The 72,089-nt window shown below is 39.6% G+C and overlaps 3 protein-coding genes across 6 annotated transcripts; 1 reads left to right on the plus strand and 2 right to left on the minus strand.

Annotated features, from left to right (window-relative positions):
- Nucleotides 1-11,067: 11,067 nt before the first annotated feature.
- LOC139223668 (chloride intracellular channel protein 4) lies at nucleotides 11,068-27,343 on the minus strand. Its single transcript, XM_070855637.1, has 6 exons — nucleotides 27,314-27,343; nucleotides 18,554-18,663; nucleotides 18,220-18,345; nucleotides 14,153-14,259; nucleotides 11,337-11,518; nucleotides 11,068-11,229 (listed from the first exon to the last, which is right to left on the minus strand). Exons 2-6 carry the CDS (start codon nucleotides 18,607-18,609, stop codon nucleotides 11,068-11,070), a joined length of 633 nt encoding a protein of 210 aa, XP_070711738.1. The 5' UTR covers nucleotides 18,610-18,663; nucleotides 27,314-27,343.
- On the minus strand, nucleotides 26,646-29,677 carry LOC139223425 (uncharacterized). The gene is made up of 2 exons (XM_070855341.1): nucleotides 27,314-29,677; nucleotides 26,646-26,678 (listed from the first exon to the last, which is right to left on the minus strand). The coding sequence occupies exons 1-2, from the start codon at nucleotides 29,675-29,677 to the stop codon at nucleotides 26,646-26,648; spliced, it is 2,397 nt and encodes a 798-aa protein (XP_070711442.1).
- Nucleotides 29,678-32,127: 2,450 nt separating this feature from the next.
- On the plus strand, nucleotides 32,128-52,462 carry LOC139223567 (calcipressin-1-like). 4 transcript variants are annotated; one of them, XM_070855511.1, is made up of 5 exons: nucleotides 32,128-32,199; nucleotides 32,547-32,694; nucleotides 47,309-47,482; nucleotides 48,745-48,904; nucleotides 51,793-52,462. In XM_070855511.1, exons 2-5 carry the CDS (start codon nucleotides 32,572-32,574, stop codon nucleotides 51,972-51,974), a joined length of 639 nt encoding a protein of 212 aa, XP_070711612.1. In that variant the 5' UTR covers nucleotides 32,128-32,199; nucleotides 32,547-32,571; the 3' UTR covers nucleotides 51,975-52,462. The 4 variants fall into 4 exon arrangements, with proteins under 4 accessions (XP_070711612.1, XP_070711615.1, XP_070711617.1 ...); XM_070855514.1 differs by having other exon boundaries at nucleotides 32,150-32,415; XM_070855516.1 differs by lacking the exons at nucleotides 32,128-32,199; nucleotides 32,547-32,694 and adding an exon at nucleotides 35,717-35,759.
- The last annotated feature ends 19,627 nt before the right edge of the window (nucleotides 52,463-72,089 follow it).

The raw sequence follows: 72,089 nt of genomic DNA on the forward strand, positions 1-72,089 counted from the left end.
ATGGACCATGTGCTCAGCAAGTAACTGTTGCTGCAATAATAGGGGTCGTTAAGTAGCCTAAAACTTTAAGATATTAAACTAGTAAGATTGTATTTAATGTGTGAAAAATTAAAGGAAACAAAAAGCAGCTAAATTTCAGTAACAAGAATCAATTGCTGATTGGCCAATGCTGTGTATCAGTCCAAGTCTAATGACCAAATTAATTAAAACTGACTATGACATGAATGTGTATAAATTATGTTTATTTATACGGTAGACTATCCTAAATATAACTTGAGAGAGACACAGAGACACAGAGATATGAGTGGCATATTTGCAAGAATTCAGATGATATAATGCACACAACAGAAATTCTCTAATATTTGAGGGTCATGTGTATTCAGAGGTATCAGCACATTAAAGTACTGAACTCAGACAACTTTCTCATTCATCTTTCACCATTGTCAGCATGAGCAAGATCCTTTTCTTAGTTTGAACCATACTGTAGAGAAAAACACGAACAAACCTGGGGTAGAGCAGGACATCCACTTATCGAAAGATCAGTTGTTCAATTCCCCGCTTCCCCATGTCTAAGATACCAAAATCCAAATTGCAGGTTGATAGCCAATTATTACTTGGTAGCCAGAGTAGCCCCTGCCATCAGTAGCCCCTTTTCTACCAACATTTCCAGGAACTTTTATTACCAGGAATTTATTTACCTGGTAAAAGAAGTCCTGGTAATCTGTGTGGTTTGTGTTTCCACCGCACCTCAAAGTTCTGGTTCATTTATTCAAATCAGGCTGATGACGTATGGGGGACATATAGCACGGCAGTCGGACCGACTGCGACTGTTGTGGTCCTTCAGCTTCTTATAATCTTGCATAAGTTTCTTCAACTTTTCTTTTTGTTTCGGCGTGTGCCCTACATTTAGCTTGTCAGCTATTCTTCCATGGACTCGGTCGTTTCAAGTCGCCGACTCAAAGCTGAATTTCTTCCACGGCAAATATGCCATGACCTCCACTTTTTCAAAATCCCAGGTAAATGAGAAAAGTACCTGTGGTGGAAAAGGGGCTAATGTGTGATTCAGTGAATATGAATGTAGTGCTACAGCTCTTAGAAAAGCACCATACAAGTACATTCCATTTACCATAACCAGCTGTCATTCTAAAAAGAAAAAAGAAAAAAAAAGTCATGGCATCTTCAACTAAGGCATCATACAGATGTCTTTAATGTATTTATGTACACATTAAGTACACAAATCCTGCAATTAAGTCCTGAATTCACAAAAAAAAACACAAATCTGTTTATCATTATATCAGGCGAAGTATCAAAGCAAACAAGCCATAAAAAACAAGGTATTATTCAGTCTTCTGGCAGAGCCCGGGGTATGTTGATCCTAGTTTAGACTTAGACTTATCATAAGCTGAAAAATGTTTTTTGTGTGCTGGCCAAATCTACAATCAGAGTTGCAATGTTGTTATAATTGTTTTATTCCAGGCTCTGTGAAACCTCCACATCCTCTTTCCAGTCTCACTCATGCATTAGCTATACCAGAGAAGCCTTCGGCAGTAAATCCAAGCAAGTTCCTGAAACACTGGCTTCTGAGTACCAAAGCAGCTGCAGCGGATCGAACAACAAGAATCACTGATAAAACCACTACAATGACTATCGATGGCGGCATCAAATCAGGGCGATTCAGGACCAACCCTGAGACAGCCAGTCCAGGTAAACAAGCCCAGGTACTGGAGATGATTTCAGCCTTGGAGGAGCTGCACAGGACGTTTGACAGCACACTGAACTCATGGATCACTATCAAGCCACGAGGTAATGATGCTGTTGACGTGTACGTGTAAGAGTTCATGACTGTAGCTATGGGTGAGAGTTCACATAAAGTCAATGAAGTCAATGGAAAGATACCAAGATTTGCAGAAAGATGAGCTTACTTTTTGGATTTGTGGTAACATTGGCCCTGTGTAACTGGTTTAGTATTCCAATTATTTTATTACATTTTGTTCAGACAGTGATGGTCCATAGAGCTCATGTGCTGAGCTCCATCACCATCACTTTTATGACCAAGTATCTGCATAACAATACTCCCCTCAGCCTCAACTATATGAGCATCTTGTCAATACTGTCATTGAGAGCATGTTGGCATGCTGATATTGTTATTCTGTTCAAAGCACTGCTGTGATCAAGTACAGCCTCAGTGACTGTCTATAGACCAATGAACAGCTTCACTGGAGCAGTTGGGGATTAAGAGCCTTCCTCAAGTGCGCCTCAGTGGTGTTAATGATGAAGGCAGGCAATGTTTTCACTTCCACTTCCACCCAGCAAATCCCTGCTTTACTCATTGGCAGTGGGAGTGACAGGTCACAGCTATATCTCAGGGGATGACAAACTATTTTTTCTACATGCCTCGAGCAGAGGGTCAGAAAGAACCCTGGACATGTTTAGCAAAGAAGGATCACACAGACTATCGGAATATCTAGTGTCACTTTATCTCCACACAAGCCGAGCCATGAGCCAGTTTCCTGCTCTTTATCTGAGGTTAATGTTTCTTTTTTTTGTCTTTAATTTCAGCAAACGGCAGAAATTCAGGACGAAAAAATAAAGTGGTAAGTTCCATTAAAACATTTCCACTCGTGAATTACAAAATTAATACCTGGTTACATTAAGCATCAGCCAATGTTTTCTGTGGAAATGCACTCTTAATTAAACTTTAAATTTTTTATTTTTTTTGCCTTTATTGTTTTGATTTAAAAAGTTTGAATGGTATGTTTTATTTCATTTATTGATTAATGCAAGCAAATCTTGTGAATTGCAGATGTGTGTTTGGAACATCATATCGACTTTGAAAACTAAGAACGTTTGCATCTACACCTAGAGAGGTGTAACTCTTGATAATATAATGTATTAAGGGGATGTCCAAGCTATAGCACCATATGGTGTAAGTTGGACCAGTTTTAAAAGCCATGGAGGAGAACATGAAAACATGAAAGTCACCAACATGGGATGTTTTAGGATGTTTGCAAGCAGTTCAGTATACTTGGTTTCATTAATCACAACCTCTCAATTCTTTCCTCTGCTGCTATACTTGAAGCTGCTGCCTGCTGATGAGGGAGGGCTAAAATCCACCACTGCAGCCCCAGCAGCAGTCAACAGCACTGCATCAAGAGTTAGTGCAGATGTTATCGTCCCCAGTCTGACTGTTCGCAACTTCAGGAAGTCCCTCTTACCACAGGCCAAGAGAACCAACAAAAGAGGTGAAAGTCAAGGGACTTAACTTTACAATACTTTAGTAACTTTACATGGAATTACAGAAAAATTCACTGCAAGAGCTGCAGGGCAGAGGCATGATAATCTTAGCTACACACAGAAGAAAACCAACATGAATCTAATTAATCATAATTCATTATTTTCATCAACTAATTGTGTCCTTAAGAGAATCTTTGTGCCATTAGGACAGAAATCATTAGCCTAATGTTTCCTGTGATCTACACATGCCCCTTTGTTGATTCCAAGTGCACCTTCGTGCTCCTCTGGTTGGTCTAAGTCAGGGGTGCCCACACTTTTTCAGCTTGCGAGCTACTTTTAAAATGACCAGGTCAAAATGATCTACCTACATTAAAAATGCTAAACATATATTTATTTCTATATATACTGAGTATACTTTATATATACAATATATGTTGGCGTACACTGCATAACTGAGACTAATGTAACCCTTGGTATTACACATACAAACTGACTGCAGTAATACATATAGGTGACAAACAGTGATGGAACCATCAATATTGCACACAAGTGACAAGAGTAATTTGAACATTCAATACATTTATGGTCACTACCTTACTCTGATGACCTGTACTGAATGGAGTCAAATATCCCTTCCTATCCTGTTCCCCATCCCAGAGTATCCCTTCTTTAGTAGATATAAATTGGAAGCGTGTTTGACCATGCATGTCCCTGCCCGGGACCCGTAGCAGAGAAGAGATCACAGACTGGCCGCCCTGTACGTCAATCAAGTCGCAAACGCGACTTTTTTCATGTCAGGTGATCTACCGGCACTACCGCCGTGTTCGACGTATTGGGCACTCCTGGTCTAAGTAAAACACAAGCCAAGCCACACTGGTGATGCTCCTTTTTCATTTTTAACTCTAGAGAGGATTTCCCCCCCGTTGCCTACATTATGGGAAAATTAGATTTAAATTACTATTTACATGCTCAGAAAGTTGAGGATGTATCAACAATGCATTAGCTGCAATTCCAGCACTAACTAAATTATGGCAAGGTTCAAGTTGTAATAAACCAGAATTGTCCTTTAACTGTGTAAAATGGGATGTAACCCATGAAGCTGTGAATTATTGTGAAAAATTTAAAATGTTTATTATTTTTATTCATGGCTGACACTGTTATGCAGGTATAGAAACTGTTTTGTAACTAAATATTCTTCTTGTCTGTCTCCAACAGTGTGTTTCTGGAAGTACTGCTCGCAGAACTGATGGTCTCTCCCTCCATACTATCCCACCTTTTCTTCCTCCTCACCTGCCCATTATCTTCTCCAATCCATCCATCCAATGAATCCCCTAATTCACAATGTTTTGAAATTCACGGTGCAGTACCAAAACCTTATCTTCACTCTCCTCTTTTCGTTGTCTTATGATGGTTATTAATGCACAGAGCTGATTCTCATCATTATCACAATATGATCATAGAAATGTTGTGTACATCAGGTATGAGCGGGAAAAAATCAAAAAGTCAGATTTTCTATATGAATGTGATGCTAAACCTGAAAAGTTACACTGAAACTATATTTTTTCTAGGAAACATATTTAATAACAGCAGGACAAAGCGAGCAACAGTTTTGCTAGTGCTGATTCAAGCCACGGTGCTGATTCACATGCTGTTAATACTTGTTTGAGCCACGTTCAGCAGTCATCATAATAATACAAGACTTTTGTATACAACTTGAAAATATAACTTGGTGATGTGTAACTTCTTGTGGCTGTTACAGACTCGTATTGATTACACAGTGACAACAGCTGCATCACACTCACTCATCAAACTCTACTGCCAGAAGATTATACAATCCCATCAATGGCAACAGAAAAACAGTTTGTTAAAGAACTGAACCCAGTAGCTTGAGATGATATTTGAAGGTATCAGGAAGTGCACCTTTTAGTGAAATGCGCTTATTCACTTTGTTGTGAAGAGTTAAATGAGAAACTTAAAACCACCCTTGTTGTCTGCACAGTAAAGCTGGAGTGGAAACGTTGGCTCTGTCCAAAGGTCAAATCTGCCTTCCAGCACCTCTAAAGCTCACTAATTATTATGCTTATGCTAAGCTACGTGACTACTGGCTGCAAGTTTCATATTTAATTGTTATTGATATGAAAATTTAAGATGATAAATCTAAAACATTTGAAAATAAAACATTCAAAACATTTGCTAATAGCTCAGCATCAGTGCAAACCTTCATATATTTGTCATATTAGTTGAACCTTGGTTTCATCCATCCATCCATCCATCCATCCATCCATCTATCTATCCATCTATCTCTCTATGCCTCCCTTCCCTTCCTCTGCTCTTGCTCTTCTCAGACGTCTCTGAGTGCTAGGAGACTGTTGCTGTGACATCAGGAAGCCCCGCATCTCCCACCACACTGGTGCCAGCTGTGACGTTGACCTTTTCATTCACTCATCAGTTAACAAGACTGACCAATCAAAGAAGACGATGTGTGCTCATGGCCAGGCACATGAACAAACATCACACTTAACCCTTTCTTTTCCTTATAAGACAGACACACATCAGTTTTGCATGTGTGCAACATTAAAATAAAGTTGATTCTACCATGGCAAACCTACCCTGTGACAATAAAGATTGATATTTTATTTTTTATGAATGGTTACACTCCCATTAGTTGTTCATTATGCAGACAGACTCGCACTGTGAGGCCACTTGCTGACTTACATTCTATATGAAAAAGTTCACAAACAGTAGCTACATTTAGTTTTACTTAAATTCACCATTTCATAATTCACACACTTTGTGTGAACGAGGGGGGGAGGACTATTGCTCTTTTCCATTTATAGTCCACCTGAAGAACAAACAGACCTGTTCAGCTTGGGTTTGTAAAAGTTCATAAAATAAGCATTCTGTCTTCAAATGTAAATTAAGGCCCATTGTCGAGGGAGCAGGGTCTCCGACGTGCAAAATACATCTAGATTTTGTTGTATTTTATTAGAATTGTTCATTTGTTTTGTGAAGTATTGGTTGTGCTTTGCTGTTTCTGGATCAGCAAGGGTCCAGTTTACTGAAATTGTTTTGTAAAAAAATATGAAAATCCAGAGAACACAAACTTTAAAAGCACATTTTACAAAACAAGTTCACCAGATAAATGAACATCTTTTATACATACACTACTCACAAAAAGTTATGGATATTCGACTTCCAGGTGAAATTTATGGAAAATGGAAAAAGTTAATGCGACAGTGATATTATATCATGAAAGTAGGGCATTTAAGTAGAAGCATGCACTGGTCATTTCTTCATCTTAAACAATTTATTTGAAGAAAATCTAACAACAGTGGTGGGTATACTACAACAAAACATTTTCAGTGTCTCAATAAATTGGGATGTGACCAAAGGACGTCCACTCCTCTCCTTTCTGTGACTCTTCCAGTCTCTGTATCACTGTTCCAACCTCCTGATGACACTCTGTGACCCTCTAAGCTCAGTGAACACCTCCGTCTGAGGACTTCCTGTTTGAAGCCTCGCAATGGCGAGGTGCTGTTGATCAACTGTTAGGTGTCGTCTTGGTCTCATGATGTCAGAATGTGAACAGCAGGATGAGAAGGAGTGTTTAAATACCAATTCTAACTGAAGCAGGAAATGTATTGGTCGATTCATGGATCAAACCTGTTGTGAATGTTGCTGTGAAGCTTCTTGTTAGAGAACAGCAGCTGGTGCAGAAAGTACTGAGACACTGAACAGTTGGACATGTGCATTCAAAGGTTTAGAGAAGGTCACATGAAGTTCACCTGGAAAGGTTAGAATGCATTTTAGGTTCATCCTGAAATTTCACCCGAAAGCCAAATATCCCTAACTTTTTCTGAGTAGTGTATGTTTAGGTGTAGCAATTGTGCAGGAGCTTATTTTTTGATAGTATTACTCATTATTTATAAATGTATGCACCTGTCATTTGTGAATTTATTCACTAAATACTGCTCTCAAAATCATTCAACCCCCATTAGGTGTATTTGCGAAATTTACTAACTTTCCTCTGTGTTCAATGTACAACTCAAATGAGAACAATTGAAACACAGTTGTAACAGGTGGTTTTTCCAAATTCAACACAATATGCCACTTTTATTGACTACTGCAGTCTGAAAATTATTAACCCCTTCTTGACAAGCATCTTTAGGACTTGGTGGAGTACCCTTTTGCTGTTATGACCTGCCAACGTGATGCATAGCTAGACACCAGGTTCTGATAGCGTTCCTGAGGAATCTTAGCCCATTCCTCGTTCCTCCAGCTTTCTAATATTCTTGGGTTTGCGTGCTGCAACTTTGAATCCCATCAGAGATGAAGTCAGGCGACTGTGATGGCCACTCTAGTGTCTACCAGGACTTTTTCTGAAGACAAGCCTTGGTGGACTTTGAGGTATGCTTTGTCCTCAGACGGCATGACGTTTTCTCCTGGATTTCCTGATACTTTTTTGCCCTCCAAACACTGCAGGTTTCCAGTACCAGAGGAAGCAAAGCAGCCCCAGAGCATCGCCATGCTTCCCTGAATATTCTTCAGCATATGTGTCATTCTTCCTCCTCCAGACATACCGTTGATCCATAGACCCGAAATGTTCCTGATTTCTTTCATCACTCCACAGAGCAGAATCCCAAAACTTCTGTGGCTTATTTATATGGTTTCGAGCACATTGCAGTCAACTTGTCTTCTGCTTTTGGGTCAGTAGTGGTGAACATCTTAGAGTTTGGGCATGGAGGCCTTCAGCATTTGGTATGAGCCTTAATGTAGAAACTGAAACCTCAGCTGCCACCAAATCTTGCTGCAGGTCTTTTGCAGTCACTCGAGGGTTTTTGTCCTCCTGCCTCCTCAGAAATCTGGTGGCAGCTGTTGTTAACTTCTTTTTGCCACATTCAGGTAGTGTAGCCAGAGTTCCTTTAGCTTTGAACTTGTGAACTATACTTCCAACGGTATCTCTAGGAGGATTCGGTGCCGTTGCTATCTTTTTGTATCCTTTTCCTTTTTTGTGCAAGGCAATGATTTCCTCTTTTAACTTTTTGGACAATTCTCTTGACTTACCCTTATTTCTAACATGCAACCAAACGTCACTGTGAACAAGCCCCTAGCCAGTCTGGGTATTGTGTTCTATCTCAAGCCCACGTGATGCACGTGATAAGGCCCTTGATCAGTTGCATCAGATGTGCTTCAGACAACACCTGATTTGCAAATGAGTGCTCTTTTGAGGGATTCCATTCAGGGGGTTGAATCATTTTGAGACTGCAGTAGTCATTAAAAGTGGCATTTTCTGTTAAATTTGGAGAAACCATTTTTAATATTAGTTGTGTTGAGATACTTTAATTGCTCTTGTTTCAGTTCATTGAACACAGCTGCATGTTTGTACATTTTGCCAATACACCTCATTTGCAATAGGAGTTGAAAAGTTTGAGTGCAGCTGTATGTTTTCAGTTTTGTAAAAAATGTCATCACCTTTTGCTTTTTTGTTTTGTAAAATATACAAATTTCAGTTTTCCTGAGATTTAGAGTTTTAGGTTTTGCTCTTTGGTTTTGTGAAATTGTGATCAGCACTTACGGGCCAGATATGTAGTAATAGATCATTCATCAACTCTAACAACATGGCTTCAGTTTTACCTTTCACTTTAACCTTTTGCAAATCTTTTCAAGGATTGAAATTAAACTCATGGTAGATAAACATCTACATGTAATTTAACAACATATGTGAGCTTGTGTTGGAACATGAACCTCCATGTTATATTATCCATGATTGTTGAATTGAAATCAACTGCTCTTTAGAAATCTGTAGTTTATGGCTACATCGGCACTGAACGAGGGCAATAACTAGCAGATGGAAATGATAAGTAATAATTAATTTATCCCCTAAATTATATCAATATATTGTGTTTTGGATTAGACCTCTATAATTATACAATTTGTGTGACTTTGACCATTATCATTAGTCCACAGCACCACAGTATAAATGGAGGGACATTCTTCCCCTGGATGCTTCTATGGTAACTGAACAGTGTTTGTTGCTGTCAGGGAGTGTAAACTCTGGGGGTTCAGAGTTTACACTCCAGTGGGTTCCACATCGGTCACCATCACTGTTGCCCCAGTGATGAGTGTGTGTGTCTGCACATGCTTGAGTCTCGTGTGTAAATATACTGCGTCTTGCAAATACAATCATACTGGAGTTTTTGTGGAAAGAGTCATCACATAAGACTTTGGCATTTATGATAAAATGACCGCAAAATAACACATTTTAATGGCAAAACAGGGCGAAAACTGAATTTTTAAGGTACTATATACAATATTATTACAAGATTCAAAACCACTAGATGTTGAATTAGAGCACCAGCATCTCTCCTCCTGTCCAAGTAAATAATGACCCAACACAGTGGGCAGGCGTTGCTTATCCAGACATCTGCACATATTTTATGGAAGCAGCAAGTGGCATTAAGTGTCTGTAAATAATTGACCTGCTAATATCCATTTGTTGTCCATTTTGTTAATATCTGGCTGAGTGTCTACCTCTAATAACCGCTTCACACTGCAGTGTATGAACTACGCCACATGCTGGCAATGCATTTAAATTACTCTTGAGCTATGGTTTATAGCATGTAGTCACTGCCACTAGAATTCCCATGAAATGATATTGACAACAAAAACATTGAACACTATCCACATACTGATAAGTTCAGTTTAGTAAAGACTCCCAGGAGAGGATATAAGGCCAGACCACGACAGGTTGATGTCAGGGTTGGTTGTGCACTGACTCACAATGTCTATAGGACCTCTGTCAAAGTAATGGTTGGGTACAAAAACACATAAATGATTAGTGATTTTAAATGATTTGTGAGTTTATTGAAATAAACCTGCAGTCAAGGGAAATAGGGAAAGAACATTTGTGCCCTATTGTTAAGACAGATCTTTTTTCAGAGGGCAAGGAGTGTGGCTAAGTGACACAATATTATAATGGTGGTCTTTAAATGATTTGAAACACATAATGTTTCAATCGAAAAGTCATCATCAATGGTGAAGCCAACCAGCACCTAGGCCTGCCCACACTCAGCCAGCCAGTACCATTACATACACAGGAAGTACTGTATGTCAAAGAAAATCAGAATATAGGTACATACTGTCATTACATCAGTACAGAAAATACATATTTAGTAGTTTATTAGTGTACAACTAGTAACTAGTAACTTAACTAGTTTGACATTACACTTTATTGGAATGTAACTAATTATTCATCGTAAAATTGAGGCAGAGATGTTCAATGAAGAAAATGCAATCAGGTAATATATGTCATACATTTGCAGTGTGAGGAGTCAACTGGACTTTGGGAGCAGCAAGAGCACGACATAAAGAGCCATTTATCCATCGATTTTAGCTCAGTTGTCTTATAAATTCTAAATGTATTTTATTAAGTTAAATCTTTAATAATTCTGATGGATTACGATTATTTTTTATTTTTCTGCAATGACTAGATTTTACGCTGAATTTGTCACAGTGTCAGTAGACACAGACTAATGTTGGCTACTAATGTTTGTTAGCAGATTATGTTGTTATATAGTTCTTCTTCCTTTAGCCTTCTTCTCTTTCATTAGGATTCATCCAAACACACCTAATGGATTTCGTTCCTTATCACCAACTCATTCTTCTTCTTAACTTTTAGCTCTCTTGATACATTTATTTTTTTACCATCTGTCTGCTATAATATATAGCACTACCTACATTAATGCATGATAAATCTCTTCATGGGTTACTTAAGTCATTTTTCTTCTATCTCATCATTTATTTATTCTTTCCTTTTATTTCCCATGCTTCTACTTATTTGATTCGTTTTGCAACATCCAAATAGGCAAATTCAATCTCCCTCTCAGCAGGACAGGTGCTGGTGAACTCCTCCCTCTGATAGGCGCAGTTTAAATACCTCCACACCCCTGTCATCTCCACTGGAATCTCAAAGCCACGATATTTCTTGGCCACGATCTGCAAACAGAAAAATGTGAGTGAGTTTGTAAAAGTTGGGAGCATTGATTGTGATCATCTTGTTGAACATTCTTTTCCCTACAGTATGAAAATCAGGCTGAAAGAACCTTAAGGATGTGCAGTTTAGGTAACAGGTTGCAGTCTGCCAGGGTGAGCTCAGACCCATCTAAGAAGCTTCGAGAGGATTCGGGCAGGTCTCCTGCGGCATCAGCATCAATCTCCTCAGGCAACGGAGTCCTTAGGAACTCATCGAGACGCCGAAGTGACTTCAGCAAGGCTTTCTCTAAGGCTGCAGATAGAGGTACAGAGAATGAGTAGTAGATTACTGACTGCTTTAGCATGTAGCTCCTTGAGGGTAACTAATAGTAGATATATGAACATCAATGGCCTTAAAAGATAGAATCTCATTCATTCCCCAGGTCCTTTAACTTCAACCACACCAAAGCTATCTCAATATTACCATTTATATTGACAGTTGATATGATGAACAGATTATATTTGCCTATTTAGCAGGGACATTAGCGTTATTTATATATGTTTGTGTCCTCAATATACTTTTTTTTTTTAGTTGTAATTTGGTCTCCAACAAGTCCTGAGAAAAATGTACATTATGTATTGGGCAGGTAGAGCACAGTGAGTTTATTTTTTTAGGATACTAATGTTGTTTGTCTGGTCCACCACTTGACTGAATTAACTCAAACACTATTGGACCATGAAATGCAGGACATTCATGTTCCCCTCGGGATGAATTTTTATAACTTTGATGATCCTCTGACATTTCGGGTCAACATTTTGATTTGACCAATACTTTGATGACTAACTGCATCAGCATTTGCGGGCATTGATGCAGGCACTTAAAAGTGCATTTGTGTCTCAGCATCGCATGCATTAAAGTATACCGTCAGTAAGGGGCTCCGCTTACACACAGCTTTGCTCCAGTAAACCCACTACAGCACTGAGGCTTGGAATATGATCACATCACATTGCATTGAGATGGTACAACATTGGCACCAAGCCAATGTCAAGCAGTCTACATGTTTTAAAAGACTGAAGCAGAGAAAAAGTGCTGAGATTGTGGTTTATCGTGGTTACCTGCTTTTGCATCACCAATTCCTGAAAAATACGCAGTGCTGGTATGAAGGGGGAAGAGGGAGAGACAGTCACCTCTTCTTCCTGCAGTAGCTCAGAGTTTCAAGCTTGGTGTAAAGCAATCAGTAGTTTACCAGGAAAACCCACAAGCTATTAAAATGTCCACATGCACAGTGTATAAACCTTATGTATTTTAGTCTGTTCCTGTCCTTGGGTGTGTTAATGTATTTGACTATACTGTCTGTACTCTGACTGCTTCTGTGTTGCTAAATTTCTCCAATTGTTACATGGTTGGTCGAGACTAGAATTGACTACTTAGTTCAACACCAGGAATTGCTGGTTTAAATGTCCTAAATACAAGCTATATTCCGTGTCCTGAAATATGAAGCTAAAGTCTAGGACTTATTTGACATTGTTTTATTCATGGGGTCAGAGACATCAGATAAAAAGAGACATTCATTCACACCAGTAGTTTATAGAAGTCTGAATGATAGTATTAATTAATTAATTAATTCCCTTCATCCAGAGCTTCTACCCACTGTATTTTCCAGATCCAGCTTTCTTCTAATGTGTGGTCATGATGTGCTATGACACACAGAGTACCTGATTGGTACTGATTACTTTTCTGAGAACTTTACATGAAGTAGAGATTGGATGGGTGTATCATTGGCGATATCGCCATTCCTGCTCAAATGCACAGTTGGTAGCTTGGACACCTCCAGTAAGTACTGAAATGTTTCAGCAGACGTGGAATTAGCAGTTACTGAACTCGTGTGCCTCTCCAAACTCCATTTTGTATTTATTTAATGATATAAATTAGTATGAAAGGATTAAGTACTGATATTATCCTTTTTTATTCATTACTTTTATAGTGAACAATAACTCAAGTTACATTTTTTCCTCCACTGTTAGATCTTGAGGTGTTACTTCAGCCTGTGACCAGTGCTCCTCTGCTGGGTGATCATCTGCAGCATTGTTACAATCTTTGAATACCCAGAACTACTGGACATCAAGCAGCTACCAGGGTTTCATTAGTGGGCTGTACTTAGTCTTTATAATAGTAAACAGTTGAAAGTGACACAAAGACACTATAAATATCCCCAGGTGGAATCAAATCTTAGATGTTGTGATTACTTATGCATTTTAACCACTAAGCCACCAGACGTCCCAGTACTATCAGTGTTTTTTTGTTGTTGTTTTTTTAGCTAGAGCCACAAGTAAAGCTGTATTGGTTGTTTTTATTAAGTCTGGCAGGTCACAGAGACGGCAGGTGAATAGACATGAGTGAGAGTGAAATGTCGCATGCCAGAAACCCTGAAAATGAAGTTGTGATCTCTGTCCAAAAGCTTGGAACCAGAGGGCATGTAAGTAAATGTTGTGAGAAAATAATAAAAATGAATTAGCTGAGGTGATAGTATTGCCTGATATGCAAACATTACAACGCAAGGCAGGTGTAACAAACAGTGTTAAAGAGAAGAATAGCTGTTAAATAACCCCAATGGTCTGGTCAATTAACCTAGAAGTCCTTGGTCCCCTGATAGTAGTCCCCAAGACCACCAGAATACCCCATTCATAGCATGCAACATATTTGGAGTGAGTAGAGGTCAGTGAGTGGAAATACTATAAAAGACCCCTGAGGACACAACTGAGGACTGCTTCAAAGAGCGGTGGCTAATGGGGAAGCACCAACACTTGATTAACCGGTGGTGTAACTTAATAAGTCAGGTTAGACTCTCAGGTTTACAGGGCTGGTCCAGCTTTGTCCAGCCAAAAATATTGATTGATTCAGCTTCAAGGAGAATAATTGGATGATCTCTTTCTCTTGCTCTCTTACCGTCGTTGGTGTCTTTCCTTGGGTTTTTGATGTAAGCAGAAAATTTGGCGAACACATCGATACCAGCTGTGTTGGCTTCGGGATGTTTGGAAGCCAGTCTGGGGTAGCTGGTGTTAAAGACATGTTAGAGAAGTCAAGTGAATAGTCTTGCATTTATTTTTGTTGCTCATGTACAATACTGACTAATGTATTATCAATTAAACAGGCGCGCCGCAGATGGCAGCCTCGGTACTTCGCTCTCTCTGGTACTTTGCGGTTTTTTTTGGGAGGAACTTTTAAACATCAGAAAGTCCACTACTTTTCCTCCAGTTTTTTCAGATCCGAACAGTTTTGCAGAGATTTTGGTCGGAGGCGCAGCAGCTCTCTATGGGATTTGTCAGAGACGCAGACGGGGTAAACGCGCAGGAGTGCTCGTCAGATTGAGGCGACGAGGATTACGCACTCCGCTGCCGTCTATACATCTGGCGAACGTCCGCTCCCTGGCAAATAAGATGGACGAACTGCTGCTTCTCAACTCTAAAAACACGGACTTCAGCAGATCCGCCACCCTGTGCTTCACTGAAACCTGGCTCAGTGAACACATCCCGGACGCCGCACTCCAGCTGCCTGGATACCAGGTGTTCCGAGCAGACCGCAGCACGGTGCTCTCGGGGGAAAACGAAGGGAGGTGGAATCTGCTTCTACATCAATGAAAGTTGGTGTAGAGATGTCACAGTGCTGTCCAAGTCATGTAGCCCTCACCTTGAGACTTTATTTACAAACTGCAAACCGTTTTATTCACCGCGGGAGTTCTCCTCGTTTGTCCTGGTCGATGTCTACACCCCACCTCAGGCCTGTGTAACAGAGGCCTTACAACAGCTGGCCGACCAGATAACAGAAGTGGAGAAAAAACACTCCCTGACTCCCTGCTCATCATTCTGGGGGATTTCAACAGAGCAAACCTCACCCATGAGCTCCCAAAGTACAGGCAGCACATTAAGTGTCCCACCAGAGAGGCTCACACTCTGGACCACTGCTACACAGTGCTAAAGGATGCTTATCGCTCTGTCCCCCGTGCAGCCTTAGGACTCTCCGACCACTGTCTGATTCATCTCATCCCAACCTACAGGCAGAAATTAAAAACTTTTATACCTGTGGTAAGGACCGTGAGGAAGTGGACAGAGGAGTCAAAGCTGAAGTTACAGGCCTGCTTTGACTGCTCTGATTGGGACGTCTTTGAAGCTGCAGCAACTGACCTGAACGAACTTACAGACACTGTGACGTCCTACATCAGTTTTTGTGAGGACGTGTGTGTGCAGACCAAAACCATCTGCACATACAACAACAATAAACTTTGGTTCACACCTAACCTCAGGAAGCTGCGTCAGACCAAGGAGGAGGCCTACAGAAGTGGGGATCAGGTCCTGTTCAAGCAGGCCAGAAACAGGCTGACAAAGGAGATCAGGGTAGCTAAGAGGAGCTACAGTGAGAGGCTAAAAAACAACCTCTCAGCCAACGACCTGCGTCAGCTTGGAGAAGCCTGCAGCACATCACCAGCTACAGGAGACCATCCCCCCACCCTGAAGGAAACCTCAGACTGGCTGACGACCTCAACAGCTTCTACTGTAGGTTTGACAAGCAGTTCACACCTCCCAACCACACAATTGGACTCCCTGCACCCTACTGGTGTTGAGCCATCTGAAGGACATCACAGGCCCCCTGCTGGACCCCCTGCAGTTTGCCTTCCGGGCAAACAGGTCGGCAGATGATGCAGTCAATGTGGGACTGCACTTCATCCTGCATCACCTCGACTCCCCAGGGACGTACGCGAGGATCCTGTTTGAGGACTTCAGCTTGGCGTTTAACACCGTCATCCCTGAAATCCTGCACCAAAAACTCACCCTGCTCACTGTGCCCACCTCCACCTGTCAGTGGATCACCAGCTTTTTGACTGACAGGAGGCAGCAGGTGAGGCTGGGGAGCACCATATCCAGCACCCGGACCATCAGCACTGGCACCCCCCAGGGCTGCGTCCTCTCCCCACTGCTCTTCTCCCTCTACACCAACGACTGCACCTCAGGGGACCCTTCTGTGAAACTCCTGAAGTATGCTGACGACACCACGGTAATCGGTCTGATCCAGGACGGTGACGAGTCAGCATACAGACAGGAGGTGGAACAGTTGGTCCACTGGTGCAGTCAGAACCACCTGGAGCTGAACCCGCTCAAGACTGTGGTGATGACAGTGGACTTCAGGAGAAATGCCCCGACACCTGCACCCCTCACCATCCTCAACAGCACAGCGTCTACTGCGGACTCCTTCAAGTTTCTGGGATCTGGGAGCCACAGGAGCTGCTGATCACATTCTACTCTGCCATCATCCAGTCTGTTCTCTGCACCTCCGCCACCAAACAGGACAGGAACAGACTGCAAAGGACAATCAGGTCTGCAGAAAGAATAATTGGAGCCGATCTGCCCTCCATCCAGGACTTGTACCTGTCCAGGGTCAGGAGGAGGGCAGGTAACATCTCTGCAGACCCCTCACACCTTGCACAGAAACTCTTTAAACTCCTCCCGTCTGGTAGGCGCTACAGATCACTGTACGCCAAAACCAGCAGACACAGAGACAGTTTCTTCCCCCAGGCCGTCACCCTGATGAACTCCCACTAGCCTCACAGTCTCAGGATCCACTGTAGATAGTTCCACCCCACCCCCCCGCACATTTGCTACTTTTTGCACTGCAATTTGCACTACACCTACCTCCATTGTATATACCGTTGTCAATAGAGTTCTATATTGTTTATATTGTCCTGTTCTTTCCTTTCACTGTACACAGTGAACTTTGTAAAGCACTGTGAGACAACTCTGTTGTGATATTGGGCTACACAAAATAAATTGAATTGAACTGAATTGAATAGAGAGTCAAGTTTACCAAGTCAAATTCCTTGTTTGTCTGTTCAAACTTGCTCAATAAAGTTGATTTGATTTGATTTGATTTGATTTGATTTGATACAGTGTCAAATTAGCTGTTTCTACACGTAAGCACACAACATTCCTTAGAACATTTTTAGGAATGTCATTAACCTATTTCACATGCATAATTTTTTCACTGACATACAAGTACTACACATACAGTCTGCTTTTCAGCACATCATCCATTACCTCCATGGATAAAAGCTCCAGGACATCAACCCTTTGCTACTAATACCCCAAAGACTTCTTGATATTGATTGAAACCAATTCAAAAGTATCATAGCTATCACATCACATATTTATTTGTCTAACTGTAATGGGTTAACTGAAGCTGGGATGATGCTTCTGTGGAGATATGTGTTTGAAAACTGACTCAGAGTGAAGGTAGAGAATACACCTCGCACACTTCGCACAAATCTCAGCAAAGTGTAGTGAGGACCTGTGCATCAAGCCATCTGATTGGTTAATCCAACATCCCTTCTGAAAGTTTTTCCATATCAAATTGAAAGCAGAGCAGAGGGATGTAACTTCTACAACAAACCACTTTATATTGTTGAAAATCTTGCCATTATCCCGTCCATTTACACTGTTAAATCTAATTTCTTTCTCATTTTTTCACCTGGGTGAAATTGATCTTCATTTCCTGATTTCTTCTATGTTTCCTTTAAATTGTGGTTTTAAATAAGATATTGTTTCTGATATCTTATCTTATCTTAGCTTATCTTTGGCTGATTGGTTAACTGCAGACAAGCGTACAGGCAGACAGACACATGCACACACAGACAAGACAGACACATGCACACACAGACAACCACAATAATAATACATGGGTGTAAATTATATTCAACGAAGAAATTGTCATTCTAGCTTATTTCATACAGTAACAAAATTGTAGTGATTAATATCATTTAAGGACATATTCACCATAACTAACCAAGACATTTTTGTCATGAATAAATGTATTTTGACAAATGTCAAAATTTACTATGCCTACATTTTCACATTCGATGTATCTTTATTGCAAAATTGGCCTTAAATTTAATCAAATGGTGGCATCAAATAGTCTTAAATTTAACTATGCTAATACATGTAGACATCTCATGTGTGTTTCAGTACCGTGGTGGGGTCAATTTCTCCTCCAGGAACTCCTCTATCTTGTTGACATCAACCTTGACCTCACCATTAAAGGTCACAAAAGGAGGGTTGGTTCCTGGGGCAAGGTCCTGCAGGTTAGCCGGCTTCCTGTCAAGACAAATAAAACCAAAAGACCGTAAGAAGGATGAAGATTTACAGAGCTATCACAATAAATGTCAAATATTTCAAATACTGAAGAATTTTTACAACATCCTTTTTGGTTTACAGAGTTTCAAATTGTGTGTGACTGCATTTATAGACTCAGAGAATAAAAGCTTTTTATGTGTTCAAATTATGAATGTGTGCACTAAATTACCGTTTAAGGTCGACAGTGGTGACGCTGAAGATGACTCCTTTAAGCCACAGGATCATAAAGAGTCTCTGAGAGAATGGACAGTTTCCAATGCTCTCCCCATCACTCCCCGCCTATTCGCACACACATACATAAACATATGCATGCACATGAAGAGACACACACCAGTGCAGAAATGAGAGAATGCTTTAGATCAAATATAGAGCCTACATGAATGTCAGTGCCAAAAATGAGCTGCAGGATAGGTATAAACCCACAAAATACATGCTGTATTGCAAAGGCTGACAACTCCAGACAGCTGGTATCCGCCCTCAATTGTGAGACTTTTGCTAATAAATTAAGGAGAGTTTTTTTACCATCTCGACCACTGTGGGTGCACAAATAAAAGCCTGCTCAACGCCCATCAAAGAGCTCACAATGTGGCAGAATACTCTGGAGTTCCAGAGCTTGCAGGGTGCAGGGTAGAATGGCCAAGCGCTATAATGCACCTTCAAGAATGGATTAAATGAGCAACTAAAACATGAATTTGCCTCCCGTGATGACCCTGTTAATTTTGATTCACTTGACTCCCTTGGCATTCGCATTGATAATCACCTGTGTGAACACCACAGGGAGATTTCTGACCGGCCTCCGCTTCCAAGTGTCCCCCAAATTCCTGTGAGAACAGATTCTCAGCCTGATACCACCGCTCTCGCCTTGCCTGCTCCACCAGCAGCTCAGGCAGAGAGTTCATGCAGCTGGGCAGGACACGCCTCTCTCGTCACTCTTTCATTTTTTTCATATTTCATTGCTTCCTGCCGTGTTCAGGATACTGGTGAGCCTGGCACCTTCCACAGTACCACCTATTAAGAGATTTCAACTCCAGCCACTCTCTGCGTCAATAAGATTATCATACTCCTCCTAGCTCTTATTGTCTCTGGAGCTGAGGACAACTTCATAGACAGCAAATTAGCCTGTCAATTAAGGATCCCCTTCAACCCTGACCGCCAATGCTCTTAATGGTAGTTTCCTGTATTCAGAAAACATAGTGCACTGACATTATCACCCCATCGCCCCTACAACTGTGCTATAGATTTGCTACCTGGAGCCCAATTACCCACCAGCAAACTATATAACATGTCTCGCCCTGAAAGAGAGTCGATGGAAAAGTACATACAGGAGTTCCTGGCCACTGGATTGATTCAATCCTCTTCTTCTCCAGCAAGCCCAGGCTTTTTTTTTATGTAGAAAAGAAAGATAAGACCCTACGCTCCTGTATTAATTATCGAGGCCTCAACAATATTACTGTTAAGAACAAGAGTCCTCTCCCCTCAATCTCTTCCATTTTTGAGCTCCTGCTAGGAGCCACAATCTACACAAAACTGGATCTACATGACTGTTACCATCTGAGGATTATGGAAGACACGTTCCAGACACCCTGGGACACTTTGAATACCTGGTAATGTTGTTCACCAACACCCCCGCTGTTTTCCAAAGCCCTCGTCAATGATGTTTTGATAAATGTCCTTAATTGCTTTGTTTTTGTATACCTCTGACATTCTGGCCTTTCCACAGAATCTGCCCAACCACGTCTATCACATCCGGCAAGTGCTCCAGAGGCTCTTGGAAAACCAATTTTATGTTAAAGTTTAGAAGTCTGAATTCCATGCAGAGTTGGAGAGTTGGGGTACATTATTAGGACTGGGTAAATAAACTTGACCAAGAGAAGACCAGAGCTGCTGTGGCCACAACCCAACACATCAAAGCAATTATAGAGATTCCTAGGTTTCAGCAACTTCTATCGTCATTTTATCCATGACTACAGCAAAGTAGCAGTCCCCCTGACTTATCTCACTTCCACCTCAGTCCCCTTCGTTTGGTCTCCAGGGGCTCAATCTGCTTTCACTCAGCTGAAAGAGCTGTTCACATCTGCCCTCATCCTCTTTCAATCGGATCCCACATGTTAGTTCGCTGTTGAGGTGGATTTCTCTGAGACAGGAGTAAGAGCTTCTCTCTCAGCGGTCTGGCCCTCACCAGAAACTACATCCCTGTGCCTTCTTCTCCCTCCATCTCTTCTCAATTACAACGTAACAGGGAGCTGCTAACGGTTAACCTTGCTCTGGAGGAAGACACTGGCTGGAGGGAGCAGAGCAACCAGTTATTTGGACAGACCACAAGAACTTGGTATACATCCTGTGGCTCAGTGGTAGAGGGGGTCATCCCTCAATCAGAAGGTCGGAGGTTCAATCCCCAGCTTCAACATGTTGAAGTGTCCTTGGGCAAGACACTGAACCCCAACTTGCTCCTGAAGCAGCTTCAGTGTGTGAATGAGTATGAAAGAATAGTCTCCTCCAAATTATATTCCTCCTGTATGAATGGGTAAATGAGGATCTCATGTAAAGCGCTTTGAGTAGTTTATATATATATATGTACAAATACAGACCATTTACCATTACATTAAGGCCACCTACCAGCAAGCATGATGGCCTCTAGCTTTTGGTAAATTTAACTTTTCCCTCACTCCAGGAACATCAAGCCTCATGTCATGTTTGTCATCATGTTTAGATGAATAGATATTTATTAACGTATCCATTTTATTGTTGTTTTATTGTTGTCAATTGACTGAGAGAGCCACTGGATACATGGATTTCTCCAGGGGGATGTTTAATTTGTTTATCTATCTATATGTGGTGGCAGCAGTAACCTGGGAGATCAAGGTGGTGGTAAGGAGGGCTCAACTTACACATCCAGACCCAGGTAATGGTCCACCTAACGTCTGTGTCTCTGTTCCAGGTGCAGTCTACTGCAACTTCTGTTTTGCCTGTCATCTCGGAATCAATCAAACCCTAACTCAAACAGCACCTCTGGTGGCCCACCATTGTGACTGACACTCATTCCTTCATTTCCACCTATACAGTTTGTACTCCACCACCATCTGACAGCTGCACTTTTAAATATCAAAGATGAATCAAATGACCATTTGTGCTGTAATGTCAAATGATTTGCTTGCGGTGATGAGTCCATCCATCTATGCAACATTGCGGAACTTTAAACCTCTTTTAGCTCATAATGTTTTGAGGGAACATTCTGGTTTATGGCACATTGTTGGCTGACTCCAGCAGCAGCGGACAGCTGGTTTTCGCTAAAAAAGCTCACTGCACACTCCCTGTCCAGCACTCCACACCAGATCTAAGAACTACATAGCCAGCTATTCACCAGATGGAGAGAAATAGGTAATTGTAATGACAATTGCAGATTTAATATGACCACAACCTTGATCATGTGAGCTTATTCGTTTTACTTTAACCATATCTCAACCATAAAGGAATTAAGGTGATTGTTGAATACATTGATTCTGTGAATATAGTTAGTTGAGGATTTGAAGTACATAACATCACTTACCTTTGCTAATAGTTCAATGGATGGGAAGCCCAATTTTCTAAGTGCAGTGTCATAATAGCATTCTAAATGGCTTGAAAGGCTGAGTGAAAGCTCACACTCCTCTAAAAACATTAAAAAGATGACTTCTTACCCATGCAACAAAAACAACAAACAAAATTTAATCCCTGTTATTTTAACAAAAAACATGATAACTTGCCAACTAGCACCATATCTGTCTATTTGTCCATCTGACTGTATCTCAGACTGCATGTTTGTGTTGTTATGTTATGGGTTGTGGTTAGGTCTGTAATAGTTATAGTACTATTTTAGACTATATAAATCCTACCATTTTTACTGATTAAGTTGCCTGAGCTGATATCATGTGGCAATATTGGACATGTACACTGTTGCCCATAAAGTTGGAATAATTGTTCAATACCCCCAATTTTGTTAAAGATTGACTACACAGTTTGCAAAGGTTCATTGTGGTTTAAGTTTCACTGTGATCTGTTTGGAAGAGTTTGATCAATAAAGTTGAGAAGATATAAACTTTATTTATCAAGAATAAATCACATTGTCACAATCATTTCATGAGAAGAGGTAAAAATCATTTTATTCCAACTTTATGGGTAACTGTGTACTTATCATATTGTATAAAAAGGTTTATTTTTTGATTTTGGTGATGAACACTGAGTAACTGATCTTGTTTGACATTCTACTACTCCTAGACAACTAGTACAACCTAGTACAACTGGTGTGCTTCACAAATGAAAGATATACCACTGAAGTGGCTGAAGTGCAGTTTGTTTGTATCAACTACAGCACCATCTGTCGACCACAGTCTTAGTCCCTCATGGATCCAACCCCGTCAGAGGACGCAAGCAGGCATACAGGGACTTTTCTCACGTCGTCGCCATTGTTGTTTACATTCTGTAATGGCCTGGACCTGCATGTGATGTCATCCACAACACTGTTTTGAGGATACAGACCCAGCAACCTGATGCATTCATTGTGATATCAGGAGATTTTTAATCATGTCAGCCTCACCAGCCACCTGACTGGCTTTACACAGTATGTTGACAGTCCCACAACACACTTGATCAGCTTTATACTTAAAGGTTCACTCTTGAACAACGTTGAAGAAGACAGCATTTGTATTAATTTTAATTTTAATACACACAATTTTAATTTTAATACACACACACACACACACACACACACACACACACATATATATATATATATATATATGAGTGAACCTTTTCTTATCATAACCTTTTCTTTTTGAAGTCTTCCTACAAGCCCTTCCTACAAGCCACGCACACATTCAGGAAGTGGACACCAGAGGCCAGTGAATCTCTTAGGGCCTGCTTTGAGTGCAAAGATCGAGATGTGTTGCTGGGATCACAGGAAATAACAAGAACTAATATTGACACTAATATCAGACAGACTGGTTGACTGCACTACAGACTACATTAACTTCTCTAGGGACATGGTTATACCAGGAGGGACTGGACATTGTTTTCTTCAAGGCTAGTTGCTTCATTTGTTCTTAGCGGAAGTCTTTGGATTTCTCTAGCAAATCTCTTTCGACTTGACTGCATCAAAATGGGCTTTGCGAAGCTCAGGGTCAGTGGTTTCCACTTCTCCCACCATTGCTTCTTCACATGGAAGATTCTGCTGCCAGACAAAGTCTGGTCCTTTCAGCCTTTCAACTGAACTGAACATAGTTTATTGTTTTGGGGGATTCGTTTTGTCTGTCTTGAGAAGAAGCAGGAGTTCGTAGTGGCCGTTGTCCTTCTGCCTTATACCTTCTTTCACTTTGGATAAGAAGATAAGGTCTTTCTGAGAAATTGGGTTATCTTCTGCAGTTTGATCTGTCAAATCAGAATCAAGAGCTTTGATTTGGTGATGAGCTGACTTCTTTCTTTAGTTCAGCTGATGGTTGTGCAACAGATATTATTTGTTGCACTATGCTTCTGTGACTAGGTCCTATTGCATCAATGTAGTTGATTGCTGAAATTTTGTGTGAAAAGTGATGGCAGTGGAATCCTTTTCTCTAAATGGTAGTCTCTAATTTAAGTGGTTTGTCACTTTTTGACAGGGTGACTGATGACCTTGTAGATATTGTGGACAGCCGCAAACTAACATTCTCTTTGTTTGTGTTGAGGTCTTAGGCCACTTGATCTAGAATAAAAGTAATATCACTCTGCATGCCTAAGAGTGAGTAGACAAGGACTGCTTGATCTGGATGTTTTATTGATGACAATCAGACAGGTAAGATTTAAGTTGTTTGTTTGCTCTTGCCACCTTGCAGCCATTTCTTTTGCGTCTGCCTTGTCCTTTGCGTTGTTGTTTGAACTTGTCATCATGCAAACATGTGGGATGTCTCTTCTGGCACTGGCATGTTCTCTTGTTATCACACCTTCTTGAATGATGTCCAGTCTTCAAACATCCAAGGCAAACCCTTTCAGCTTGCACAAACTTCAGACAATCTTGACCTGTCTTTTCATTGAACTTTCTCCACTTGGAGAGGATATGTCCTGTTCTTTTGCAGAATTGGTGTAATGGGTTGCTGCTCTGTGTTGTCTTTGTGGACAGTGTCTTTGCTTGAATGGTTTGACTTCGTAGATGCTTTGGTTTCTCATTTTCTACACTCTTGATCACTTGTATTGAAGATATGGGATCACAAGCGAGATCTGCTTCCATTGATAAGACGTTCACAAGCTCTTTGAATGGTGGGTACTCCGCATTTGCTTGTGTGCTTTCCATGGCTTTGCAGTCCATCTGGATACCAACCAATCTGGCAATTTCAGCAGAATCTTTTGACTCTCATTGCTGTCATTATGAACTCCCATTGCTTTTATGTGGGGTTTTGCAGCCTTGCAAGGAAGTCTGCGAATTCTCTTAGTTCACAGCCAGCTTTGTTTTGACCAGTCATGCAGCTTGTTTCTGAGGTACTTCCCAATTATGAATGAGTCTGCAAAACATTTTCCCAACAGGGAAATCTTCTTCTTATCTTCTTCTTGCAGCCCCACCTAAGCACTTTCTTAGGTAATACAGTTTTTCATTCTTTGGGATATTTTTTCTGTCTATGAATGTTTCAAAAGACAAGTCGTCGGCCCTTGGACTTGATCTCCAGTGAATAATGTGAGCTCTGGTATTGGAAGATTTGCATTTATAGCTTCTGCTATAACCAAATCAGAGCTGAGGCAAAGGCATCGAAGCTAATGATTACACTTAGATTGTTTGTATGCTTGACTTAGTTATATTTTTATATATATATATATATATATATATAATATTAATTTTAATACAAATGCTGTCTTCTTCAACGTTGTTCAAGAGTGAATACTGCCAATCTCTACTCTGTCAAGAACAGAGTGTACTGTACCAGAAATGGTACAGTGCGCCAACATTTCTTGGTGCCCCAGAGTGTTGAGCAGAACACTGCTCTATGCATTCCCACTCCCACATTGTTTCACTCTGGTCTAATTGTTGGGAACAAAGCCATTGTTGACTTATTTAACATACAAAGAATCCAGTGTATAATTAAATTTTTACTATTCATTGTAGAATCTCTGATTGGCTCCCTGGTTCCATCTGTACACATTTATCTGATTGACAGAGTTAAACTTGTTCTAATAGAACTTTGCCATTCTCATTAAATTGTGCTGTGAGCAGTAAGCAGTAATCCACGAGGAATGTAGGTGAACATGACAAAAACAAAATAAACAATACAAATTACAAGAGTAGAGTCACAGTATGTCTATTCTAGGAATAACAAGATCAAATTAATAAGTGCAACAAAATACGTCCTTAGAGATCAGTCACAGAATGTTGGCCCATGAAAAAGTCTAATAAAGGTTCTACACCCAGATTGGAGGTGAAGCTAAATAGGAGTGTTAGTAGATTGGACAGCTCACGTCAGTGGATCAGCAGTGGACCACAGCGAGTGGAACAGATTTTATTAGATGCCCTATATCGGCCTTATGTTTCAAAAACCCAGTGAATCCTATTAAGATTGTTTTCTGGCAATTACAAATAAAGTACATGCATATTTGATTAGAGGTGGGTATATGTTGCAGGTAACACTATGTTCAGAGTTCTCTGCACCAAACAGCAGGGTAATCAGCTTACAGAGTGAGAATGTAGAGATTAACCAATGCTACTGGCAACAGCATAGCACTGTTATTCAGTCATTGCCCTAATATCAGCTGCTGAGTGTTATACAAAACAACAATAGTAAAGAAATGTACAGTATCTTATGACTAGACAAAATCTAGTCAGTGTGGCATATTATAATTATGCCATTTTGAAGTAACTGCTCCATGAAATCCTCTCTAGACATATATTGACTGGTTAGCCCATTGTCTCAGTGGAGGTGAATAAAGGAATAAAGTCTTATTTGTGTACCTCAAGTGCTACTGAGTCCATTGACACACAGGGTCACTTGAAGCTTTATTTCCATCCATCCAAAATATTTCCATCTACCTCAGTTTGTGCTGCCAAGAGTCCCTGACAAAGGAGGCCATTGTTTGAATTTCAGTTCCCACTGAGAACAAGCTTTTTGTGTGTATGTGAAGTGGCTGTCAGATATTAGTGCATTTTTTCTTAGAGTTAAACCTCTCTCCTGGCCGTCAAAAGACTGCCCTCTTTTATTCTAACTTCAGTAAGAAATGTGCTCCTGAACCAGAGAGTAAAAATGACCACAGTGTGTGTGCTTGTGTGTAGCTTAAGATGACACATACATCAGTTTAAGCACACACTTAAAAGAGATGGAAAAAACACCAGAGACAAGCGGACCATTGAAAGCTTCACAAAGGGCACATTTCAAAGAAGGATGTTGTATCAGCTCAGATTATGTGACAATGGTAAAATATAGTATGTTCCTATTATTTTCTACAACCTTTAGAATTGCTTGTATGAAGCAATTCAGACTTCCATGCCTAATTGGTAAGGATATCACTATCTTAACAGGATAAGGTAAGCAGATCAAGATAGCCCCCCCCCCCCCCCCCCCCCCCCCCCCCCCCCCACATAAGGGGGTCACATCACATATCAAAACACTGCACAGCTATTTATAATAATTTCAAACAGGAATTTACAATTGTTATGGAGGTAATTTGCTTTTTATCATCAATTGTGCATGGTACACAGTAGAAGTACTGCCTTCATGTTACAGTAGACCACTGGAAATGTGGATATGTGACTGGCCAACACACTTGACCTGGACTCACAGTGGCCTCTTTGCAATGAACACAACCTTAGGTTTCCCTGTATGACTTTAACAATTTAAAAAAATATAGTTTTTTCAGTTGTTATTTGTTTTTTCAGTGTATGTGAAGAGTTATTGACTCTGGTATACATATAGTATGTGTACAGTATGTGTAGCTTCATTACCTTGACATAGAGGGAAATCTCATAGTCCTGGTCTTGGGGTGTTGTGTTGTTCCTGTGCAGAGGGGGAAAAGGGTTCTCCACCTGCCTATAGGAGATCAGTTTCACCTCTCTCATCTCCTCATGCTGGGGGACATATGAATGGCCATCCTCCAGCAGCACCACTCGTTTTTTTTTTACCTTTTTGGGCAGGGATTCATCTTTGATCACTGACTTTAGCTCCTTTAGCCAGTCCTCTTTCCTTGGTGGACTTTTCTCTTTTATTGGCAGTGTTTCGTTTTTCACCCATTCTTTTCTTCCCCACTCAGATTCCCTAATGTCTTTTTTCACAGGCCTCAGTTCTTTTCTCCACTCTCTCGCTTCTTCAGGTTGATCTTTTTTAATCCAGTCATTATCTTCTCTCTTGGGTGACAGCACTTTTACTGAGCCCCGTTTTTCTTTACTGAACAGCTGTGGCTCAGGACTTAAGATCTCATTCTCCATTGCTTGGGTCAGTTCTTTAACTCCTTTAACCTCTCTGCTGTCATTTTTTGGCTTCTCATCATTTCCTACCTCTCCTTCTTCACGTTTCTGTTTCTCTTCATTTTCCTTACCGAGTTCAACCTTCTGTTCTTGCAGTTCTTGATACTTTCCATCATTTGTCTCCACTATGGTATCTTCAGAAGGGGCTGTAATGGTGGCAGGCTTTTGTTCCTCAAGGTCTGTACTTGGACACACCTTTATCTCTTCAATGTCATCATCTAAAACAGTTACAGGTTCCTCCGCCATCTCCATTGCTTCTTCTTCTGCTCCTCCTTTCTCTTCTTCTGCAAGGGCCTGCTCTCTTAGCTGTTGTCTGAGGCTCTCTACCCAATCTGTCCCTGCTTGTTCGCGGAGCTGCAAAGGATGTTCCTGCAAGTCACCTCCCCTCTCTTTTGTGGGCTTAATCTCATCTCCTGTCTCATGAGGTTCAACTTCACCCCCTTCTTCCAGCTCAAAGGCCTCCTCCACCTGGTCCAAATCCACATCTTGCTGTGTGCCTAAAGGTACATCTTCCACACACTGCAGTACTGGTCCTGGAAGATCTATTTCAGTCCAGTTTTCAACAAGAACAATCTTCTCCTCATACATTTCTAGATCACCTCTTCCTATGTGCTCCCTAACACCATTATCCCCTGTCTTCCCCTCATCTTCCATACATGGTTCTCCCCCATCCATCACAGCATTATCAACCCAAACCCGTCGCATTTGCTCCTCCTCCATATTTGTCTGGTTGATCACTACCATTCCTATTTCCTCAATCCCTCTTTCTGTCTCTGTCTGTTCTTCAGAGGATGCACATGCTAAGCCTACCTCTACCTTCTGATTTGCTTTACTCTCTCTCTCTCTGTCTAGAATATAATCACAGTCAAACATTGCATCTTTCACAAAATTCTTGGTACCCTCTTGCTCAACCCTCGCCTCTCTGCAATCCTCCTGTAGCCATCTATTATTATTAATGGACTCAATGTCCTGTTTGCTGGATTCTGAGTTGTCCCTCTCCTCAATGTTTTTCATTTCTTCTTTAGTCTCACTGGTTAATTGTTTGGTCAGATCGGTCACCACTTTGTTTGTGCAAATTGAATCACAGCATATACTATTGTCACCAACCGCTGAGGTTTGGCATGCATCATGTTGATTGATAACATTTATCCCCATGGTAACAGTGGCCACATTTATTGTTGGATCCAACTGTGCATCCTCTCCTGACTCTTCCAGAACAGTACTTGAGTCCTGAACATTCTCTGCATCATCATTAAGTGGCACTAACTTGTGTTCTTCATTGTCTTCATCATTGCTCTTTGTCACACTTATCCTTGTTTCTGAACTTGATGTCATTGACTCTTCTTCACCTTCTGTGCCTTCTTCATTTCTGTCTAATATGTGACCTGTCCCAACCTCTAACAATACTGAAGTCGCTGCCTTGGTGTCTTTTGACTCTGTCTCTCCCTTGCCTGCATTCCTGTTCTCTCTTGTCCATTCATCTGTCATTTTGTTCTCTTCATCCCCCACTTTTATTGCTTGCTCCCCATTTTCTTTCATTGTTTTACCTTCTCCCTGCTCCTCTGCTATCACTCCATTTGTTAAAAGGGCCATTCTGATCACCTTCATGTCCTCCCTTTCACTCAGTTCTCTGCTTTCTTCCTCAACTTGCCCCTCTCCTTTCTGAGCCATTATCAAAACATCCTCCCCTACTTCCTCAGCTAGTTCTACCTCCTCATCTTCCCCTTCCCCGTCCTCAACCTCTCTTCCTCTCTGGGTATTCAGGAATGAACAAACAGCTAGTGGGCTGTGGACAACGGCACCATTTGACAAATCTGGGTTTGGGCAGGAGTTTGACTGAGCCATTGGAAAAGTTTGAGGAAATGATTGGACACTTACTTAGGAATAATCGGTACCCAATTTTCCAGGAACAGTGTGCAGTTCTAAAAGATGCCACGTTTGTGTAATGAGACCTGTATTCCAGAAAAAGTCAAAGCTTTTGGTGGCACTAAGTGAGATACAAAATGCTTCGTGTTTCCAGATTAGGTCCAATGGGGAATCTCAGTGTATTTCTGAGAATGCCAAGGTTCCAAAAATTGTAAAATGAATCCAGTATTCCAGAAAATACCCCAAAAGGATCTCACAGTGTTTCTGATGTTCCAAGGCAAGAGACTAGGCATAGGAAAAAATTGTTTCCAAAGTCACAAGAGGAATCAATCCTGGAATAGCTCCCGATGCAAAGGATGATTTTGTCCAGGTTTCCAAATGGGTACGAAGATGGATTTCAGAATATTAACAAAGCTCTGAAGATTGTAAAAGTACTTTAGGATTCCCAGAACTTTCCAGGCAAAGGGTCTAAGATTTCACCCCCAAAGATCATAAAACATACTTATAAAAATGTTTAATCATAGAGGTTTAGGGTTGAAATTAAACAATTTAAACTCTTTTCTTGTGGCTATGGGGCTCTCGAATCAGTACTGCACCTTAAGCAGTGTTAGACATCATTAAATACAATCTCTCTCTCTCTCTCTCTCTTTCCCTCTCTGTTATTTTCTCTCTGTCTCTCTCCAGAGGATTAAAAGGAGGCTGATCCTCACATGACCAGCTTAAATCAGGAACGCTTGAGTTCCTTATACACAGACACACACACACACATACTAATCTATCCCTGACCTTACCCTAACTTTAACCATCACCAAACAAATGTCACTTTTACAATAACAACGTAGTTTAGAAGTAATTCAAGAACACACACAGACACACACTACATACACAGCACATACCAGCATTACACAGACACAGTTACAGTTCAACTCTAAGTAGTTTCATCCACATACCTGTCTTACAGAACTTTTTCTTATAACACTGACACACTGAAATTTTCTCTTCTATCTGTAGACTAATTTTGAAATTATGTAATTGTGTAAGCTTGTACAGCAGTTATATTGGGTAACATAATATGGCTCTGTGCCATCAGAGCCGATCCTCCCTTTAAGTCAACTAAGCAGCTGCTTTAGGGTCCAACAGCCACTAGGGGACACGGACTCATGCATCACTTGCTGAATTAACTGATTGTCTGACATGTTCGGCCCTATCTACAATTGTTATAGTAATGCTAGCTGACTATTCGGTATGCCATTTTGTACAGTATAAGTTGTAAGATTAAAGGGCAAATTAACACCAATAATTACTCCTGTGAGTTTGCTACCTTTTACAATTATAAACTATAGGAGGGTAAAAACATGCCAAGCTAACATCGGTATGCTGTAAGCAAGTGAACACAGCTAAAACTAATAAAATTGATGGTGCTAGATTTACAGTATGTGTGTGAATGACAGTGACAATGGTTTTGTATTAATAGCCCAATATTTATCATCATCATTATCATCACCATATCACTGGCTACACAAACCTAAGCATTTTGCAGCATCCCTCAGTATGAAGCATTTGCTGGTTTTGTTAGTTCTTTATTAGCAGCAGTATGCTCATCACAATACTATTTCAGTCTAAGCCATCTACCTCATGTACATATAGTAACGTGTTACATTAATAATCCATATTCATTCCAACATCTTTGCACTCTGCATTATCTTGTTTGCTAAAGTCAGTGCTATCAAAGGCATCAGCCGGTGCAGAACAATGATCCTTAAAGATGAATATTCTGGTCTTAACTTTGTTGCAACCACACACACAACACGTTTGACTTTCAATGGTCTTTAAAAGTAATTATGTATTTAAATAAAGTAAGAAGACATCCTTAGCTTGCCTAAATCAAAAACGGTGAAAACTGAATGGTGTGCTTGAAACATGTAATATGTACCTTCTGCCACAAGGTGGCAGAATATTAACTAGAATGAATAGAGCAGTAAAATAAAACCTAAAAATGAGCCTAAATTAGTGTAAAACCCATGGATGTATAAAAGAGAATTGGATACAGCTTTGAACGCGGGGTTCCGTCCATTCCTATGAAAGTAGTAGCTCAGTAGTACATGAAATCGAAAACGTTCCGATCTTTCGTATTGTTGGGCCTGTGGAGCATGCGCGCTAGCGTCTCGGGTCTGCTGAGCCAGCTAACTTCCTGTTAGCCTTCCGCTATGCTTGATAGAAGTCGGTTTTCTGAAATACTCTTGTACTTTGTACACCGTTTTCTTATCATTAACTTATTTATCGTCAATATTGTTTATGTATTCCAAAAGATTGGAAACACGCACAAACACCAATGATATAAGAAATCTTGAAAATAAACAAACGGCTAAACCGGAAGAAGTATGTCAGCTGTTGTAAAATCTACGTCATTTCCTTTATCCTCTGCGCTATGCGAACAAATTTTTAGTTGGAACATTCTGCTGTTCAAAGAATTACAAAATGCAGAACCTCCGCCTTCACCTGTAAGTAACAACGGAGAGACATTCGTGGAATATCGTGTGTCTCGCTTGTTTAGCCGCATCATTTCAGATTATTTGTTAGCATAACTTGCTAACCAGCTTTCGCAGTTAATAGGCTCAGGAGCTGCTGGGGAGCTTTTGTTTGTGTTGGCTGTTTGGAGGAAAACGTCGTAGACGAAGCTGTGTAACAGCACATCATCATGAAATAACGTTTTATTGGTACGCACGACGGCATTTAAGTCATTATGTTAGTATCACTTTAAACAGCGCTAGCAACAGTTAAGCTTCTGTCATGTCTAATCAGTCAGGAGGATTTCTGCTTTGCTTAATGGTTCGTTCCTGTGTTATAGATTATAGATCATCAGAAAAATCAGGATGCAGCAGGCAGAGAATGGTGGTGAGGAGGAGGCGACGGTAGATGTCCAGTTCACCGATTTACCGAACGCCCTAATAGCCTGCAAAGTACCGGAGAATTTGTTCAATGAAGGCAGCCTGAGGGTAAGAACAGAATACTGTGCATCAGTGCTCATACCTGCAAGGTGGACCGTTTTGTTCACCTGCGCACCTTTTTGTGTGAGTGTCTTTGTCTTAAAGCAACTGTGCAATGATGAGTTTGATGCTACACAGTGCAGACACATCACGCATGTCCTGTATGAGTGAATATATAGTGAATTTATTCCACTAGATTACTAAACTACTACATAATAACTAAACCTGCGTCAGGTTAATTTATAATTGCTCATGAAGCACAAGGATGGCATCAGCCGAAGAGATGTATCACTAGATTTCCAATAATATATAGATAGCATTTGCCACCAGTCTTGTTTAACATTTCTGCTGAACAACACATTTGAAAGCTGCCAACAGACAAATAATATAGGAGTAACCCAACTTGCGCTAAAGATGTTCCCAAAACAGAAACACGGTTTGTCAAACACACTTAACAGTTAAAGTTAAATACCTTGTGATGCATCTTCTCTGGGCTGGAGGCATAAAGTTACTACTGTGTGGCAGGAGGATGTCTATAATAAGGACATACCTCTATGAAAAATGTAAATGTAAAAAAAATGTATTACCCCTCAGTATTTTTTTTGTATTTTATTTTTACTAACTTTCAAGTACAGATAGCAAGCAAGCACGCTCAGATTCTTGTTACTCGTAATTTATTCCTGATTTAAACCAGAGTTTTTCCAGTTCTAGGTTGTTTTATTTATTTGTTTTAATTATTAGGACAACATTAAACATTGGAGATGGATTCTTTTGTAAGAAAAGCTTTGGTAGAATAATATGTTCCACTCAATTTATCAATCAATCAATCAATCAATTAATCTTTATTTATATAGCGCCAATTCACAACAGCGTTATCTCAAGACGCTTTACATAAAGAGCAGGTCTAGACCAAACTCTTTAGTTAGAGAGAGACCCAACGATTCATGAATTCAAAATTAAGGATTCAAGAATTCCCACATGATTTACAATGTGTAGTTTTGGCATTAAAAATTCAAGTGCAACTTAGTGTAAATAAGTGATTGTAAACACTGCAGTTCGCAGTAATGAATGGAATGTAGGTGCAAGTAATGAGTCAGTGGAGAGTGACACAGCTTGACACAAATGTACGGGCCGCATGTAAAAATTTTGAGTTTTGACTTTATTCCCTGAATTCTGACTTAAAACTCAGAATTCTAAATTTAAAGCTGCAGGTGGTAGCGTTGAGACAAGAGTGGATATAGTTTCAGACTTTGAAAGGCCCAATCTTTAACAACACCTTGTGTCAGGGGGACAAAGCTGTAATTAAAAAGAGAAAAAAAATTAGACACAAATTCTAATAAATATCTTGTAAAGCAACAATGTATAACTACTGTAAAGTAGTTGCACATTGTAACAGCTTTTTTGTACAATCATATAAAACAAATCTATTTGATACAGGCTGCTAGATCTGAAATTTTTGGCTTTTGCAGAAATTGAATGTGTGAATATAAAATGTGGTTAAAACTATAGGCAAATTAATCAAATGGATCAGTATGCAGTGAATCCAAACAATACATATTTCCAAAGTAGCAGAAGAGAAGGCAGATATGATCAGCAATAAATTGTGACAGATGTTAATAATAATTCCAAACATGTTCCGCACAATTGTGGGGTTTTGGAAGTTTTTGTTTGAGGTTTTGTTTCCACTTTGCAGCCACAGTTTCAGCTCATCCCTTACAGAGTGATTGAAAGGTAACATTTCATAGTCAAAACAGCATCAGCAATTTGTTAATAGTTGCTCCATCCGTGTTATTGTTTTTTTCACACTCCAGTAATCTCTTCAGGATATAGTGGAAGTTTCAGCAAATATGACAAAATGCTATTTTTGTAAAAGTTACCAACTGAGTCTTTAAGTTCAGAACTCTCTCAGAATTCTGAGAATTGATGTCAGATATGGCCTAAATCCTCCTCGCCCAATTTCGTAATGGTTTTGCAGGCATAGTAGAATGATAAAACCTGACCGAATGACATATTAACGTACTATTCAGAAGTATGCTGTCAAGTTGGGTATAGAGTGTGCATCAAATGTATGTGCATATTTGTTTATGGATTTTGTGTAGGTGAGAAATTCCCAGATGTATACTATAGCGGCAAGAATTTCTAAGTATATGCCATAAGCTCACTCATTATACGCAACTGCCCCAAAATGCATTGCATCTCTTCAGACTGTGCAACTATAGACAGCTCTAGCACCACAGTGCGGTTGTTAAGAGGCATGATTGGATAATATAAGTAAGAATGATGGCAAGGAGTGATTTGGATGCATAATTCATCCACCTGCCACCCACTGGAATTAACTATTTTCTCCAATTTAGAGACCACATGTTTGAATTTCTGTCTATACCAATTCCTGTAGGCTGTATTTCCTTTAAAGTTACATTGAGCAGCATGAGCCTTCCAGGCGATTTCTCTATTGGTTCTTGTATATGTGAGTGTTTTCTGTAAGTATTTACTTTAGAGATTAGACAGACTGCTTTCATGTGTACAGTAATGGCACTGCAGCAAAGGGGACATTTAAGCACCAAAACTAAAAACTATAGTTTTTAAGTTGACAGGACAGGGGAAACAAATAAACTTTTAGCTTCTGGATTTATCAGAGAGCGCAGCTTTACACCAGACAGTCTCGCTCGATGAATCTGTATTGCGCGTGTGAACTTTTAAATGTGCAGAATAACATAGAACATTTATCAACATTAGATCCTTGTTGATCCTGCCTGTGTGTTTAAAGATTTAAGTAATTAATGAAGATAAACTGCTTTGCTTTGTGCAGAAATGCACATAGCGGCTCTCTTATTCAGAAGATGCATTTATTGTTTTCAGCGTGGGGGTATTTGTGCAGGTATTTATCTTCCTCATTAAAGATGTGTTTATACACCCACTGCAGCCCATACGCTATTAATCAGTATGTTAATTTTTATGACTGACCCACCTGATACGCAGATGCAGTGACCGAATATGCAGAACTGCAATCTACGCATCACTATTGGCGAGTGAATGTAAAGCAGGAGCTACTCAGGACCCTGCAGGACATTAAGGTACAGTTAAGAGGAAAAACCTGCATACATAATACACTGTAGAAAACAAATGTGGTATTTGACAATCATGGTTTACCTTAAAATAATACAAAAAATATTAGATTGAGAGGACGAGATAATGTTGCTTTACATTTGTTGTAAACAATTTTCATTCAACTGTAGCTGGGACTGTGGCGTCACAATGAATACAGTCATGGGATGAAAAGAAGACCCATTGCTTGGGGACGCTTGACAGTGAAGACTATAGACGTACTATACTATGACTATGTAGTCGTCTGTGTCACCATAGACTGTAGTGTGCAATCCATACTGTTTGAGTTGGTAGTAGGCAGCATGTTTGTATGCCATTCCAACAGCCTGTGTTCCTGTAATGAAGGAGGTTACAGTTTCAGGAGTGGAGGAGAACATTTCCCTAGTTTTTCATGTCAGCACCACCCAGTGAATAATGACTTATTTTCAAAGGTTTAGTTGCCCAAATACTACTTTCTGCCATGCAATTTGATTTGGTTCCTATTTGGTAAGATAAAGGTCAAATTAGATGCTATGTCCTTTGCAGTCACTAAATCTCAACCAAATATTCAAAAAGAGAGCCAGGGTGACTCTGTGGGCGCATTTATAATATGTACACCACAAATACAACCTTATGTATGCATGTGTGTCTATGTATACACGCAGAATTACCAGTTTATTTGGTACACCATGCGAGAATCATTCAGTCTATCCTCATTGATTTAAATGAGGTGGACAAAACGATTGCTACATTTGCCAGTACAACACTGTACAGTTCTAAACAGTACCACAAACCACTTGCCCTAAAAATGATCACAGTGGTGTTAAAGTTACAATCGACACCCCTGTTAATCCGTTTCAAGAAAAAGAAACTGATGAAGGACTTATTAGACTGCATCTTTTCAATTTAGGCCTCCTGTCTTTAATTGTTATGGGTCTTGAAAAAGAGAGTTCATTAGTAAAGTTGAACATTTTGAGATAAAATAGGTCTCAGCTGGACCAAAAGACATTTTGAATCTTCATACTTGAAATTGGGGCAGCACAGTTGAGCAATGGTTAGCACTGTTGCCTCACAGCAAGAAGGTTCCAGGTTCAAATCTGCAGTTTGAGTGTGAGTGGTTGTCTGTCTCTATGTGTTGGCCCTGTGATTGACTGGCGACCAGTCCAGGGTGTAGGGTACACTCTTGCCTAATGTCAGCTGGGATTGGCTCCAGCCCCCCTGCCACCCATAAGGATAAATGATAGATAAGCAATAGATGAATAGATATTCAGAATGGCTGAATTTAAGTAAACTTTGCTACTTTTATCTTTTGCTTTTAAGTTGGCCATTGGAGAAACATTGTCCTTAAACTTTGGCTGCGTCTGAGCACCAAGCATCATTGATGCAAAGGGCCCACTTCCCCTCATCTTACTGGAGTCTCGTGTTCTGTCGTTGCACAACATTGTCCTTCCATCATGTGCAACAGCCTGACCCTGAACGGTAGGATTGAGCCAGATCTCTCTAAAGATGTAGGCAAAACAGTCTCTGATTTTACGTTGATGAGTTAGCCTCTTATTCTTTTTTCATTGATTTTATTTTCTTGCGACTTAGCCATTAGCCAGTATTGGTTGGATAGTGGTATATGCTTACACTTACATTGAAAACATAATTTATTCAGACCGTATGTGCCGCAGAATGTATCTTTTTAGCGCCTATACCTGCAGTGCACATATGGCATAGGGCTGTCTGAGCCACAGGCAAAACAAGATGGTGACATTTTGTTTCGGGATTGTGTCTTTGGACCAAGCACAACACTGAAACTTTGTCAGAGTTTGTGTAATATTAGTAAGTCAGCATTGACAGACCACAGTAAGCTATGTACGGGATAAAGTTAAAGCTAAATTAAATGCTGACAGGTCAAGACTCTAGTCATTTTCTGTATTTTGGTCAACCCACTGTCGGCAACGTCAGGCTGTTGTAACTGGGTGGTCGGAAGATAAGATGTTGAGTACGAAAACAAATAAATTGTGTAAAAGCGTAAATACTGTCTGCAAGATCCACTGAAGCTGTGTTGGTAGTGTGTGTGTGTTAAGAGTATCACCAGTAGAGAACCATAGTCAGACAGTGGAAAAACGGACTCGGTGGAAAACAGCAAGGGACTGAATATGGAGCAAGTCATGCTCTTTATATCATTAGGAGAATATTTTTTGAGGAAAGGTTTTATATAGGAAAGGACACCACCTTTTTTTTTTAAGACCAGTAGCATTGCCAAAGAAAACCTGTCACATTGTTCAGGATGAAGGTGAGAAGAGGTCCTGGCTGGATTGAAAAACCTGAGATACCGTACATTTCAGATTATTTACCAGCCATATTTGCACACAGAGCAGTGAGATGAGCCAGTGTTTGGTGCTATAGGTGATTGCTGACATTGACGGAAAAGGAAAAACAACAGACGACAGGGCAAAGGCTATTAGGTGATTTTTTTTTTTCCCTTGGTTCTGTGATCCTACTACTACCAACAAGAATTTAATGGTCAGCTGATATAAAGTACGGCTGAATATTTCACTAAATGTGTACTTGATTCATAAATAAATCAATAAAATTCAATAAAAATGAAGGAAAATATACTTCTAAATCAAAACGATAGTCATATAAACTATTCGTTTTTTTTTTTTTTATAAATCATGGCCATGGCAATCAAGTGGATGGATGGAAGCAGACGGGGCTGTGCTGCGCATGAATTAACAGTCTAATGTTGCAATAGCTGTTTCAGTATTATTCAGACATTTGCTCAGTATAGGTCGTAGTAAGTTGTTGTTCAACAACATTAATAGACTAGAAATGACAGTCAGATGGCTTACATGCTAACTAGCTTTGTACTACACCGGGTCTATGAAATAACTGTAAAGTCACCTTGTTGAGCAGGTGTAGAGTGACAGCTGTGTATTAGAAACGTCTTCAAATTACACTGAGGAAATTTTCTCATCTTTAGTTAATCTTCAAATGCACAATGCTACTTTTTACTGTTAGTGAAGGTTGATAAACTTCAACAGCCTACCACTGAACACGGTTCAGGAACGATATCTGTGTTGCCAGATCTAGCAAAGGAATGATGTTGCTGAGACAGAGGCAGGTCTCAAACAATGTTCATTTTTCCCTGAAATCCATTTTAGTGTCAGAATGTTGAGAAGATATGTGGCTTGTGAAAAATCGTCCCAATATTTACTTTGGTGACTAGGGGGTGAAAGAATCGCTCATTTTCTGCAATCGCCTACACTTCTCTCTTTGGACCCAAAAGACTCAGGACCTGCCACTAGTCTCCTAAAGGGGCGTAGCAGTGGCAGAACAAATGTGGCACAGATATAGGAAAAGACTATTCAGTAGGCCATCTGTAATCTAATCTGCCTCTGCCGCTAGTCTCCTATAGGGGCAGGGCTATGGCCAAACCCATGTGATACAAATACATGAAAAAACTCTTAGGAGTGGAGTGGAATGTCTCTTTCTTATGTCGCATCTGTCTAAGGAAATTCTGTTTGTATGTGGCTATGTGCTTGTGATCTTTGATTTTTTTTTTTTTAATACGATTAAGTTCATTGTTCCTGTGTGCATATGTGTTTTGTGTGCTCTGTGCAAGTGCACATGTCTGTATCTGTATGTTATCCACCTATCTGTGTAGTGACGGAATGGAAAAATGGGGATATTAAACATAAACATAGAGGTAGAAAAAAAATGCAGGGCTGAGCATGCACACTCATTCTCTCCCGCTCACACACATAATTGCCACAGTGGGTTGAGGTTCAGGTCTGGAGATGATTAGCTCCTACACTGACATACTCACACGGTAATGTTTAACATCAACAAACCACACTTGCATGAGAGCATCAGCTTTTGATTTTCCAGGCGTTTCCAAGTTTCAGCGGACACACATTGAAAGACAAGACAGCTCTATCAGTCATTTTATCATGCATTAACACCTGCACTGAGTGAGCCATTTAAATCATGGACAGTATGTTGACATGTTAGTGTTATAGTTTATGATGGCATGTTCCAACCAGCCCACCAGGCATATGTTACTGCCTGATGTTGCACCCCACAGCCACAGGGTCCTGAAATCAAACCCTGCTGAGACCTTTGTATTTGACTTTGTATGTAGTGTCCATATCTGCGTGGGTTCCCTCATTTGCCCCAGTTTCCTCCCACAATCCTAACACACGTAGGAGCATGTGAATGCTTTCTCTAAACTGTCGGCAGGTGTAGATTTGAGTGTACTTGTGACCTACCATGCTGTTAGCCTTGAGGTAAGAAATGTTGCTTGCTGAATGTGTTGCTTCAGGTAGGCTAGTGGTTGGCCATATGGCCAAAAGACTTAAATCTTGTTAGTTGGTTTGGTTTGGTATTTTCCCCAAGCTTTTATCAGTATCATATTTCATATGTGCAAGAGTTTAATAAGTTTAGTAAGAATAATGAAACTATGTTTGAACAGAATGGATGGATAAAGTGCCACACATAATAATGCAGACACAGCAGTTATGAATTTGCAATTAATTGTTGTTGTCTGTGGGTGTGTCCTTTTGAAAGAACCAATGAATACCAGTTCATTCTATCATTCAATCATTGATTCAATTTGACTTTGGATGTTATGGTCACAATTTGATTTTTTTATTTAAACTTTCTTTTTTTGCACTGACAGCTATGTCAATAATCAATAATCCGCGAGATCCTTGCAGCCTTTTTAAATAGCGGTTTGACCAGGAGCCATAGTGCAAATCTGACAAAGATTATGTACCAGTCAACCCTACAAAGGACCCATGTCTTTCAGTACACTCCCCCTTTAGAACCTCTTAGCAACCAATTAATTATTAGTTATATTCCTATTGTCAGTGCTATTGTTGCTGTTATTATTTTGGTTGCTGTTTGTTTTGTGTCTCTCTCTCATTTTCTGTCCAACTTCCAACAAACAGAAAGCCCCCCACCTCTGAACCTAATCTAATATCTGATGCTGCTCATGTGGGGATTCTTGAATCCTTAATGTTGAATTCCTGAATCGTTGGGTCTCTCTCTAATTAAAGAGTTTGGTCTAGACCTGCTCTTTATGGAAAGCCCACAGTTAAACTACCAATCTCTTTGATCTAATAGTAATTAATTAGTAATTCTCCAACATTTTTGGAGTTACCTCTTGTGTCATGGCCAGCGCACTGTTGTCAGAAATAGAAAGCTCATTTTGATTGATTTTCAATTGAAATTGTGACACCCCTAGTCCACTCTAAATGGTGCCAATGATATGCACTTGTTTGGTGCATTGTTTTTCAGCTGTTACCCACTTGATGGTTTTACCCCGTTCCAAGCACTTTCATTCTGTTGATGAATGAAAAAAAGTATCTTTCCTCTTGGAGCTGCTTTAACAGCTCCTATAACATGCCTATAAACATGATTTTGAACTGATAACAAGTCAGCAACAGAAAATATATACAACAGGAGGAACTCTTCTTCACAGCTAAGAAGTGTTTAAGTATGCACACAGACAGGTGCAAATGTTACATTGGCTGCACAGCCTGAACTTGTTTTTCCAGCTGCTGGCTGCACACACACTCACACACTTCCCCTTCACTTCAGGCTCTCTGCTATTTATACCTCATAAAAGTATGTTATCAAACTGCATACTTTCCATGTGCACCACCTCTTGCTTTTCATCCCTTCATCCCTCAGCAATGCATCCTTCCTACCAGTCATGCCTGCCTCACTCTTTCCACTCTTAATTTCCTATGCCTGCGTATCTCCCTCTGTCAACTGTCCTCTCTCTGTTCCCATGTCTGTCTCTCTCTATTGGCATCATCCATATTTATAAAGACGACGTGTTTTGTATGTCTTGCTCAAAGTGCTAGAAAGTGATACATCCTTAGTATGTGTCTGAAATCAAGATGTGAAAGGCTCATTGTTACACATTTTTCCATTCAACAAAGGATTTTCATCTTAGTTTAAATGCAACAGGCAGCAAATTAATGCGCACTTTGCTTAGCGGTGATGTCATTATTTTCCAGTACCTTTCTCTCACTCTCTGTGCGCACACACATACGCTGCTCTTCCCTCTGTCTGATTAGTCAGCACTGGTTAGTTTCTGTCAGTAGAGGATTAGGAAGAAAAAAATAAGAGAGGCTGTCCCTCCCTCTCCCACAGCCGATTGGCTTGCAATGAATGAAAAAATGAATGAGACCAGGATGAGGAGAGGGAGGGGATTGTGGGTAATGCGTCATCAGCTAGCAGGGGCATATTTAAGCAGCTGTGGAGCAGTAGGAGATAGAGAGAGGAGAGAGAGTGAGCCTAGAAGAGGCTGAATGACATTTTTGGCTTTCCACGCCCAAATCTCCAGAAAATTCCTTCAGTTTGCAGGCTCTTGCAGGACTGGCTTACTGAGACTGACTGAGCGAGGAAGGAAAAAGCTGAATAATAATAGGACGGAGTGCTGAAGCAGAGGGAAAAAAAACAACCATGAAATGCGGTTTAGAAAGGTGTTGACTGAGGTGACTTAAATGTAGCATAGTGTATCTCTAACATCGTGGACTGGTTTTACATGAAGACAAAAGAAGAGAAATTGCCGCTACACCACAACAAAGGACGAGAGATGATCTACGTGTAAGAAGCCAGTGCTGGGGAAAAAACTGACCTGTTTCCTGTTAAGGAGCATTTATTACTTCCTTTTTGTTTGTCACCCTGGGGAAGGCAAGGCTCCTCCGATCCCCCCGATTCCCCCTCCCCTCTTCATCATCATCATCTTCACCACCACCATCATCGTCCTCACCCCCGTTGAGAACCGTTTCAGCTTCACTTTGCGCCTCAACCTCAAGTATCAAGTGGAAAAGGTTTCGGCTCCCCGGATTCCCCATCATGCACATCAAGACCACCAGGTGTAACCGCTTCTGCCTTGTCGCATTGGTGACCAATCGGGAAGTGTTCAACCGTCCAGAACCACAGGTACGCGAGCGATCTGCTTCTGGTGCTCCTTTTGCAAGCAGTTTCATATACAAAAATATAAATACAAACATGAAAAAAATTAATTTTAAAAAGAATAAATAAACGTTTGTTTTTTTTTTAACACAAGATGTCATTGTGAGGAGTCTAGCTTATGAGAACAATGTCTTCTGTGGCTCTTGACAAGCTCTCAGAAAATAATCTTGACATTTAGGTTATCTCTACCTGAGCTTTAGGACTACACATACAGACCACAATAACAAACTGGTAACCCTTTGTTCATTATTGTGAGAGAATTGGCAATAGAAGGTGTCCTCAGATGTCTTGTCCAACTAACAGTCGAAATACCCAGCCACTAAAAATCAATAACAGAACTGGAGGTAAATTGAGTAATTAACACTGACAGCACTGAAATTGCAAATGAATTTAATAACTACCTTATTCAGTCAGTGGAGGAGCTTTAGGGAAAGTTTTAATCTGTAAAGTTTACCACAGACTAATCAAAATCCTTCTATATTAAGGAGGTTGACCAAGACAAGGCAGTAAAATTATCAATAAATTTAGTAATCCAAAGACAAAGGATCTGTTTGGGTTGCTGCTCATATTAAAACAGACAGCTCCAACCTGTTCAGTCCTACAACACATCTGATAAACCTCTCCATCAGAACTGGTAAATTGCCACAAAGCTGGAGAACAGTAATCATTACACCAATTATTAAGGTTGGAGCACCCGACCAAGAGAACAATTATACACCAATCTGTAGTCTACCTCTAAAGTCCTAGAAAATGTTACTGCAGAACAACTGGTTAACCACCTTGAAAGCAATGAGCTTATTTATCCTGATCAATTGTGATTTAGGACAGGGCAATTGCTGCCTCACTGACACACTGAGGCAAGAGTCACATCAAGAGTTCATGGATGGAATAGTTCATGGAAGTGTTGTTTTTAGACAATAGAGAAGCTTTTGAGACCGTGAACTATGGCATACTTCTGAACAAACCAAAATAATAACAGCAACTACTGACAATAGAATATGACTAATAATTATCAATATGATGACATTGAAAAACATGACAATAGTTAATATATGAATAATAATAACACAACTAACATTAGTAAAAAGTGGCGGTCGCCGACAATCGGGAGCAGTGATTCATGGAAGCCGGAGAACCACAGCCATGACCGCAATCCACAGGAACCTGAGAGATGAGAAAAGCATGAAAAGGCCCCGGGGAAGATACCAAGTTAGTACATTAAAGGGACGTGGCATAAGGATGGAGAGGAAGAGGAGGACAGAGGAGCCCAATGCGTCATGGGGAATCCCCCGGCAGCATAACAAGGGGCTGGTCCAAGGCCCGCGCCAGTCCTAAACTATAAGCTACATCAAAAAGTAAGGTTTTTTGCGTACTCTTAAAAGTAGAAAGGGTGTCTGCGCCTCAAACCCTTTGTACATATTTAATCTGTTCTTGTAATTCAGCCAATCGTTGGCAAACATGGTATTTGAACTGTTTATAAAAAGATGCTGATTAAGGTTTGCTTGGTTAGTGAATTACCATCCAGTTTTCTTTGTAGATGTGTGCACCTGTGAAGCCTTTTGCTATGATACACTGTGATTCGAGGCTCTAGCATTGGCTAGCATCAGCTACATAAACATAAACTGGTATTAGCCTCAACCTTTTGGCTATGGCTTATTGGCTATATTCAACATAGCCACTCATCACCTGCTTTCATGGTAAATCCACATACATAACCTATCAAACTACTGCTACACATTTAGATATTCCAGGAAAATGAAGATGGCTGTTTCAATCATCCTAATTGTTTTTGTGATTCTGATGTTACATAAACGTGAGCTTGAATTAGATGGCTTGGCTAATTTAATGGTCAGCAGGAGGCTATACTTTTTGCAACATTAAACTTGGTCATTGCTTGCATTCGTGGAAAATCAATGTACGCAACTTATGAATTATAATACATCCAAGACACAAGCTATCGAACCTCTGCAACACATTTACATATTACAGGACAGTGAACGTGGCAGCTCTCTCGAGAATTTCTGTCCATCTCTGAAACACCTCACCGATATGTTGATCACTGATATGTGTTTTACTGTGTTTATTGTAATCCTGAAAACAGAGCCAAGAGGAGGTACAGAAGTCCAGTTTTATCTCAGGCCACTTGAATTACAATATGCTCAAAGGTAATTGATTTTTAGCCCCAAAACATCCAGAATAAACTGCCTATCCAAAAAATGCTTTTATTATATAAAACAAGAAGGGAAAATTGAAAATACACCATGTTCAGATTTATGGCTCATTTCACATGGGTGTGAGAAGGGGTAGAGAAGGTGTGTGGTAGTGGGCATGTCTGTTCGTTTGGGAGAGAGAAAACAAGAATTTGTGTGATGTGGTGTGCTACATTTCTTCTCAACAGAATTCAGTCTTTGTTCTTTGTCATTTTTGAGTGAGTTTTTTTGAGAGTTAATTTAAAGATTTTTTGTCCTGTGTATCTCGAGCTAATCTGGCCCAGGGGTCAATTGGGAGAGCTGGGAGAGCCCCAAAATATTGGCTGGAAAGAGTCATTTCTGATTAATTAAGAAAAAGTTGGACATCTGGGAAATGTTGGGCCTCATATTTGACTGCATTAGAGCACCAAGGATCATTGATTAGTCTGCCTCCTCTCACCTTACAGGCAAGCAGTTTAGAGCAATCTGGAGCATTGAGATGGAGCCAGGTCATGAGCACAATAGTCTCTAATTTCCCATTGTTTGGCCAACCTGAGTCCCATTTCATCCCCTCTCTCTTGCTGAGACTGGACATTAGCCAGGAGCAGCCTTGAGGTCACACTGGTCTAACTAGGTGGTCAGAAGATGCTGTTGACAGTGATCATCTCAGATCCTCAGTGAAATCTGACTCCTGCTGCTGCTGTATGGAGCAGACTTTTAGTGTATCATTGTAATGTCCCCTGCCCAATTAAGTAATGATAAAGCTTAGAATTGTTTTTTATTAGATGAGCGTGGGCACAAATCTCAACTAAAAGGGTTTCATTCTATTTTTAAAAAAAAGCAAAACAACGTTGGGCAAGTAAAGATGACTGACTTCCAGACTTCTGCCATATGCAATAAACGTTTCAACAATAAAAAAAAGTAACAGATTTAAACAAAAATGCAGTATAGTATAGCATAGTACAGCTGCTGCATCTAGATTGTTTCTCTTCGTTCCGCCAGTTTGTTGGCTATTCTTCCATAGACTCTGTCGTTTCGAGTCGCCAACTCGGAAGTCCCGCTGAATTTCTTCCTCTGCAAATACGCTCAAAAGAGCCTGGAACTCGTCAGTCCACTTCTCGTAGCTTCTCTTCTTTTGTTCCATCTTCCAAATGATCAAAACACAAATGAAGTGAAGCTTGTAGAAGTTAAATAAACAAGTGTGCAGCCACACTGGCTTAAACACAGAAGTGCGAAACACTGCAAGTGTGTTCCACCAATCGGCGTTCTTCAGCACACAAGCCCTTAAGAATTCCGGGTAATCTGAGAAGTTCCACCTCGCTACTAGGACCTATTCCTAGTAAAGTTTTTTCCCATGGGTAATTTCAGTGGAAATGCGCTGAGGTTTTTCAAAATCAAAAATCAAAATCAATCAATGAGAAAAGTTCCTGCGGTGGAAAAGGGGCTTATTTTTATTAGTAGGACTTAAAGTCCACCTCAATTAAAAGAGGAAAAAGATTTAACTGATTCAGTCTTATCAAAATAACTATAATATAATAATCAGTTTGGTATTATGATTAATAATTAACTTAATAACTAGAACTAAAATTGCCATACTTAGTTGAAGGATTTTTGAATTCAACACAACACAACACATCACAATAATCACACTCAACAAATGACATTAAACCATATCAAAACAATACATTAACATGGTTACCATTGCTTAGCCATGAATACAGTAATTCTAGGCTATGTATGCCCAGTTAGGAAGGAAGAGTGAGTGGTGTGCTGCTTTCTTCGCTGGCAAATCCGTTGATGAGCCAGGCTGGAAGAAAGGTTGTGGTTCAACGGTCAAGATAGTTCTTTGCCCTTGCAGTGTCCTGGTCACAGGCTGGAGGGGTCCAGTCACTACTTTCTTCCTTGACTTTGACTCCTACCTGCTGGCGCTAAATAAACTTGGGTCAGGCACTACTTGGTGTCAGTGAGGTGGGGCTGGACCCTCAGGGGTGCAGATGAGGAGAGGAAGATGCAGGGCTGGAGCTGGAGTAGCCATCTATTTCAGTTTCTCTCATAATTAGCTTCTGTAACAACAATTGGTCATCTAAATTTTAGGCCAAAGCTCTAACTCTCTGACGCAAGATACACACATACAGTCAGACACATATCGAATACAGGCTCTCTTGAGCAAAGAGGAGGGACAGATAGGGTGGTCTGCTAATAAAGGCAATTTTATTGTTTATTCATAGCAACTTCAAGTAATATACCTGTTTGAATGGAACTTGAGTAGATGCAGAAGCTGATCCAATGATCTCTATTTCAGTCGTTATTTCAGTCTCCCTGTTCTCACCCCTCCCTCCACCTTTCCTCCCCTTTCTCTCTCTATCCAGGCCACTTTTGAAGCCTTGTTCCGTTCATTTGACCCGGAGGTGCAGTTCCAATACTTCAAGTCTTTCCGGCGCGTTCGGATCAGCTTCAGTGATGCTCTGGCTGCAGCCGAGGCAAGACTCCAACTCCACAAGACTGACTTCAACGGCAAAGAAATGAGACTCTACTTTGCCCAAGTAATGTTTATGAATTTCAGTGTGACGATCTTGTGTCTTTGCTGTTTTTTGTAAGGAACTTACAGACTAGCATGTGATCTTAGCACTTTGCTAGCATCACCAATTTCTGGGGGTTCAACCTTTTTCAGTCACCTCTGGCCGTCATTTTCTCTGGAGCCTCAAAGTCTTTGATATGAAATTAAAAAAATATTTCATTATAAAATTAAGAATTACATGAATAGAATGGTATGAAATATATAAATGAACCAATTTGTTAAATAACTTTAGGAATTTTTGATAACTCGGTGCATTATCAAATTATCTTACATAGTTTCATAATTTACTTAGAAATACCCCTTTTCAAAAATCTGTTTTTGTTTCATGATGTCACTTTTCATTTCAAGGTGTTGTCAGGGCCCTCTCATCTTTCAGCCAATCATATGCCTCCAGCTTCTCTTAACAATATCAACAACTGCTACCAAATGTAGCCATTTATTTGATTCTGTTGTTAGAGCAGCAGCAGTGCCAAAGTACTTTTGAATGCACTAAACAGCTGCTCCTGCTGATAAACAGGGCACAGACATAGTATAATCTCGCTTTATATGAGCTTTTTGAACAAGGATGCACATGCAGTTGTGCTAGAATGATGCTAACAGCAACATGTAGTTTAGGTTAATTCAGGATTACCTTTGTGGAATTTTCATTTTAAAGATGTTCTGTGAAGCCGCCTAGACAATGGTAGCTAGCTAAACTCTTGCATTTCACTTTGATGTTGAGTAACAACCCAAGCTCACAACACAGCCTAGCCATTAACCAGCAAGGTACATAGCATGTGTATAGACTTGTTAGGCAAAATAAAAGAGTTAGAGTCACTGTCTGTATCGCAGCTATCTCTAGTTGGTTGATTTAGGATTACTTTGATATTGTTGCTGCTGTACCTAATAAAAGTTAACTGACTAAACTAGCTTGCAGATGTTGAGCTTGGAAAGAGGTAGGGGGAGTATAATTGACAGAATGAAACAAAAGTGAAAATCTATAAACTCTGTATTATGACTGTGAATGAAACATGTCATAGTGAGTTTTAATATTTCTTAAAAAATAAATTGTGTCATATTTTATACAACCTCTTCATGTTATAATATTTCTATATGTTACACAGTTCACAATGTTTTATTTAGTTGATATTCAACACTATGGGGTTCTATATTTTAAGACACCTACATTCAAAGTTGCTCAGTGTATTTTTATTTCGAGCAAGACTCACTCTGCCCCTCTGTCTGCAGTCTGTCCACATAGGGAGTCCTCGGCTGGAGCCCCCCAAGCCAGAAAAGCAGTTCCTGATCTCGCCTCCTGCTTCCCCTCCAGTTGGCTGGGAACAATCTCAGGACGCCACGCCAGTCATCAACTACGACCTGCTGTGTGCTATCTCAAAGCTAGGACCAGGTAAATTGCACAAAATACCAGGGTTCCCTTTGTTTGTGTAACATTCTCAAAAATTAAAAGATGTATTATATCTGTCTCTGTGTAGGTAAAGTGCACAGCCTGCAATTCATGCTGTTGGCAGTTACAAAGAGAAAGCACATTAAGAACCCAAGTCTAAGCTGACGCGAACAGTAGAAGAGTCAGCCTTTGGCCAAAACTTAAATAGAGTCTGATCAAAGGATTGCTCTACTACTTTTCACCTTCATCAGCACTTCTTTAATCATAGGAATATTGATCGAAACATGGTTTAAAATCCATCAGCGCTCACTCTATTTTCAAAGCAGCCAGTCCAGACAGCCCTACTTAATTCTTCTGCAAGTGTTTGTGTGGTTGCTGCATAGCTAGTTATTGGGATTCATTTGGGGATGGTCATTGTTTTAATAAATCTTGCCATAAAAGTAGCATTAGTTTGGTTGTTGTAAATCATATTGTGTTCATAAGGCAAATAAAGTAACATGCTTCAACACAACATTTCCATGCTAAAAGATTATCCATTCAAACCTTCTTTGGGGGTCTATAGCACAATAAAACAGCTGCATGTAAATGGTAATGGTAAATGGTCTGTATTTGTATAGCGCCTTTCTAGTTATTTCAACTACTCAAAGCGCTTTACATCACATCCTCATTCACCCATTCACACATCAATCATACAGGAGGAATGTAATTTGGAGGAGACTATTCTTTCATACTCATTCACACACTGAAGCTGCTTCAGGAGCAAGTTGGGGTTCAGTGTCTTGCCCAAGGACACTTCGACATGTTGACCCATAGGAGCTGGGGATCGAACTCCCGACCTTCTGATTGAGGGAGTTAGATTAAGAAATGATCATTCTTAGCAAAGAGCAAAGTAGCACTTTGGAGCTTTGTTCATGTAAATTAGAAATACCTTTTTGCATAGTACAGGACATTCAATTATGATTCAAGAGTTCCTGATAGAAAATTGCCTCAAGCAAATGTCTGGAACATCATAATGTTTAGTGCATTATTATTTCGGGCCATATACAATTCCATTTTATTAGGTACACCTAATTAAAGTCAAGTCAGTCTAATAAAACAGCCCCACAATAAATCCTCAATTCATGAAGGTTAAAATGTAACATTTGGGTAGAAACTCTTTCAGAGGTGTAGATTTGTCTTTATGGTCATCAGGGAGCCTCAATAGCACCACAAACTACATCCTCCATAATGACTATGCAGTTGAATCTACACCTCTCCAAAACAGTTACAACACAATCTGAATTCCAATGATAGATAAATGTTCTGTTCTCATTTCAAGTAAAATAAGGACAGCATTTAAAAATGAAATGCAGGATCATGGTGGATCCATAATGAAACACACCTCTGATTGGTTTGAACATGTAGGTCACTTATGTGGACCAATTCAATAGTATTAAGATTGAATTTGGGGCACCTTGGTAGCCGAATGGTTGCAGCACATGACACACTACTGCATGGTTGTAATTGTTGCCAGTTCAGCTCCAGCCAATGATCTTTGTTTGTCATCATGCCCTGCTCTCTCCCCGTTTCCTGTCTGCTTCTTTATTGTCACTGTCCAGTAAAGGCAAAAAGAGCCAAAAAATGGCAGAGTGATCTTTTATACTTGTATGCCAACCTGTCACCCTCCAGTGGAATTCACCATTTTGAATCTAAGATAGGTCACCTACATCAGGGCTGTATAATTATTTTGATTAATATTGAGATCACTATTATTTATCATGATTAACATCAACATCATTAATGTTCTGGATATAATATTCTTGTGCTTCATTGCTGCTACTGTACAAATCTTTGGACAACTCTTTGTCCTCAGTACATCCCAGAAGCAAATTATTAATTAAGTTGTACCAGACTTTTTAAAAGTGAAAAAGTTAAATAGATAAGGTGACGTCGATAAGGTAACAGCACCACTGTTATGCATGTCTGAGTTGATGCTGGACAAGGATGGGGATTACGTGAAGTATCCTTAGTATCCTTCTTGGCCTTCAAGCATTTATTATACTGCAGTTTGTGGTGTCTTTTCAGGTGGCATAATGAGTTAGTTGTGTTGCTTAGCGGTGCTAATTAACAACATGGACTTAGGTCTATATGTATAGCCAGTGCTGTGTGGAAAAATAAAAAATGTGAACCATAAAATATCCCCAAATTGTCATCTAAAATTTTACAATTGTGATAGCCCTAGTTGGGTCAGGGGCTTGTGCTCAACCCATGGAAATGGAGTGGAATTCTAATTCTTTGGCTCCGGAAATTCAACATCAGTTCATAAGAACACAAAATTATAAGCGGAAGTGCAAGAGACTTGGAGGAAGAAAAGACTGCAAGCATTGCAACAAAGTAAAGGATGACAGGGCCCATAATACTAGTGTCTAAACAGAATATGTTAAATAAGCAGTGGTACAAGTAATATCAATTCAGAGTACAAACAGCACAGGCTTTGAGGATGATGTGGTCCTTTGTTCAACATCTGTATGCCTATGTATTGTATTTAACCAGCTGATACAATGTGTTGGTAAATAATTATTGAGTTAAACAAAGTTTTCTCCAGGCCAGATTCATGCACTGAATTGTTAAAATTCACAAAATTTGGAAGACAGTTGTAGCTACAAAATAAATACCCATACTGGATGATGAGGCCAACATAACACTTCAGTGTCAGCAAAGAAGTAATCATTTGCTCACTCCTGACTGAGCTAAGAAACCTGTGGAGTTTTTGTTAACTTCATTTAATCCTAATACATCTGAATAACTGAGCATAATTGAATACTGTCAGGGCTTTGATACTTAAACTTAAAAACGACTCCACACATACTGGCCCGTATCGGAAAAGTTTGTGACTTGTGTGTGATTCCCAGGGGATAAGTACGAGCTCCACACGGCCACGCCCACCACCCCCAGTGTGGTTGTCCATGTTTGTGAGGACGAGCGCGGAGACAGCTCAGCCCCTGACAGCGACCAAGACGATAAGCCTCACACCACGCGACCGAAGATCATCCAGACACGACGTCCTGAATACACGCCCAGAGTTGAGCAGTAAGAGAGGACAAGGGGGAGAGGCAGGGCAGTGCGACGGCTGTAGTGTTTCATCCTGAAGTGATTGCTCAAGAGTTGAACGCTCACAGCTTTGAAGGGTTAGGCACTTTAGGAAGCCACCTGAGGTGCTGCAATGTCCTGTAGATGAGCATCTCATAAGACAGAGAGAGAAAAAACAGTGTTGAATGCTGCATTCATGTCCCATGTCATGTAGGAAAGGCAGGAGATATGAACTTCATTGTGGAAAATACCATTCAATTTAACCACCAGATGTTATGTATTGCTTGTGAATTTGAGGTTTGGAGATGTAACTGAAGGAAATATTAGTTTTGAAATGTAGTAAAAGTGCTCTAATGTTTTGATTGTATTGCATATGTATAACCATAAGTTTATGGTGATATTTTGCAAAAGAACTTAAATGTACCATGACTAAATTTGTGTGTTTTTTGAGATGAAGCTGGCCAGGTGAAAATAAAACCTGTACATATCAAAGTGATTTGGATGTTGTTTATTTCCACTTGACATGAATGCAGCATCATTTTGGCGCTTTCCCTCAGGCCAAGTTTGGGACTGAAGAGGGAATGAACTTCTGAATTGCTCTCCTGAATTTTAAACATAACTGACTGTTGATTTTTGTTACGGTGTGACATATGTATGTCAGCTGTAGAGTTTATACACTACTGGCATGTGCATTTTCACATCTCCTACGATTGATATCTAAGAGGTTATGTTTGTGGTGCAGCTCCCCATCATTCTTACGTACTGTTTGATGGCACATCTTCACCTTTGCAGCTCTTTCGTGGTTGATGAAACATGTAGTCAACAATTCCATCACATTTTACAGGTAAGCTCCTGGTGTAGCCTGCTTACTCAAAGTTGTTTGACAATGAGGAGTAATGAGGACTAAACCGTATTCTGAAAGAAAAGTCTCTGTAAATCTATGTGAGGAAAATACAATTGAAGAACTGTCATTCAGCCTATGACTCAGGGCCCAACACACTTGCTGGCCTCTTCTGGTGGGTCCCTATTTGATTAGTACTCAAAGGTTTTAAGGTGATTAGTGTGTTACTTGTAGTTCATGTTTTCTTTTCTTCATACAAGCTGTTGGCTCATACAACGTGTAGGAAAATGTGCACTGGATGTAGAATTTGTAGGTCTGTCTCTCCTCACAGGTTTGGTAACTGTTGCTACCCTGTTACCATTCACACCAACAGTGTGAGCCTGCTGCACACACTGTTTGTCAAAACTGCTCTCATTAGTGTTAAATCACAATTAGAGGTGTGCAAGCACAGACCCTAAAAATACTCACATTAGACCACACGTCATCATATTATATGATGTGATATGAAGATTTGTAGATATTATTGCAAGAGTTTTTTTTGATGGGGATACTTGTTGAAAACACATCCAGCTTGTCTAAGAACCCCTAGCATTAACCCCCAGTTTTACCTTTTTTTGACAAAAATCAGTGGTTGTAGAATGTCACAAGATTCTTTGGCTGAAGAAAATGGAAACACTAATTTGATTACCCACTGGGAGAACAGGCAAGCAACCCCAGGCCCTAGAATCCCCAGAGGCTGCAGGTTTGCTGTGTCTGTGCCTATTTATTCTTAATGATCTCTATTCATGATATTAACAAGAAAACACTGTTAATTGTATTAATGTACTTGTAAAATATTTAAATGCCATTTTAAATGGACTGACCATGAAATTACACGTGTCCTGTTGGTAGTTATAGCATCAACTGTTGCACTTTTTCAGGTCCATCCCATAGATGGTGAAAACTAATTTCTAATTGTTGTTTAAAGCTTTTGCTTGAAAAAATGTTTGTTAGTTTTTCCATGTTAGTTTTACCTCTGGAGGATCTTCATTCAGGGAGATAAGAGGATGTTAACACTGTGAAGAATATAACACACTGCCAGCAAATCAGAAACCTCATCTGTCCCACATAAGAGATTTTGAGATTACATAAGGCTACATACAGTCCTGGTCACCATTATTGGCACCCTTTAATTTTTTGCAGAACCTGTACAATATCTTCAGAAATAAATGAAAATGTACCAAATTAATATCATCAGAATTTTATTATTGGAATTCCAAAGTAATTTAACAAAAAATATTATTTTTACATCTTACATGTTTTAATTTCAAAGAGGAAACATAAAAAATGACATGGACATTAATAAAGGCACCCCTCCTTAATATTTGGTTGCACACCCTTTGGCAGCGATGACTGCCTCCATTCGTTTCTTGTAGCCATCTATAAGCTTCTTGCACTTCTCAGCTGGTATTTTCTCCCACTCTTCTTTTGCAATTTGTTCAAGCTCTTGAACGTTTGCAGAATTCCTTTGCCCAATGGCACACTTCAGCTCACACCATAGATTTTCAATCAGATTGAGATCAGGACTCATTGCTGGCCAGTTTAAAACAGTCCATTTTTTCCTTTTCAACCATTCCTGCGTGCTTTTGGATGTGTGCTTTGGGTCTTTATCTTGCTGGAGAACCCATAATCTTCGACTCAAACCTAATTTTCTTACACTGGGTAGCACATTTTGTTTTAAAATCCCTTGGTAATCCTCCGATTTCATGATTCCTGTGATACGATGAAGGCCTCCAGTACCAGATGCAGCAAAGCAGCCCCAAAACATTATGGATCCTCCACCATGCTTAACTGTGGGGAGGGTGTTCCCTGTGAACTTCATTTCGCCGCCTGTAAACAAATTGTTGGTGTGCATTGCCAAAAAGTTCTATTTTTGTTTCATCTGTCCACAGCACATTTTCCCAGAAGGATTGTGGTTTGTCCAGGTACTCTTTGGCAAAGATCGGTCGTTCCTTTTTATGTCTTTTTTTTCAGTAATGGGGTCTTCCTCGGCCATCGTCCATAAAGCCCTGCTTGGTTTAGTGTGCGGCGCATTGTTCGTGTTGAAACCTTTACTCCAGATTGTTCCAGGTCAGCTTGCAGGTCTTTGGATGTCTTACGTGGTGTCTTTTCCACGGTTCGCACTAACCTTCGAAGAGTTCTCTCATCGATTTTCCTCTTCCCCCCACGTCCAGGGAGGTTCTTGACAGTTCCATGCTTTGCAAACTTCTTAATAACATTGCGCACTGTTGAAACAGGGATAGCAAGGTCTTTGGAGATGGCCTTATACCCTTTAGAGGTCTTGTGTTTGCTAATAATAGCATTTCTTATGTCCTCAGCCTTCACCATTGTGACAAAAGGAACGTGGCTTTTTAAAACATTTAGGTCGTAATTCATTGGCTAATTTATGTCATGTCATCACACAGGTGATTCTAATTTCTGATTTGTCACAGGTGAGACAAAATGTTTTTTTTCCCCACACTGATTTAAAGGGTGCCAATACCAGTGTCACAGCAATCTTTCAGATTTTCTATTTTTTCCTACTATTGTTTTTTGTTTAATTGTTGGTTTATCATTTGCTGTTCTGTATCAAACATGAGTTTTCTATAGACCAAAGCTGTTTCACCAGGTTAATAATTTTCAGGAGATATTCTACATTATGTACTTAAATTTCATGGGTGCCAATAATGATGACCAGCACTGTAGCTGCTTTTTTGTTAAATTCATCCATTTTGGGAAAAAAAGAAATTAATAATATTTAATTCCTGTTAAATAAAGATTTGACCATTTCAGTTCATGTGTGTCTATGATTTAGTTCAGTAAATAAATGTGTTGTAATACTCTATGTCTCAAAATCAATAGTGTCATTCAACATGGAGCACCATAATCTTTTATATTTCCATAAGTTTAAAAGTGGACCAACAGATGACAAAAGTTTAAGGGGAGCTTCGCTCAAATGAAATAAAGACATTTCTGTCAATGACCCCCTTTTTTCCATGCCATAAATGGTCTTCAAATCTGATTTTTGAATTATAACATGCAACAGTTGACAGTAGAAAGAATATTCATCTTTACTATGTTCACTTATCCACACAGAGATAAGCGATTTGAAATTATTTCATTAAATTTGATTACAATTTCTTGTAAATGCTGAATCTAAATGTTATTTCTATTTTATTTCAGTTTTTATTTAATTTTTGAATTTTGCATATATGTGTACTGTAATTTACTGTAATTTAATCATAATAATCATAATTATGTTTTCACTATTGTATAATCACCTGAAATTCAGAATCGGCTAAGATTGAGCCCTTTACCTCTACATAGGGAGTGTGTCTTCTTCCACGGAGTCTGCCATGTAGAAATACAGAGGCCCAAAACAGACATATGCATTTTTACATTGAACTGCTGTCAAAACAGCCCTGACCCATTGAGGCATGGACTCTACTAGACCCCCAAAGGTGTGCTGTAGTATCTGGCACCAAGATGTTAGCAGCAGATCCTTTAAGTCCTGTTGTTGTGAGGTGGGGATGGATCGGACTTGTTTGTCCAGCACATCCCACCTGGTGCCATGTGTTCCCCAGGTAAGTGACGCACATGCACTTGCCCATCCACGTGATGTAAAAGAAAACATATACAATTACATATACATAACAATATTAGTCATATTATTCATATATCTAACTATTATCATGTTATTCACTACCAGCCAATGGATGTGCGTCTGTCCAAGGCTACAGCCTGTCCGTCCTTGGGAGCTGGATCTCTCCTTCATTGTGGTGCTCCCGGAGGTTTCTCTTTTCCCACTGGGTTTTTTGAGTTTTTCCTTCCCGAAGAAGGAGGGTCATAAAGGGCAGGTGATGCCTCGGACTGATCCACCGGACTGATCCATTGGCCTCATCGACTGATGGACTCTTTATTAGATTGTTTGTTCGCTTACACTTGTTTATTTCAGTGAACTTTGTAAAGCACTATGAGACACTCTGTTGTGATATTGGGCTATACAAATAAAATTGAATTGAATTGAATTGAATTGAATTGAAAATTGAATTGAATTGTTAACATGCTGCTCATTATTAGTCATATTCCTATAGGATAGTCATATTAATATAAAATAATAGTTATGGTAATGTTCAGAACAACAATGTAGTAGAAACTGCACTTTCTACTGTAGCAGAAAGTGTGTAAATCAATAACCACTAGATGGCAGTTTTATGCAATTATGTTAGAAAGCTCCACAGAACCACAATGACTACAATTGAATCTGGAATTCTGTTTCTGTAATTGAATAAAATAGAACAGAATAGTTTAACTACCTGGAGATATTTTTGATAATTTTTGAGAGTTGATTTCTTCTTTTGTTATTAACATGCATGTAGCAGGCTTTTTGGATATCAGTTAAACACAATGAGTATTTTTTAGTTAGGCTAGATGACAAGCTCTTTTGGGTTAAAATCAAAATAAAATACTTGAATTTAGGCATTTTAGATGGTTGAAATGCTATGCTCAAATTTACAAAGAGTGAGTCTGATCACGCTGATACACCAAAAAGAAATATTGATTGTATGGCAGCAACACCTGATTACGCCAATCGGAGGTCACCAAAATTAATGTGGAGTCGGTGTGTAACTTTGCCAAAACAATGTCGGACTCCGTAGTTTTCTCTGGTCCCCTGCCCAACCTGACCAGTGATGACATGTACAACCACATGTCATCATTTAACCGCTGGCTGTCGAGGTGGTGCCCAGCTAACAATGTGGGCTTCATAGACAATTGGCAGTCTTTCTGGGGAAAACCTGGTCTCATTAGAAGAGCCAGCATCTATCTCACTTTGGACGGAGCTGTGCTCTTATCTAGAAGTTAATGGCAACGTTTATGAGTCCTAAAACCTGACAACCCAGAGTCGAGACCAGGAGGTAGAGATGCAGTCTTACACGCTTCTCTGCTCCTCCATTAGAACAGTCACCCACCCAACATCCCATAGAGACTGTGTCTGTCCCTCGACCATTCAGATCATTTAAGTTTATTAAGTCAAACAGGAGAGGAGTTCTGCATAAACCACCACTGGCACTATGAAACAGGACAGGAGAAGTAAATGTGGACTTTTAAACATCAGATCTCTGCCATCCAAAGCTGTTTTAGTAAATGATCTGATATCTGACCACCGTATTGATTTATTGTGTCTGACTGAAACCTGGCTACGTCCTGAGGAATTGTTAGCCTTAATGAAGCCACTCCTCCCAGTCATTTTAATACTCATATTCCCCGAGATTCTGGACGAGGAGGTGGAGTTGCAGCAATCTTTAACACTATTTTAATAGTCCAACCCAGACCCAAACGTAATTATAACTCCTTTGAAAGCCCTACTTACTTTTCACACCCAACCTGGAAAACACTAAAGAGTACCGCCCTCCTGGCCCGTACTCTGAATTCTTAACTGAGTTTTCAGAGTTTTTATCAGACTTAGTCCTTAGTGTGGACAAAGTGATTATAGTAGGTGATTTTAATATTCATGTGGATAATGAAAATGATAGTCTCAGCACTGCTTTTGTCTCACTTTTGGACTCAATTGGCTTCTCTCAGAGTGTAAATGAACCCACTCACTGTTACAACCACACTCTTGACCTTGTTTTGGCTTACGGTGTTGAAATTGAACAGTCAACAGTCTTCCCACATAACTCTATTTTATCAGACCATTACCTGATAACATTTGATTTCCTGTTACTGGACTATGCACTATATGACAGAGAGGTCCTCACTAGATGCTTATCTGATAGTGCTGTTGCCAAATTTAAGGAGGTGTGTCCCTGTGCTATGGATGACCGGTATGCTAATCTTAGCCCCTCCCAAATTGATTATTTGGTCGATAGTGCTTCAGCTTCACTGTGAATAACGTTAGACTCTATTGCCCCTCTAAAAAAGAAGATAAGCTCCCTGGTATAATTCCCAGACACGCGGGCTAAAGCAATATTCAATATTCACACAAACTAGAAAGGACATGGCGTGCCACCAAATTGGAAAACTCCCGTTTAATCTGGCAAGACAGTCTGAAAACCTATAGAAAGGCCCTCTGTAATGCCAGAGTCGCCTACTACTCCTCATTATTGAAGAAAATAAAAGCAACCCTAGATTTCTGTTCAGCACAATAGCTAGGCTGACAAAGAGCCAGAACTCTATTGATCCTTGTATTCCTTTAGAGCTCCGTAGCAACGACTTCATGAGCTTCTTTAATGATAAAATTCTAACTATTAGAGACAAAATTCATCACCTCCTGCCCCCAACAGGCTCTGATCCAACTTCAAACCTAAGAACCATAGAAAAAGCTGTTAGACCGGATGTGTATTTGGACTGTTTTTCTCTTATTGATCTTTCTGAATTGGCTTCAATAATCTCCTCGTCCAGACCGTCAACATGTCTGCCAGACCCCATTCCTACTGGGCTACTTAAAGAGGTCCTACCCCTAATCAGCACGTCCTTACAGTCTTTACTAACAGGTACGTACCACAGTCCTTTAAAGTAGCAGTAATTAACTGTTCAGGAGACTGAAACAGCCTACTCTTGATTCGGATGTATTAGCCAACTATAGACCTCTATCCAACCTTCCCCTTCTCTCAAAGATCCTGGAGAAAGTTGTAGCTAATCAGCTATGTGATTTTCTAAACACTAATAGTCTATTTGAGGATTTTCAGTGAGGTTTTAGAGCGAACCATAGCACAGAGACAGCACTGGTGAAGGTTACAAACGACCTCCTTATGGCATCAGACAGAGGACTTCTCTCTATATTGGTCTTGTTAGACGTGAGTGCTGCTTTCGACACCATTGACCATCACATCCTGTTACAGAGACTGGAACAATTGATTGGTATAGAAGGAACTGCACTAAGCTGGTTTAAGTCCTATCTATCAGATCAATTTCAGATTGTACATATTAACAATGAGTCCTCTGCCCACACTAAAGTTAGACATGGATTTCCACAAGGTTCAGTGCTTGGACCAATACTCATGTTTTCTCCCCAAACTAAGCTTATTGGACACAGGAGGTGAATTGTGTTTCTGGGTCTGACAGGTCTGAAATCCTGTACAGGAAACCATGGCACACCTGAAATTCTGTACAGGAAACACTCAGAATAGTTAAAGATGATGAATTACATTAGTAAGATCAAGTTTCTTAAGATAATTTGTCTGTGTTCATCATACGTTCATTTTCATGTTTTCTCCCCAAACTAAGCTTATTTTAGACACAAGAGGTGAATTGTGTTTCTAGGTCTGACAGGTCTGAAATCCTGTGCAGGAAACACTGGCACACCTGAATTTGTGTACAGGAAACACTCAGAATAGTTAAGACACTTGATCTAACTAATGTAATTCATCATGTTTAAGATAATTTGTCTGTGTTCATCATACGTTCATGTTCATGTTTTCTCCCCAAACTAAGCTCATTGGACACAGGAGGTGAATTGTGTTTCTGGGTCTGACAGGTCTGAAATGCTGTGTAGGAAACACTGGCACACCGGAAATTCTGTACAGGAAACACTCAGAATAGTTAAGAAACTTGATCTAACTAATGTCATTCATCATTTTTAAGATAATTTGTCTGTGTTCATCATGTGTTCATTCTCATGTTTTCTCCCCAAACTAAGCTCATTGGACACAGGAGGTGAATTGTGTTTCTGGGTCTGACAGGTCTGGAATGCTGTGTAGGCACACCTGAAATTGTGTGCAGGAAACACTCAGAATATTTAAGAAACTTGATCTAACTAATGTAATGCATCATTTTTAAGATAATTTGTCTGTGTTCATCATATGTTCATTCTCTTGTTTTCTCCCCAAACTAAGCTCATTGGACACAGGAGGTGAATTGTGTTTCTGGGTCTGACAGGTCTGAAATGCTGTGTAGGAAACACTGGCACACCTGAAATCCTGTACAGAAAACACTGGCACACCTGAAATCCTGTAAAGGAAACACTCAGAATAGTTTAAGATGATGATGAATTACATTAGTAAAATCAAGTTTCTTAAGATAATTTGTCTGTGTTCATCATACGTTCATGTTCATGATTTCTCCCCAAACTAAGCTCATTGGACACAGGAGGTGAATTGTGTTTCTAGATATGACAGGTCTGAAATCCTGTGCAGGAAAGACTGGCACACCTGAAATCCTGAGGAGGAAGCACTGGCACACCTGAAGTTCTGTACAGGAAATAGTTAAGAAACTTGATCTAACTAATGTAATGCATCATGTTTAAGATCATTTGTCTGTGTTCATCATACGTTCATGTTTTCTCCCCAAACTAAACTCATTGGACACAGGAGGTGAATTGTGTTTCTGGGTCTGACAGGTCTGAAATCCTGTGCAGGAAACACTGGCACACCTGAAATAATGTGCAGGAAACACTGGCACATCTGAAATCCTGTACAGGAAACACTCAGAATAGTTAAAGATGATGAATTACATTAGTAAGATCAAGTTTCTTAAGATAATTTGTCAGTGTTCATCATACGTTCATGTTCATGTTTTCTCCCCAAACTAAGATCATTGGACACAGGAGGTGAATTGTGTTTCTGGGTCTGATGGTCTGGAATCCTTTGCAGGAAACATTGGCACACCTGAAATCCTGTACAGGAAACACTCGGAATAGTTTAAGATGATGAATTGCATTAGTAAAATTAAGTTTGTTAAGATAATTTGTCTGTGTTCATCATATGTTCATTTTCATGTTTTCTCCCCAAACTAAGCTTATTTTAGACACAAGAGGTGAATTGTGTTTCTGGGTCTGACAGTTCTGAAATCCTGTGCAGAAAAGACTGGCACACCTGAAATCCTGTGCAGGAAACACTGGCACACCTGAAATCCTGTACAGGAAACACTGGCACACATGAAATAATGTGCAGGAAACACTGGCACATCTGAAATCCTGTACAGGAAACACTCAGAATAGTTAAAGATGATGAATTACATTAGTAAGATCAAGTTTCTTAAGATAATTTGTCAGTGTTCATCATACGTTCATGTTCATGTTTTCTCCCCAAACTAAGATCATTGGACACAGGAGGTGAATTGTGTTTCTGGGTCTGATGGTCTGAAATCCTTTGCAGGAAACATTGGCACACCTGAAATCCTGTACAGGAAACACTCGGAATAGTTTAAGATGATGAATTGCATTAGTAAAATTAAGTTTGTTAAGATAATTTGTCTGTGTTCATCATATGTTCATTTTCATGTTTTCTCCCCAAACTAAGCTTATTTTAGACACAAGAGGTGAATTGTGTTTCTGGGTCTGACAGTTCTGAAATCCTGTGCAGAAAAGACTGGCACACCTGAAATCCTGTGCAGGAAACACTGGCACACCTGAAATCCTGTAAAGGAAACATTCAGAATAGTTAAAGACGATGAATTACATGAGTAAGATCAAGTTTCTTAAGATAATTTGTCTGCGTTCATCATTCGTTCATTTTCACGTTTTCTCCCTGAATTAAGCTCATTGGACACAAGAGGTGAATTATGTTTCTGGGTCTGACAGGTCTGAAATTCTGTGCAAGAAACACTGGCTCACCTGAAATCCTGTGCAGGAAACACTGGCACACCTGAAATCCTGTACAGGAAACACTCAGAATAGTTAAGAAACTTGATCTAACTAAAGTAATTCATCATGTTTAAGATAATTTGTCTGTGTTCATCATACGTTAATGTTCATGTTTCCTCCCCAAACTAAGCTCATTGGACACAGGAGGTGAATTGTGTTTCTGGGTCTGACAGGTCTGAAATCCTGTGCATGAAACACTGGCACACCTGAAATCCTGTACAGGAAACACTCAGAATAGTTTAAGATGATCAATTACATTAGTAAGATCAAGTTTCTTAAGATAATATGTCTGTGTTCATTATTCGTTCATTTTCATGTTTCCTCCCCAAACTAAGCTCATTGGATACAGGAGGTGAATTGTGTTTCTGGGTCTGACAGGTCTGAAATCCTGTGCAGGAAAACACTGGCACACCTGAAATTCTGTACAGTAAACACTCAGAATAGTTAAGAAACTTGATCTAACTAATGTAATGCATCATGTTTAAGATAATTTGTCTGTGTTCTTTATACGTTCATGTTCATGTTTTCTCCCCAAACTAAGCTCATTTGACACAGGAGGTGACTTGTGTTTCTGGGTCTGACAGGTCTGAAATCCTGTGCATGAAACACTGGCACACCTGAAATCCTGTGCAGGAAACATTCAGATTAGTTGAGAAACTTGATCTAACTAATGTAATTCATCATGTTTAAGATAATTTGTCAGTGTTCATCATACATTCATGTTCATGTTTTCTCCCTAAACTAAGCTCATTGGATACAAGAGGTGAATTGTGTTTCTGAGTTTGACAAGTCTGAAATCCTGTGCAGGAAACACTGGCACACCTGAAAACCTGTGCAGGAAACATTGGTACACATGAAATCCTGGACAGGAAACACTCAGAATAGTTAGAGATGATGAATTACATTAGTTGGATGAAGTTTCTTAAGATAATTTGTCTGTATTCAACAGTGTCCATTTTGGCTTTCTCTCACCATTCTAAGCCTATTTTAGACACAGGAGGTGAAATGTGTTACCATGGACTGATAGACTTACATTTCCGCCCAGAAAACACTCAGAATAGTTCAAGATGATGAATTACAGTAGTTGGATGAAGTTTCTTAAGATAATTTGTCTGTATTCAACAGTGTCCATTTTGGCTTTCTCTCACCATTCTAAGCCTATTTTAGACACTGGAGGTGAAATGTGTTACCATGGACTGATAGACTTACATTTCCGCCCAGAAAACACTCAGAATAGTTAAAGATGATGAATTACAGTAGTAAGATCAAGTTTCTTAAGATAATTTGTCTGTATTCAACAGTGTCCATTTTGGCTTTCTCTCACCATTCTAATTCTCCATTCTAATTCACCATTCTCACCAGCCTATTTTAGACACAGGAGGTGAATTGTCTTTCCAGGGGCTGGCAAACCTGAACTTCTGTACAGGAAACACTCAGAATAGTTCAAGATGATGAATTACAGTAGTTGGATGAAGTTTCTTAAGATAATTTGTCTGTATTCAACAGTGTCCATTTTGGCTTTCTCTCACCATTCTAAGCTTATTTTAGACACAGGAGGTGAAATGTGTTACCATGGACTGAAAGACTTACATTTCCGCCCAGAAAACACTCAGAATAGTTCAAGATGATGAATTACATTAGTAAGATCAAGTTTCTTAAGATAATTTGTTTGTATTCAACAGTGTCCATTTTGGCTTTCTCTCACCATTCTAAGCGTATTTTAGACACAGGAGGTGAAATTTGTTACCATGGACTGATAGACTTACATTTCCGCCCAGAAAACACTCAGAATAGTTCAAGATGATGAATTACATTAGTAAGATCAAGTTTCTTAAGATAATTTGTCTGTATTCAACAGTGTCCATTTTGGCTTTCTCTCACCATTCTAATTCTCCATTCTAATTCACCATTCTCACCAGCCTATTTTAGACACAGGAGGTGAATTGTCTTTCCAGGGGCTGGCAAACCTGAACTTCTGTACAGGAAACACTCAGAATAGTTCAAGATGATGAATTACAGTAGTTGGATGAAGTTTCTTAAGATAATTTGTCTGTATTCAACAGTGTCCATTTTGGCTTTCTCTCACCATTCTAAGCTTATTTTAGACACAGGAGGTGAAATGTGTTACCATGGACTGATAGACTTACATTTCCGCCCATAAAACACTCAGAATAGTTCAAGATGATGAATTACATTAGTAAGATCAAGTTTCTTAAGATAATTTGTCTGTATTCAACAGTGTCCATTTTGGCTTTCTCTCACCATTCTAAGCGTATTTTAGACACAGGAGGTGAAATTTGTTACCATGGACTGATAGACTTACATTTCCGCCCAGAAAACACTCAGAATAGTTCAAGATGATGAATTACATTAGTAAGATCAAGTTTCTTAAGATAATTTGTCTGTATTCAACAGTGTCCATTTTGGCTTTCTCTCACCATTCTAATTCTCCATTCTAATTCACCATTCTCACCAGCCTATTTTAGACACAGGAGGTGAATTGTCTTTCCAGGGGCTGGCAAACCTGAACTTCTGTACAGGAAACGCTCAGAATAGTTCAAGATGATGAATTACAGTAGTTGGATGAAGTTTCTTAAGATAATTTGTCTGTATTCAACAGTGTCCAGTTTGTCTTTCTCTCACCATTCTGAGCCTATTTTAGACACAGGAGGTGAAATGTGTTACCATGGAATGATAGACTTACATTTCCGCCCAGAAAACACTCAGAATAGTTCAAGATGATGAATTACATAAGTAAGATCAAGTTTCTCAAGATAATTTGTCTGTATTCAACAGTGTCCATTTTGGCTTTCTCTCACCATTCTAAGCCTATTTTAGACACAGGAGGTGAAATGTGTTACCATGGACTGATAGACTTACACTTCCGCCCAGAAAACACTCAGAATAGTTCAAGATGATGAATTACATTAGTAAGATCAAGTTTTTTAAGATAATTTGTCTGTATTCAACAGTGTCCATTTGGGCTTTCTCTCACCATCCTAATTCTCCATTCTAATTCACCATTCTCACCAGCCTATTTTAGACACAGGAGGTGAATTGTCTTTCCAGGGGCTGGCAAACCTGAACTTCTGTACAGGAAACACTCAGAATAGTTCAAGATGATGAATTACAGTAGTTGGATGAAGTTTCTTAAGATAATTTGTCTGTATTCAACGGTGTCCATTTTGGCTTTCTCTCACCATTCTAAGCCTATTTTAGACACAGGAGGTGAAATGTGTTACCATGGACTGATAGACTTACATTTCCGCCCAGAAAACACTCAGAATAGTTCAAGATGATGAATTACAGTAGTTGGATGAAGTTTCTTAAGATAATTTGTCTGTATTCAACAGTGTCCATTTTGGCTTTCTCTCACCATTCTAAGCCTATTTTAGACACAGGAGGTGAATTGTCTTTCCAGGGGCTGGCAAACCTGAACTTCTGTACAGGAAACACTCAGAATAGTTCAAGATGATGAATTACATTAGTAAGATCAAGTTTCTTAAGATAATTTGTCTGTATTCAACAGTGTCCATTTTGGCTTTCTCTCACCATTCTAAGCTTATTTTAGACACAGGAGGTGAAATGTGTTACCATGGACTGATAGACTTACATTTCCGCCCAGAAAACACTCAGAATAGTTCAAGATGATGAATTACATTAGTAAGATCAAGTTTCTTAAGATAATTTGTCTGTATTCAACAGTGTCCATTTTGGCTTTCTCTCACCATTCTAAGCCTATTTTACACACAGGAGGTGAAATGTGTTACCATGGACTGATAGACTTACATTTCCGCCCAGAAAACACTCAGAATGGTTCAAGATGATGAATTACAGTAGTTGGATGAAGTTTCTTAAGATAATTTGTCTGTATTCAACAGTGTCCATTTTGGCTTTCTCTCACCATTCTAAGCCTATTTTAGACACAGGAGGTGAATTGTCTTTCCAGGGGCTGGCAAACCTGCACTTCTGTACAGGAAACACTCAGAATAGTTCAAGTTGATGAATTACATTAGTAAGATCAAGTTTCTTAAGATAATTTGTCTGTATTCAACAGTGTCCATTTTGACTTTCTCTCACCATTCTAATTCTCCATTCTAATTCACCATTCTCACCAGCCTATTTTAGACACAGGAGGTGAATTGTCTTTCCAGGGGCTGGCAAACCTGAACTTCTGTACAGGAAACGCTCAGAATAGTTCAAGATGATGAATTACATTAGTAAGATCAAGTTTCTTAAGATGATTTGTCTGTATTCAACAGTGTCCATTTTGACTTTCTCTCACCATTCTAATTCTCCATTCTAATTCACCATTCTCACCAGCCTATTTTAGACACAGGAGGTGAATTGTCTTTCCAGGGGCTGGCAACCTGAACTTCTGTACAGGAAACACTCAGAATAGTTCAAGATGATGAATTACAGTAGTTGGATGAAGTTTCTTAAGATAATTTGTCTGTATTCAACAGTGTCCATTTTGGCTTTCTCTCACCATTCTAAGCTTATTTTAGACACAGGAGGTGAAATGTGTTACCATGGACTGATAGACTTACATTTCCGCCCATAAAACACTCAGAATAGTTCAAGATGATGAATTACATTAGTAAGATCAAGTTTCTTAAGATAATTTGTCTGTATTCAACAGTGTCCATTTTGGCTTTCTCTCACCATTCTAAGCCTATTTTAGACACAGGAGGTGAAATGTGTTACCATGGACTGATAGACTTACACTTCCGCCCAGAAAACACTCAGAATAGTTCAAGATGATGAATTACATTAGTAAGATCAAGTTTTTTAAGATAATTTGTCTGTATTCAACAGTGTCCATTTGGGCTTTCTCTCACCATTCTAATTCTCCATTCTAATTTACCATTCTCACCAGCCTATTTTAGACACAGGAGGTGAATTGTCTTTCCAGGGGCTGGCAAACCTGAACTTCTGTACAGGAAACACTCAGAATAGTTCAAGATGATGAATTACAGTAGTTGGATGAAGTTTCTTAAGATAATTTGAGAGAAACTTGATCTAACTAATGTAATTCATCATGTTTAAGATAATTTGTCAGTGTTCATCATACATTCATGTTCATGTTTTCTCCCTAAACTAAGCTCATTGGATACAAGAGGTGAATTGTGTTTCTGAGTTTGACAAGTCTGAAATCCTGTGCAGGAAACACTGGCACACCTGAAAACCTGTGCAGGAAACATTGGTACACATGAAATCCTGGACAGGAAACACTCAGAATAGTTAAAGATGATGAATTACATTAGTTGGATGAAGTTTCTTAAGATAATTTGTCTGTATTCAACAGTGTCCATTTTGGCTTTCTCTCACCATTCTAAGCCTATTTTAGACACAGGAGGTGAAATGTGTTACCATGGACTGATAGACTTACATTTCCGCCCAGAAAACACTCAGAATAGTTCAAGATGATGAATTACAGTAGTTGGATGAAGTTTCTTAAGATAATTTGTCTGTATTCAACAGTGTCCATTTTGGCTTTCTCTCACCATTCTAAGCCTATTTTAGACACAGGAGGTGAATTGTCTTTCCAGGGGCTGGCAAACCTGAACTTCTGTACAGGAAACACTCAGAATAGTTCAAGATGATGAATTACATTAGTAAGATCAAGTTTCTTAAGATAATTTGTCTGTATTCAACAGTGTCCATTTTGGCTTTCTCTCACCATTCTAAGCTTATTTTAGACACAGGAGGTGAAATGTGTTACCATGGACTGATAGACTTACATTTCCGCCCAGAAAACACTCAGAATAGTTCAAGATGATGAATTACATTAGTAAGATCAAGTTTCTTAAGATAATTTGTCTGTATTCAACAGTGTCCATTTTGGCTTTCTCTCACCATTCTAAGCGTATTTTAGACACAGGAGGTGAAATTTGTTACCATGGACTGATAGACTTACATTTCCGCCCAGAAAACACTCAGAATAGTTCAAGATGATGAATTACATTAGTAAGATCAAGTTTCTTAAGATAATTTGTCTGTATTCAACAGTGTCCATTTTGGCTTTCTCTCACCATTCTAATTCTCCATTCTAATTCACCATTCTCACCAGCCTATTTTAGACACAGGAGGTGAATTGTCTTTCCAGGGGCTGGCAAACCTGAACTTCTGTACAGGAAACACTCAGAATAATTCAAGATGATGAATTACAGTAGTTGGATGAAGTTTCTTAAGATAATTTGTCTGTATTCAACAGTGTCCATTTTGGCTTTCTCTCACCATTCTAAGCTTATTTTGGACACAGGAGGTGAAATGTGTTACCATGGACTGATAGACTTACATTTCCACCCAGAAAACACTCAGAATAGTTAAAGATGATGAATTACATTAGTAAGATCAAGTTTCTTAAGATAATTTGTCTGTATTCAACAGTGTCCATTTTGGCTTTCTCTCACCATTCTAAGCGTATTTTAGACACAGGAGGTGAATTGTCTTTCTAGGGGCTGGCAAACCTGAACTTCTGTACAGGAAACACTCAGAATAGTTCAAGATGATGAATTACAGTAGTTGGATGAAGTTTCTTAAGATAATTTGTCTGTATTCAACAGTGTCCATTTTGGCTTTCTCTCACCATTCTAATTCTCCATTCTAATTCACCATTCTCACCAGCCTATTTTAGACACAGGAGGTGAATTGTCTTTCCAGGGGCTGGCAAACCTGAACTTCTGTACAGGAAACACTCAGAATAGTTCAAGATGATGAATTACAGTAGTTGGATGAAGTTTCTTAAGATAATTTGTCTGTATTCAACAGTGTCCATTTTGGCTTTCTCTCACCATTCTAAGCTTATTTTAGACACAGGAGGTGAAATGTGTTACCATGGACTGATAGACTTACATTTCCGCCCAGAAAACACTCAGAATAGTTCAAGATGATGAATTACATTAGTAAGATCAAGTTTCTTAAGATAATTTGTTTGTATTCAACAGTGTCCATTTTGGCTTTCTCTCACCATTCTAAGCGTATTTTAGACACAGGAGGTGAAATTTGTTACCATGGACTGATAGACTTACATTTCCGCCCAGAAAACACTCAGAATAGTTCAAGATGATGAATTACATTAGTAAGATCAAGTTTCTTAAGATAATTTGTCTGTATTCAACAGTGTCCATTTTGGCTTTCTCTCACCATTCTAAGCGTATTTTAGACACAGGAGGTGAAAGTTGTTACCATGGACTGATAGACTTACATTTCCGCCCAGAAAACACTCAGAATAGTTCAAGATGATGAATTACATTAGTAAGATCAAGTTTCTTAAGATAATTTGTCTGTATTTAACAGTGTCCATTTTGGCTTTCTCTCACCATTCTAATTCTCCATTCTAATTCACCATTCTCACCAGCCTATTTTAGACACAGGAGGTGAATTGTCTTTCCAGGGGCTGGCAAAGCTGAACTTCTGTACAGGAAACACTCAGAATAGTTCAAGATGATGAATTACAGTAGTTGGATGAAGTTTCTTAAGATAATTTGTCTGTATTCAACAGTGTCCATTTTGGCTTTCTCTCACCATTCTAAGCTTATTTTAGACACAGGAGGTGAAATGTGTTACCATGGACTGATAGACTTACATTTCTGCCCAGAAAACACTCAGAATAGTTAAAGATGATGAATTACATTAGTAAGATCAAGTTTCTTAAGATAATTTGTCTGTATCCAACAGTGTCCATTTGGGCTTTCTCTCACCATTCTAATTCTCCATTCTAATTCACCATTCTCACCAGCCTATTTTAGACACAGGAGGTGAATTGTCTTTCCAGGGGCTGGCAAACCTGAACTTCTGTACAGGAAACACTCAGAATAATTCAAGATGATGAATTACAGTAGTTGGATGAAGTTTCTTAAGATAATTTGTCTGTATTCAACAGTGTCCATTTTGGCTTTCTCTCACCATTCTAAGCTTATTTTGGACACAGGAGGTGAAATGTGTTACCATGGACTGATAGACTTACATTTCCACCCAGAAAACACTCAGAATAGTTAAAGATGATGAATTACATTAGTAAGATCAAGTTTCTTAAGATAATTTGTCTGTATTCAACAGTGTCCATTTTGGCTTTCTCTCACCATTCTAAGCGTATTTTAGACACAGGAGGTGAATTGTCTTTCTAGGGGCTGGCAAACCTGAACTTCTGTACAGGAAACACTCAGAATAGTTCAAGATGATGAATTACAGTAGTTGGATGAAGTTTCTTAAGATAATTTGTCTGTATTCAACAGTGTCCATTTTGGCTTTCTCTCACCATTCTAATTCTCCATTCTAATTCACCATTCTCACCAGCCTATTTTAGACACAGGAGGTGAATTGTCTTTCCAGGGGCTGGCAAAGCTGAACTTCTGTACAGGAAACACTCAGAATAGTTCAAGATGATGAATTACAGTAGTTGGATGAAGTTTCTTAAGATAATTTGTCTGTATTCAACAGTGTCCATTTTGGCTTTCTCTCACCATTCTAAGCTTATTTTAGACACAGGAGGTGAAATGTGTTACCATGGACTGATAGACTTACATTTCCGCCCAGAAAACACTCAGAATAGTTCAAGATGATGAATTACATTAGTAAGATCAAGTTTCTTAAGATAATTTGTTTGTATTCAACAGTGTCCATTTTGGCTTTCTCTCACCATTCTAAGCGTATTTTAGACACAGGAGGTGAAATTTGTTACCATGGACTGATAGACTTACATTTCCGCCCAGAAAACACTCAGAATAGTTCAAGATGATGAATTACATTAGTAAGATCAAGTTTCTTAAGATAATTTGTCTGTATTCAACAGTGTCCATTTTGGCTTTCTCTCACCATTCTAAGCGTATTTTAGACACAGGAGGTGAAAGTTGTTACCATGGACTGATAGACTTACATTTCCGCCCAGAAAACACTCAGAATAGTTCAAGATGATGAATTACATTAGTAAGATCAAGTTTCTTAAGATAATTTGTCTGTATTTAACAGTGTCCATTTTGGCTTTCTCTCACCATTCTAATTCTCCATTCTAATTCACCATTCTCACCAGCCTATTTTAGACACAGGAGGTGAATTGTCTTTCCAGGGGCTGGCAAAGCTGAACTTCTGTACAGGAAACACTCAGAATAGTTCAAGATGATGAATTACAGTAGTTGGATGAAGTTTCTTAAGATAATTTGTCTGTATTCAACAGTGTCCATTTTGGCTTTCTCTCACCATTCTAAGCTTATTTTAGACACAGGAGGTGAAATGTGTTACCATGGACTGATAGACTTACATTTCTGCCCAGAAAACACTCAGAATAGTTAAAGATGATGAATTACATTAGTAAGATCAAGTTTCTTAAGATAATTTGTCTGTATCCAACAGTGTCCATTTGGGCTTTCTCTCACCATTCTAATTCTCCATTCTAATTCACCATTCTCACCAGCCTATTTTAGACACAGGAGGTGAATTGTCTTTCCAGGGGCTGGCAAACCTGAACTTCTGTACAGGAAACACTCAGAATAATTCAAGATGATGAATTACAGTAGTTGGATGAAGTTTCTTAAGATAATTTGTCTGTATTCAACAGTGTCCATTTTGGCTTTCTCTCACCATTCTAAGCTTATTTTGGACACAGGAGGTGAAATGTGTTACCATGGACTGATAGACTTACATTTCCACCCAGAAAACACTCAGAATAGTTAAAG

This window comes from Pempheris klunzingeri, chromosome 24 (assembly GCF_042242105.1).
Source record: "Pempheris klunzingeri isolate RE-2024b chromosome 24, fPemKlu1.hap1, whole genome shotgun sequence".
NCBI classification, from domain to species: domain Eukaryota; kingdom Metazoa; phylum Chordata; class Actinopteri; order Acropomatiformes; family Pempheridae; genus Pempheris; species Pempheris klunzingeri.

What these genes read in the sequence shown, in the direction of transcription:
- LOC139223668 (XM_070855637.1), bottom strand. Translation starts at nt 18,609, where the DNA reads ATGATCCTGTGGCTTAAAGGAGTCATCTTCAGCGTCACCACTGTCGAC. An exon ending in GAGAAATTGACCCCACCACG is followed by an intron (nt 14,260 to 18,219) that starts GTACTGAAACAC and finishes CTTTAACACCAG; the next exon opens with CTACCCCAGACTGGCTTCCA. An exon ending in CTAAACTGCACATCCTTAAG is followed by an intron (nt 11,230 to 11,336) that starts GTTCTTTCAGCC and finishes TTCTGTTTGCAG; the next exon opens with ATCGTGGCCAAGAAATATCG.
- LOC139223425 (XM_070855341.1), bottom strand. Translation starts at nt 29,677, where the DNA reads ATGGCTCAGTCAAACTCCTGCCCAAACCCAGATTTGTCAAATGGTGCC. An exon ending in AGATTTCCCTCTATGTCAAG is followed by an intron (nt 26,679 to 27,313) that starts GTAATGAAGCTA and finishes ATCTCTTTTAAG; the next exon opens with TGTGTGCTTAAACTGATGTA.
- LOC139223567 (XM_070855511.1), top strand. Translation starts at nt 32,572, where the DNA reads ATGCAGCAGGCAGAGAATGGTGGTGAGGAGGAGGCGACGGTAGATGTC. An exon ending in TCAATGAAGGCAGCCTGAGG is followed by an intron (nt 32,695 to 47,308) that starts GTAAGAACAGAA and finishes CTCTCTATCCAG; the next exon opens with GCCACTTTTGAAGCCTTGTT. An exon ending in TATCTCAAAGCTAGGACCAG is followed by an intron (nt 48,905 to 51,792) that starts GTAAATTGCACA and finishes TGTGATTCCCAG; the next exon opens with GGGATAAGTACGAGCTCCAC.